The following is a 72,089-nucleotide window of genomic DNA, read 5'->3' as shown; positions in this document are numbered from 1 at the left end:
ACTGCGCTGAATCTTTAGGCTCCATATTAATTAGGAGAACACATTTTGAAAGGATGAAACAAAACGTGTATAAGACTTCCCTTTTGCTTGATTTAATCAAAATTTAATGCTAAGTTTTTTAGAATTTTAGACCTTCCTGTTGCCGAAGCAACTATGTTTTAGAAAAAAGACTCACAAAAAACAAAAAGTTTTTACAATATTTACATCACAAACATTATTTGCTCACTACTAACACACTGTGCACACAACCCATGCATTCCAGTCCATTGAAACATTCATACAGATTTGTTGATCTGAGGGTCTTTTGAACAAATCTATTTCTGTGGTCCTAACAGAATAATTGTAAAATAAGTTGTTTTCCTTTTTGTTGACCCTCAGCTTTAGCAGCTCAAACTGGCCATTGTCATTCTGTATGTGATAATCAGCCACAGACAGAATGACAATGGGCAGGAGGGGCTGCGAGGAGGAGTGTGAGGCGCCCCATTAGGGAGTCGAGGCCTCTGGCAGGGAACAGCTCTGCTCCCTGCAGGGCCCAGAATTAAGGACAAAAGACGTCGGTAAAAGCATGTGAGTCCGCAGTGGGAGCAAGGAGGGACGCTGGCGGGGGGCGGGCAAGCACCCCTCCTTGCCCACCCCCCCCCCCCCCCCACCCCCCTGCGGACGCCCATGAGTAGAAGGAGCTGTCCAGCGAAGGCGGGATCCTTCCAGCTAGGCAGAGTCGAGGAAGGGGGGGTTGGGGGGAGGTCTAGGGGGGAGGGGGGGGGGGGGGGGGGGGGTAGACCGGCGGACAGCGCCACCTGCCGCATCTCACTGTGTAAGTCACTGTCTCCTTTTAAATGATGTCTTCTGAGCTTTAGTTGACAACGCTGTCAGGGCTGCTGGGGTGTGTAGTGTCCTGTGAGACACGTTCTAGTGTCCCGCAGGAAGCTAGACTTCCAGCCACTTCCCTGAGGGCTGGACACACTGCACCCCACACCCATCCATCACGGGTGTCACGAGTGACGTGGCCCCGGCTAATAAAAAGGCCCGGGCGCACGTGCTCGGGGCCAGTTGTATCACTACACTAACGCTGTCTGTGTCAGTCATTTAGTGGCATGAGGGCCGTGGGCCCACGACACCACAATGGCGACGAGGCGGGTCTGACCTCGCGTACCTGAGAAGGGGTAAACAGCTCTGCCAGAGCACCGCTGTGTTCACCTGCCTGAAGGAGGGGATCAGAGGCTCCGCTGCCGCCGCAGCCTGCCCCGAGGATGTGAACATATTGCCCAGCATATTAAGTGACCCCTGTTCCTCCCCTCTACTGCCTGGCTGCTGACGGTTTGGGTAGGGATGGCAGCGCAGCACCGTGAACGGGGCGAGAAAGCAGTGCCATCGTGGAGAGAATGCGCTCGACCCATCAGGCATGTCCAGGCGCCAACAACGCTGTGCCCCCTTAGGCGTCCGCAAGAGATCATCGCCTACCACCAGTGAGCCCCGGCAGTAGGAGCACCCCTCAGCAGGGTGGCACGGCGGAGGTAATTTGGAGGGGACACCCCGCTAGCAGAAGGGGGAAGAAAGAGCCCACACCAGAAGGCAAGCTACCCGACCGCACTGGCGTGAGGCGGCGCCAAACGTCTGCAGTGTGCGTGGGAGCGAGACTGCTGCCACCCGCCAGTGTGGCACACACCTTACCGATGAGGAAGAGCGCCGAGGCTGAGTCCGCCTGGTGTGGAGCCCGCATGCTCCATAGATGGCAACGCGGGTAAACCCCGGGAGAGAGTTCTGCGCATAAGGTGGCATCTTCACTGCCAGCAAGAAAACATCCCCCGCTGTGCCCCCCCCCTACCTTCACTTGCTGTCCAGGCAGTCCGGAGGTAGGCACGCGACCGAGGACCGAGGACTGTGGCGGCCAGCGCGCCTCTGGGCACCGTTTTCCGGCCTCTTGCATAGTACCCCCAGGGGCACCCCGCTGTCCCCCCTCCCCCATCATGGGTTACCCAAATGACACACACAAGACAGTTGGTGTTGGGTAACAAAATGCTGCAGGTTTATTACATAATTCCAGAGTATGTAATGGGTGGGTTATCTTACGGGCGATCCAAGGGCAGGCAACCAACTGGGTCGCCTGCCTGCCTGATGAGCCGGGCAGCGCGGGAGCGATGCCCGCCGTTGCTGCCCTCCAGGTGATTCTTTCTATGATCACGTGCCGTTGGTAATTCTACTCACGCCCCCCCTATCGGGGCGAGCGTCGCATAGCAAGCCCCCGGTTGTTCAGGCCCACAACCGCCCGCAGGACTAGCGGGGCGCCGACACGGCTTCCGGGACCTCCCATGAGGCTCCTCGTTTTGGCTCAGGCACCACCTCTGGTGCCGCGCAGAGGTACCCTTTGTACCGGCCTGCTTCCAGATCGCCCTGTAACTCCGCCACAGCCCTGGAGGCGGCTCACCGTCGCAGCCAGGGCCCCCCACCAACCCGCTATAGTCTTACCTGCCACCTCTCCTATCTAGGGCTTCCTGCAACTAGCTGGAAGGGAACCATCCTAGCAGAAAGAAGAGTTTGAAATTCTGCCACTTCATGAGTGTGACAGCGCTAGCGGGACTCAAACCTTGTGAGATCCCTTATATCCACAGGCCCAAGACTTACCAGTGAGCTATAGCTCCTGGTGTTGTAGATGGCCCCATCTAAGCCCCCAAGGCCCGAGACGCTATCCTAATCGGAATAGGGTCTGCTGAAATAAAGGACCCGTTGGGCCTGGGGAGATGTGCCAAGAACTATTCGCCCCCCATGTGGGCAGGTTACCCTCTTCACAATTCTGGGCCTGCCCTCTTCGGCTATGAAGGCGAGAAGGGGTTTACTTAACCTTTGGCCAGCCCCCTCTGATTGCTAAACCTGGAGCACAGGAGTGCTCCTAGCTGCCAGCGCGTGACCGTGGGCAAGGGGCGACTCCTGCCCCTGCCCACCATCCCCTATTCCTTATGGGAATTATGCCCCTACAGATCCCTCTGTGATGTAACCCCCTAGGTATACCAGCTTCGGGAATCTGTCTGGCTTAAACATTGCGCGCTGTCAGTAAAGTTCAAGCATTGAGGTAACGTGTCCGTAAACCCGGATCCCAGTGTGGAAATATGGATTTTTATGATCAGTTATGTCCCCTATCTTGGACCCCAACGGTTTCATGTATAAGTCACCAGTACATGTATGTTCCCTCCAGTTCCAGTTATGAAGACGCAAACACATGTGCGTCCACCGTCAACCTGTCCTCTTTCAGACCCGCCATGAATGGGCCGGATATTCTATTCCTAAGTATGAAAGGCCACCGGTTTTATATGGTTCATTTATCCCATTTTACAGTCCAGGCGAGTAGGCCCTGATTCTGCCATTAAGCCTTTTCCTGCCTTCTGCCTCTGAAAGCTCCAGTCTGAGCCTGCATCTGTGACCATGAACTTTGTCCTACTCCCTGCGCGGCTAACGGTGCCTGATCCAGCCCGTAGCCTGCCAGAAAACTGTATTTCACCTTCAAGATTATCTCCTCCGCCCCTCATCCGATGCATTCTTGTCTAGTAGTTTAGGTAAACATTCCTCCAGCTACCGCGCAAAGGGCCAGGCCTCGCTGTCCTCATGCAAGTAATTCATAGCCCTGTTACCATGGAATATTCCTACCCCCTCGCATCTAGTGTAGACACTTAGACGCTTGTACACGCACTAACAGTCAGTATAGTCAGTATAGAATAAGATTCTATCCTAAGAGACCTCTCTTTTTGGATAACACAGTTCTTTAAACATAGGATATTAGATATGATTTGGGATTAGGTTGACATAACCCCAGACTTCCGTCTCCACATGTAGAGCTAAATGTCAAGTCTCTTTCTCCCCCTAGTTGCACGCCAAATCACACGTCATGCTGCCGCGCGCGCATCTCTGCCAAGTATTTTTGCTGACATTGCGAAATTCTTTCATGGAACCACCCATTTGTGACATCATACCTAATGACGTTCTTTAGTTACGCCTAGTTACACCCATTTTAGTTACGCATGTATGTTTTATCTCTGTTATCAACTGTTACGCCTCCTGCATCTGTTTCACTGTAATGCTTCTTCTATAAAAATGATTACCTGTCAATAATGTATTGTTCCTTCCTTCCTGAACTTTCGTGGTGATGGAATAGAAGGCCCATAATTCGAATTATGTTCCTTTGTATAGGAATAAAGCCCATTCCGAACCTCTAATACCACGGATTCTGCCTCTTATTTTACTGAGCTATTCTTGTTAATTTTCCGCATCAAATTAAGTTCCGGTAATTAAATTATTTACCACAGCTGCGGTACGCGACCAGTGAATCCGGTGGGGGATACCCCCAACCGCAATGGTCCTCTAGACATTAAGAAAAACCCTATTTTACCTGGGCCTATCTCCAAATGATGGTGGTTTCACCCAGCTGTAAGGCCCGAGGCCCGCCTATGGAGCCTATTTAATTGTTTTGCTACTCGGCCCCTTTAAGGGTAGGCCTCAGAATTAGGTCAACGCGCGTGCTCCCAGGGTACGGTGCTCCGTGAAAGCAGATGTCCGATACCCACACGCTGATACTTTCATCTGATGCTAACTGCCCTACGGCTGGAAGCTTCCCAGGAACCGTAGACTTCGTGGTCCCACCTAAAATGATCCCATCGACTGGCGGGAACCCAGTGGTGGCAGGACCTGCATGGTACTCCATCCCCATGTAGCTAACGCTTATTTGTGACGCCGGAGCAGGAGATGACCCCTTAGTCTCAAGTTCTACCCCTAAAGGGTAACCTCGGGGGCGGACAAGTCTGTGGGAACCAACCGGAAACTTTGGTGCAAATACCGGCCCTATTCTGAATGTTGCGAATGCTGCAAGGTCCATAACGCCCTGACGCCATGAGGCTCTACGTGGTGTTTACCAAACTGTGAACAACCGCACCCTTGCTATATAACAACTATACCACCCACAAGCCGCCCTGGCTAAAGCGCGGGTGGAAGGTCCTCACTGAAGCAACCCGAAATCTGTCTTTGGTTGCAGTGGAATGCCCCCCAAAGTACACCTGGACCTATTCCTATATGGTTCCTTTAGCTACTTCTCCTGCAGGCCAAACTCTTGGTTATGGTGCCCAGCTCAGTGTGCTGCAGGCTAATCGGCTTAACAATGAACTATCAGTGGATTTGAGACAGAGGTACACTCAAACACCGAAATAACCACGGGTTAAAATCCGCTCGCGAGCGGCGCACCCGCAACCAATTGGTCAATCACGCCGGTTACCTATGTGGTGACCACTTATTCTTTTGCCGCTAAGTCAGTGCGTCCCCGTATCCAATGCGATTGGGGCACTGAGCTACACCCAATAGCACTAGATAATAACTACCATTCTATCTCGGTTGCGTTGCCCTGCCCGACTAGGCACCCACCTGGGTGTCTAGGTTACAGTTAGTTATGTGTGGTTTCCCCCATATCAGTGTCACTATAAGTGACAGTTGAAGGCGGCCCACATAAGCATGTTGGCGGGGCAGAGATGCGGGCATAAGCATACCTCTTATAGACTGTCGGCAGCGACCCATGTTTAACTGTTACTAATATGGCAATGACCGTTCTACGTTAGGACTATCCCGACTCTGGTCCGTCCTACCCAAGGACTGATGCACTTGGGAGCGCGAGGCCGTACGCAATGGGGGTGGGTGTCGAGACAACAACAACGACAAACGACCCAAGCCCCCTTTCAGCAAAAGGTTGGCGACGAGCTACACGTTGTCACGTGTGGTCAGGGTCGTACTGCGTGACCCTTGCTGTAATTAGCACTCTCATATTGCGCGAACTCGACCCGAATGGTATGGCAGCGCTGTGCATGAGCAACATATTTACACATATTCGGGCACGGAGTGAGATCATGAGCCGCCAGGTCCGCGACCCTCGGGAACCCAGGCATACCAGGTCCAGCAGCTCGCATACATATTCGGGCACGGCGATATTCATTTATTTACCCAGCGTCACAAACCCCGCACGTATTTGATCCGAAGGTAATGGCGCGCAGTTCATGAGCACCGTATTTACATACATAATCGGGCACCGGAGATTAAGTGATCTGCCCGCCGTCACAGCGCGACTCGCCCGACGGTATGTGGAGCGCAGTCCATGCGCCCCATATCTACATACATAATCGGGCACGGAAGTGGGATCATGAGCCGCCAAGATTCGCGACCCCCGGGGGGCCCGAAGGACTAGGCTCAGCAGCACGCATGCATATTCGTGACCCTCGGGGGTCCAGGCTGACCAGGCCCAGCAGCACGCATGCATATCTGGGCATGGGGTGATCAGTGATAACCCAGTCATATATATACCTATTCGTGCACGGTGGATTAATGATTAGCTCAAACCGTAATGCTCGCAAAATTATTAGAGCGCCGGACACAAGCACCGACCAAATAACCCATTCGGGTGCAGGGGGTGTCGTAATGCCCAGATTCACCTAATGCGCGCGAATGTGGGCACAAGCAAATTCTTGTGAATAATACATGCACTTGTATCATGTGTCTGCATTATAGGAAGCCAGCCAATACATGTTGCATATTTATCTAGCGTGAACTCGACCCGAGGGTACTGGAGCAAAATCTTGTGAACAATGCCTGCACTTGTATCAAGTATCTGCCTCATAGGAAGCCAGCACATACATGTTGCATATTTGTATGGCACGAACCCCGTGCCAGGTCACGCGAGCACCGCCCCAGATTAACCCTTGAGGTGCGGGGGGGCCCAAAGCACAACAATGTGCTCAGCATACTGTGCGGGCCGACATGTAATTTTGCTGTTTCTGACCTTGCTCCTAGCTGTATGATACGCTTAACATCATACCTACCACAAGTCAGCACTATTGGCTTCGTTCCTGACTCGCACAACTGTCCCCATTACATCACGCGACAGTAGCCCCCAGCTCAGCGTATGGAGCAAAAGGCCACAACGTCAATCTACCGGCCCCAATATACGCGAGGCCAAACAACCCGTTTACGCGAAGCCTCTGTCGCTAACGCCACCGAGCGCCAAGGCAACTGAGCCTGGACGCAAGCACCGTACCACCTAACTCAGGTCAGGTTAGGGCGCATGTACTGGAGCGCTGGACGCCCGCTACATGCTACACATGCCTGCGCGGGGAACGACGAAGTTCCTTAAAACAGTAATGCGCGCCAACGAGTAATGACCTGAATCACCTAATGCGCGCGCATATAGGCACGATCGAGATCTTGCGAACACTGCCTGCACATGAGCTCATAGGCCTCCAGCAATCGTAGCTTGCATATTCATCTAGCACCAACGCGACCCGAAGGAATTGGCGCCAAATTCTTGGCCAAGCAATCTATGCATCGTGCATCTGCCCATGTAGGCAGCCAACCAATACCTGTTGCCTACTATATAGCCCGAAATCGACCCGAGGTATTGAGCGCTTTGCATGAGCATCACAAGGCACTGGGAGCTCAGTACCGTATTAAATGTTCCAATACGAAATCGACCTGAGTTATTGGAGCGCTTTACATGAGCACCGTATTTACATCACACAAGCAGGCACGGGGAGAGTGAGATTCGTACCATATAACACGAACCCCGTGCCAAATCACGCGAGTACCGCACCAGATTAACCATTGAGGTGCGGTGGGTTAGTAATGCCCGTAAGCGCGTGATGTGAATAATGCTTGTACTTGTGTCATGTATCTGGCTTATAGGAAGCCAGCAATTACATGTTGCATATTTATATAGCGCGAACTCGCCCAGAAGGTATTGGAGGACTTTACATGAGCACTGTATTTACATTACGCATTCAGGCACGGGGAGATTAAGTGATTCGGCCAGAATCACAGGATGTGGACGAGACCCAAAATGATCGAACTCTGGTTACCAGCACCCAAATCAGCAGTCCAGCCGAGGCCCATCCCTTCCGCATTCTACCTGACCTGCTCGTTCAAATCCCATGCTAACTGCACTTGGTGCCCCATATATGTCACTTAAGGCCCTAAAGGCAGCCAGCAGTTGCAGCGTGCATATTTATGTAGTGCACTCTCAACCAGAAGGTATGGGCGCAAAATTCTCCTGCACCATGCTGTCCCTGCATCAAGCATCGGCCTTCTAGGCCGCCAGCCACTTCATGCTGCCTGTTTACATAGCGCAAGACCAACCTGACGGTATAGGCGCGTTTCACATGTGCGCCGCATTTAAATATCACATTCTACCGTCCCCGATCTCTCGAGCCCCGCCCCCGGGTGTAGCATCGCATGCCGCCTGTTGGGTTTATATAGCGCGAACCCGCCCCCAAGCTATTGGGTCGCTTCAACATAGCCCACATTTTACATTACGCATTCAGGCACAGTGCGGTTGGGAGGGTTGCCCAGAATCACAGGATGCGGGCTGATAACACGGGCTTTGTTTTTGCGCCCCAATAATTTTGGGTCGGGTTCGCGCTTTGACAGTACACATTCAGGCACGGTGCAATTGAGAGAGTGCCCAGAATCACAGGATGCAGGCTTATATAGCGCGAACCCGACCCGAAGTTATTGGACCGTTTTAAAATTCGCCCGTATTCACATTAGACCTTCAGGCACGGTGCAATTGAGAGAGTGCCCAGAATCACAGGATGCATACGTACATAGCGCAAACCCGACCCGAAGTTACTGGGCGCATTAACAAAGCCCGTATCTACAGTACACCTTCAGGCACGGTGAATCGAGAGAGTTGCCCGGAAACACAGGATGCGGGCTTAAATAGCGCGAACCCGACCCAAATTTATTGCCGCGCTTTAACATAGCACATATTCACATTCCACATTCAGGCACGGTGCGGTTGAGAGAGTTGCCCAGCATCACAGGGTGCAGACTTGTATAGCGCGAACCCGACCTGAAGTTATTGAGGCGCTTTAACAGAGCTCGTATTTTCATTACACATTCAGGCACGGTGCGGGTAGAGAGGAATGTAGACTCGAACTCCAAACCTCTGGGTTCATAGCTCATGGTTATGGTTCATGCGCGCAGTACATAGGGCAAGGGTCAGGCCCCTGATGCGCTGCTTGCAGAACCAGACATGGACGTTCAGGAAAGTTCCTGCCGTAAGACAAGAGCGCAGGAGGAAGTTGCATACACATTTACACAGGGGCAGAGAGGGGGAGGAAGGTGGGGCAACGTCAACACGAAAATAAATTCACATAGTTGCCAACACCACTTGTCACGTGAAATCAAGACACATAAAACCTCGCTAAGGAGAGGCGGTATCGGACGGAATTGCCTTTGCACCTGCTAAAGAAAGTGCATCCCCTCTTGCCCTGCAAGAAGAAAGTGGCTTTTGCTACAGTATGTGGCCAAGTGTGAGAGCCAATCACTTGTTTAAAGCAGTTGTGAAACAGAAAAGAAAGCGTCCACACACCCCTGTGAACTATGAAACAAAAGTGCGCCGTAAGCTGCCCAGGGCCCTTTTCCTCCGTTAAGTGGAAGAAGCGCTTTGCGCTAAGCCTCTTATTTCCCCTATTTTCACACGTGGGGGACGAGCCATTTGTTGGTGGCTTATGCCCTTCTGCGTGGCCAGGTGCCCTTCATGTAACGCACTGCCAGCAGGCTCCTTGTTCCCGTCATTAACGGGTGGCAGGGCTCTGTGTGGACCCCCTAATGCTAAGTACAGGGGACCTCTTCTAGAGCCCATTCAACCCACTAAATGGCTTCCTTTCAGCATGGATGCCTCATTGCCAGCCGCGTTATTGAAGGTTCTAGTGTTATGCCTCAGAGGGCTGACCCAGCTCTCCACGAATAGGCATGGACTTTGTACTTAGGCCCCCCGAGTCTCGCGCCAGCACAGCTGTGTCCAGCCGCGGCTTCAGTACATGCCAATTCCCCCTATCTCGAGGGAAAATGCAATTTTTAACTCACGAAGGTTTTATTTCCTACTGTATTTCACATTCTACGCGCTCCCTATTCCTGCTGCGTTGCCGGCAGACTCTAATAAATCGCCACCCTTGCCCTGATCTTGCGCCCCCTCCGCCCGTGGCCATCCGAGCCACAGGGCCCCGTCGACCTGGTACTGCCCAGGGACGGGGCCAGGGCGGAGTGGGACAGCAAGACTCACCGTATGTGCTAGGCCAGTGCGACGAGACGACGCCCAGTGCAACGAGACGGGAACCACGACCGATGTTGCAAAAGGCGAGGTGGGCGACAAAGAGGTCGCCAGGAAGGGTGGGGGAAGGCTAAATAGCCTCCCCCTCACACCAGGGCTAGGAAGTGACACGCATTGCGCGTCACTTCCGGCCAAGCCCGAGGATGGGGGCTCCGGTCTGCGTCCCCCCCCCCCCCCCCCCGGAGGGAGGGGGTGGGGAGGCCGAGGTCAGCGGCAGATTCGGCCCTGCGCGACCTGCACTCGAGTGAGAAAGAGACTGCTGCAAGGACGTGACACCAGTGGGCAATGAACAAGAGATCCCTGCAGGCCAGCCAGGAGAATGCTCCGCCTGCCTCTCCAGAGCACCTACAGCAGCAAGGGTGGCCTCCCCACGGCACAGGCAAGAGCTGCACGGCCCGCAGACCACGAAGAATGAGTGCCAGGACTGAACAAAACAAAAAAAGAAGCGCTGCACCGCCACCTAGTGGACACCAGCGATACTGTAGCCAACCCAACCAAGCACGCTAGAACAAAAGGGCATTTACACTCGCATACACAGCCCCACCATAGGACACACTGGGGAGGACTGCGCCCCACACCCCCGGTAGTCTGCCTGTTGTTTTCAAAGGGGGAGGAAGACTGAATACTCCAGCAAAGAAGTCCAGATGGCAGCAAGGGACTGATGCATCCAGCAGAGTCCCAAGCAGAGAGTCCCTACATGCTCAAACCTGCATCAGCAGAGAAAGCTGCCAAGAGACCAATTGGATCTAAGGACAGCAGGTCCCACAGTGCTGCTAGTACGCCACCAGGACCCCAGAGCACAGCACGCGCCAAAACCCCAGAGACGGTCCACAGACGGAGTCAGCGACAAGCGCCCACATCCACTGTACTGGTCACGGCGCAGCCCAAACATAAGAAGAGGACAGAGTGGGAGACACTGAGCAATGGTCAAGATGCCACAGCAATAGACGGGTCAGAATAGTGCCACCTGCCCCATGGACTGCATGTCAGGTTGACATAGAGAGACTGGTAGCCCCGCAGGAAGTTTGCAAGAAGCCCAAACCTGCACCGCAAAGTAAAGTCTAGTCAGAACAGCGTGACCAAAGGCCCAAAGCAGCACAGCCTGAGCACGCAGCACCCAGGAAGAGGAAGGGAAGCGCGTCAACAGAGGAGAGTATCCAACCCCACCTAAGATAACGGATGAAAACAGGGACCTCTACAGCTCTGCATTGCTCAAAGGGAACTGAGGCTGCAAAGCGCAGCCAGCACAAGAACTGATTGCACCCAGCTGCCCGGCAAGAGAAAGGCACATGAGAAGCCTACAGTGTCTGTCCCTATGTAGCAAGCCTAATGCACGCGTGACAATCCCACTAGCGAGAGTGGATGACCAGCCAGACAGCAACATCACAAGAGACCCATCCACACCAACAGCACAGAAAAGAAAAGTGCAGAGCACGCACCACACGTGGCTGCCCAATGCCACCACCGGAGCAGAGATCACGCCAATTGCTCCTCCCGGTGTACAGACACCACCTCAAGCTACGCCCAGGCACACCAAGTGCCAGAAGCAGATAGAGTGCACCACGTCAGGTGCGCGCAGAAGACCACACCAGTGAATCCGACAACACGGGCAGGCGCCCGGGAGATAGAAGCATCTCCGCAACGAAACACAGCTGAGCGCAGCACAGAGAGCGACCATGTCCCCACTGCACCAGCGAAGCCCCGCAGAGGGCCAAAAGCAACACAGGGTCCTCCTCAACACAGCCTCAAGATGGAGTCGGCGGTGACCCACAACAGGCAAGAGAGGAGTCGCACCCGCAGCGGCCCGAAAGTGACACAGTATCCACGACAGTGTCCTCCTCAACACGGCCTCAAGATGGAGCCGGCGGTGACCCACAACAGGCAAGAGAGGAGTCGCACCCGCAGCGGCCCGAAAGCCACACAGTGTCCTCCTCAGCACTACCTCAAGATGGGAGTCAGCGATGACCCACGACAGGCAAGAGAGGAGTCGCACACACCACGTGGCAGGCCGCCACAGCAACAGACGCTCCAACGGCAGCGACACGTGACTGGACGTCACGTCGCCCGGCAAGCAAGGAGCGCGCTGAAGCGAAGGCAGAAGCCGGCGCCATGACAGCGCCGCCTCGAGGTCCAAGCGCAACGCCCTCGAAGAAAGAAGAGTGACAGCCTGTCACCCTGAAAACCGGTGGGCTGAACAGACCAGAAAAGGGAGAAGACCGAGGACTCACAGCAAGCCAAGAGCTCACCCTGACTCATCCGACAGCCACCAAGGCGGACCAACGTCCCTGGACACAGCCTCACGGGAGAACCGAATGTAAGCCGCAGCAGTCGCGAACCGAGTCTCTCCACAACGCTAAGTCAAGTGGCATCCCTGCTCCTGTCCGCAGATGCCACCGGTGAAGATCAGCTCTGAGTGTCTGTCCTCACACCGCCTCAAGATGGAGTCGGCAGTGGCCCCAAGCCAGGCAAGAGAGGATCAACACACTCTACGTGTTAAACCGCCACGGACACTCAACATCAGCAAGGCGGATGCACGTGGCTGCCCAGGTCCATTCTGACACCCGAACTCTCTCAGCAAGCCACCACCACCTGTCATTCCGACTCACCACCTGGCTGGTAGCCATCACCACGCCAGCCATCAGCACATGCGTCAAACACCACTTCCCGAGTACCGATGGACTGGAGTCCGAAACCGTTGCCACACAAGCCGACTAAATGTAACCAGAAACCACCTGTGAACCTGGCCTACACCGGAACCGCGGCAGCGAGTGAAAGTCTTGACCAACAATCATCCACCCATGAGGGTTGTGCGTGCGACCAAGCAACGGCTCCTCGGCGGTCCTGCAGCTGCCACCAGATGGCACACAAGAAGCGGCTCCAGTGCAGCCTTCCTACAGTCCCGCAGCAACCCCGACTGGCCTCCCAGGCGGGAGAGTGAGGAGAGACATTGCCCCACCGTCAGGGTACCGGTCATGGCCAAGCGGTTCAACAGGGACAGTCGGTCCAGCAACACATTTGTGAATCATCATGCAAGACTCCGTCCATGGTCACGACGCAGCACACTAAAAAGAACTGTTAGAACCTACCACAGACTATCACCGACGTCAGTCAAGAGAGCCAGGCAAGACACTAAGACATGACATTGTCAGTGAGCGGACGGTATGCAGCGGGCGTCTCCAAGCCAGCGGCCGTGTCCTGGGTCCCTCAGGTTAAATTACGGGTGCCCGTCGAGAAGGTCCTGCTGGAAGCCAAGTTCAACAGTCAACGTCTGATGTCGTCCTGCCACCTGACTCGAGAAGCTGATGGACCCTGTGGTATTTAGGTAACCGTTTGTTTTCTTCCCCACAGGTTGGACTGACACTTTGTTTGTCCTTCAATAAAGTTGGGGAGGAATGTAGTGTCCTGCGAGACACGTTCTAGTGTCCCGCAGGAAGCTAGACTTCCAGCCACTCCCCTGAGGGCTGGACACACTGCACCCCACACCCATCCATCACGGGTGTCACGAGTGACGTGGCCCCGGCTAATAAAAAGGCCCGGGCGCGCGTGCTCGGGGCCAGTTGTATCACTACACTAACGCTGTCTGTGTCAGTCATTTAGTGGCATGAGGGCCGTGGGCCCACGACACCACAGGGTGAGGGGCTGTCCAGGGCCGGGAGAAGGGGGCGAGCAGAGGGGCAAGGGGGTAGGTGGGGGACAACATAGAGATATGAGACAGAGACAGGCCGAAGGACAGGGAGAGAATGGGAGGCAGATGGAGCTCGGAACAGTTAGGAAGACAGGTGGAGGCGTGAGACACGCAGAACTGAGGGGCAGGATGGCATTGGGAGGAAGAGACAATACGGTATAACGGGAGCACCGTAAGACCTGATGCGCAGGGTGGGGAAGGGAGGGAGAGACAATACGGCACAATGGGAGCAGCTTGAGACACGTAGACTGAGCTGCAGGGTGACATAGGGAGGGAGAGACATTGCGCCATAAAGGAGACAGACTGAGGTACAGGGAAGTTAGCACATTTAGGTATAAAGGAAAAGACGTGAATCAGTAAACTATTTGTCAGAGGTAGGCAAAGTGAGCTATAAAGGAAGAGGTATGAGGCCAAAAGAGGCAGAGGGACTACGTGAATGGGAGAGAGAGCGCAGAACAGGCGGGGAGGTAGGCTCTATGAGGTATGAAGGGCGAGCTGTGAAGCAGGGACTTGCCACGGGCCAGAGGGAGAGGGGAGTGTGTGGCCGGTGGTAGGTGCAGTGAGGTATCAAGGCATAGCTGCAGAAGATGAGAGACGGATAGAGCGGGAGAGATAGGGACACTGGGTACAAAAAGAATAACTTGGGAGGTAGGATGAGGGAAGATAAGACATCGGAGAGTTGAATGGGCCCGGAAGGAGAGGCAGAGGATATACTACGAGGTGTGAGGAGCGCTGTCAGTGAGCATGGTAAAAGGCAGGAAGAAACAGAGGTATAGGTCACAAATGCAGAGGAGTGTGATGTAGGGTGAGAGAGGTATACATGAGCAGCTGAGGGACAGGAAGTGACAAAGATAGGCCAGGGGAGGGAGAGCTGGGCACAGTGAGACACAAACGGATGTACTCTTAAGAGACAGACTGGGACCAGAGAGAGGTAGGAGACAGGCCAGAGATGGAGAGACTTCACTCAGCAGCGTTTTGGAGCGCTGTACATGGCTTGTGTGAAAGCACCAGGTAGAAGTCAACCATGTGTTAATTGGAGACAGGGGGCTTGGGACGTAATCTAACCATCTACACTCACCACATGCAGCGGCTGCGATCTCTCTTATAGCGCTTAGAGACCTGAAGGTGATAACACGCTTTATAAATGCCAATTAACATTAACAGAGCAGAGCAAATATTACTTACACTACAGCTAGTGTTTGAGGAACACATGGGAGTTCATTGCAGTGATACAAGGGGTGGGTAATAGGGCATTAGGTTAAGGCAGTGCAGTGTATTCTGAATATCATCCTTACAGAACACACGGACAGCAACTAGGCAGTTGTGCATTAACTGAGACATGACACAGCAGATAACATATAGCCGTCCAAGATATGTATACGGGTGCAACAGCCTGGCACGGAGCCCGCATTACCAAGTGCCAACACCAAGAAATAAAGACGTGATGAGAATAAAGCAGCGTTTTGAGTGGGGCACAATTAGTCATACATTGATGACTGGATTTTCAGACAATTCGGAGCACAAAGACGGCAGAATATGTGAGTGGGTAGCATAAAGTACAATACTTTACGTAGGCACCATGGGCCAAAGGAGCCCTAGATTAAATATTAAACATGATGTCACCGATAACATTCAGCAGCGTCAGGTGTAGGCAAGTTAGAGCCTACGATGAAGCAACGATTGCCAAGTACTAACATCGAGAAATCAATGTATAAATCAACTAGAGCAGCAGCACATGTGAGGCATGGGTATTCATACAAGAGGGAGGTATAAGCAAAGAGGCTGGGGCAAATAATCTAGAGTAAAGGTTCAAAAGCAGAGGAAAAAGTATGAGGACAGAGTAAGACAAAATAACACTGAATATTGCATCATTGGTGAAAAGAGGCCTCAGAGGGTAGAGACTAAAGGTAAAGGAATGGTAGTGGCATATGGTTGAGCCCAGAAATGGGGAGGTTTGGTACACACAGAGGTCTGTTCCCCAGCACCGACTGATGAAGACAGAGGCTTGTACCAACTTGGGTCTGTGGGGTGGATGAGTCCCCCATCTATATGTCCAAGAGAGGGAATCCCACACTTGGAGTTCAGTCCTACTCTAAACTTCACATTTAAGTTGCCAAAGAAATCCATGTGGGTGCAGGACTGTGGGGCTGGTGCATACAGGGTGCAGGCGGGTTTGTGAAAATACTCGTGGCTGGTGGGAGTCTGAGTTCGTCATCCTATGAGGAGGATCTGTGTGGCAGAAGTTATGGGTTGGCATCTTTGCGTGGGATCTGTGAGGGGATCTCAGGATGGTATCTTTGTGTGGAGCTACGTGGCTTCATCTATGTATGGGGCAGCTGTGTTTGGGAATCTGTGTAGGGGTTTGTATGGTTTGTTCAGCGGGGATCTGGGTTGGGTACACATGTTGAGGTCTCTAGCTGGAAGGCCTATTTGCACATGTACTTGTGTACTGTGTAAGAAGTCAGAGTTTAGATCTTTGTGTGCGAGATGTGTGTCCACATGTGTGGATTTGGGGGTCTTTTGGGGGACCACCCAAAGGTGCAGGGTCCACCCTTCGTCCACGGGTCCGGGATACAAACTGAGACCAACACTGGAGCGCCGAGAGAAAGGATATTTATTACAATCTCATGAGATGGAGAGAGAGCATCGGCAACAGACACCCGCAGCTTGTCTGAGGAGGCAATCTGCTGAGTGCTTTGCTTCTGCACCTTATATACCCTTCATCCCCACCCTGTGCGTGCTAGGTGAACAATAACCAACACCAATAATTTACAGACAAGCAATGGTCAGTTATGATACAATCAGCAGGTGGTGGCTGTTTGGCCCCTGCAGGGCATAGGTGAAAAAGGCATGATTATATGTCAAACAAAGGTTAATCTGATAAGTCCACAGATGGTAGCGGTGAGGCCCCTGCAGGGTGTAGGCGAAAAGCATGTTTATACGACAAGTAAAGTTCGATCGGATAAGTCCGCAGATGGTAGTTGTTGGACCCCTGCAGGGCACAGGCGAGAGGAATGATTACACAGCAAGCAGAGGTCAATCTGATAGGCCTGCAGATGGTAGCTGTTGGACGCCTGCAGGGCATAGTGTGCAGGGTGAGGACGATAAACATCTGGGAAACTCCCTGTCTGACTGGTTGAGCATGGGCTGGTCAGTTTGTGGCAGGTCAAAGCATGAACAGGGTGTGAGAGTCCGTGCAGGAATGTGGGAGGTCAAAAGTGGAGCTCCAGAGTGATTGTGAAAGAGAGAGAAGGCCAGTCATGAAGGGTATAGCACAAAATGGCGGAGTGAATGGCAAGATAACAGACCTACTTTTCCACAGTCCCTCCTTTTGCCATAAGCGAAACCATTTTTTTTTTTTTTAGTCAATTACAATGTTCATCAATAGCTGTGTCTCACGTTCAGTCCTTATTTTATCGTTCTTGATCTGTGCATTTACGGGGACTGACTTGATAGCATTTGCGCAGAGGCCACAGAGTGGGGGACCACATTGAAGGCAAAGACAACGAAAGAGAACCAGGGCAAGAGGTATCAGGATGAGAGGTTGTGTCTGTTTGTTCACCCACATCGTTGTTGGGGCAGGCGCGATGATGAAGAGGAGAAGCAATGTAGACAGGGGGAAGGAGGGAAGCTATGTAACATGTGCCTTCCCAGTTCTTGTGAAGCCAAGTGTATGCCTTTGTTCCACACACGAAGTAGGTGTTTGGGGAGGCAACAAGGGGCGGTGGGGTCCGCTTGGCGGGTGTCCTTGATTTGAAGCTGGAGAAGCGTATTCTACTGGTAGAGTCAAATACCAGCATTTCCTCCTTCTCATCCTCAGACATGCATGTAGAATTGTTCTTTGGACAAACAGCATTGCCCGTTTTGTTCTGCCAGAACTCATCTTGCAATTGTTGGAGAGTGATGTTTGCAAGGCCACTGGACCGATGGGCGCCCATGATGAGCGACATCCAGGCAGCGCAAGAGGCGTGTATAGAGTAAGAGTAAGGGAGGAAGGGTATGTTATTCTTCGTGGAGTGAGGCAGGAGACCACAGACCCAACAGTTTGTTTTATTCAATACCTCATTATGTTGATTCAACATTTGGATGAAGGTGTTGTTCCAGATCTCTTGTTGCCTATTTTGGAGATAAGGTGACAAGGAGACCTGGGAGTGTTCAGGAGGCGTGGCATCAGTGGGCAATATGGTATCCTTGGCTGGTGCCCCTTCCTCTAGGATCCAGAAGAGGATGCCAAAGATAAAAGGCAGTTTGTTACACAGTGCTATCTTCTTGTTGGAAAGTTCCATGGTTTCGTTGTTTGTCATAATCAGTCTTCTTTTGGGCTGTACAGCTGTTGGAGAGAAAACGTGAGCCCTACGCGTCGCCGGTAGCTGGTGGTTGCTTCTCCTGGCTAGGCTTCGCAGTACCCCGCTACCTGGAGTACCAATCCACCCTTCCAGATAATACTACCGCCCTGCGACTTTTGGCTCACCTCCCCTGTCCCTAGAGCTCCAGAGGCCGTGCGTGGGCGGAGGTTATATCTTTCTTTAGTTGGCACGGTGTTATCTTTGAATAATTCCAGTTCTGGTTCTGGGAGACCACACACAGGGGGCTCGCACGTTAAAACTTCCTTGTAGGTGGACAAGGTAGGATCAGTTTGAGTGATGCTGGGGATCTTCAGGCAGTGCACAGCATGGATCCAGGATTTCTTGCCTTCCACTCGCAGGGCCATTCTAGTGGTCAGAAGGACTAGCAGGGGCCCTTTCCACCGGGGTTCCAGCGTCTTCTTTCGAGCAAAGTTTTCGATCAATCAGGCAATGCTTCCTGGACCTGCTGATGAATGGAAGACAACGTTTGTGTAAGTATGGACAAATAATCACTCAACAATTCACAATGGGATTCAGACAATGTGGTAGCGGGGGGTGCGCCCCAGATGTTCATTGGGTGTCCAAAGACCACCTCATACGGAGTCAATGAGGTGCAGGAATGCGGGACAGATCTTATTGATAGAAGGGCCAGTGGTAGCGCATCTGGCCATTTTAGCACCGTAGTTTCTACTATTTTGGCTAGTTTGGATATGATCGTGGCATTGTATCTTTCCACTAGCCCTGCTGATTGGGGATGGAAGACAGCATGACATTTTTGTTGAATCCCTAATCCTGATAGTATATGCTTGACTATTTCTCCAATGATGTGACTCCCACTGTCACTCCATAGGACTCGGCAAAGGCCGTAGCGGGGGAAGAATTCCTTCAGCAATATCTTGGCGGTGGTTAGGGCAGTGTTGTCTCTAACCGGGTAAGCCTCCACCCATTTGCTGAACGCGCAAACAACCACCAAAACATATTTAAGGTTGTTGCATTGTTCCATTTGGATATAATCCATTTGCAGCACTTCAAAAGGTGCTGTGGGGATGGCTTATCCTGCCCGAGGTACCAGAATCCCTTTACCTACATTGTAGCAAAGACAAACCAAACACTGTTGAACCAGCCTGGAGGCGGTAGACCGGAGTTGGTTGTTATCCCACACTTCTTCTAATATTTTAGTCATGGTGGCAGCATTGGTGTGTGCTGGCAAATGAGTCATGTTCAACAATGGGAGGAGATAAGCATTTGGCAATTTCCAAAGTTTTGCATCTTTGGATCACCAACAATTTTCTTCATCAAGCTGCCCTCCTTCTCCCAATTTTGAAGTTCTTCAGAGGTGGCAGAGGACTGGATGTCCCGGATCTGTTCTCTAACATCATGCCACTTCTCTGCTTGGGATTTTACTATGTACATAGGGGTATGTATTCTTTCCTGTGCAGTAGCCCGGAATGTCTCATCAGCAAAGGCGTTTCCTAATCCTATTTCGTCTGTGACCTTCTTGTGTGCGTTGCATTTAACAATAGCTAATGTTCTGGGTAGTGTCAATGCTTGGAGCAATGCAGTGACTAAGTCACCATTCTGAATGGGCGTACCATGTGACGTTAAGAACCCTCTCTCCTTCCAAAGGATACCAAAACTGTGGTCTACTCCAAAGGTGTACTGGCTGTTGGTATAGATGGTGACAGCGAGATCCTGGCTAAGGATAAAAGCGCGGGTGAGAGCTATAAGTTCTGCGGCCTGGGCCGATTTCTGAGGTATGCGTGCAGTCTCAACAATGGTATTGGTAGTGGTGATGGCATAGGCAGCAGATGTGGTACCGTTTGATAGTTTAATACAAGACCCGTCCACCCACAATGCCCATCCTGTTCCGTGAGAGTGGTGTCTTAAGTCTACCCATCCCTTAGTCTTCTGTTCGAAAGAGGCAGTCATGTGGAATGTCTGGAATGTCAGGTTCTGGTGTGGGCAGGAGTGTGGCAGGATTCAAGGTCGCACATCTCTTTAGCGTGATATGGGGTGCTAACAGTGTAAGTTCGTATCCTGTTAGTCGTGCACTAGTGAGGTGTTTTGTCTTTGTCTGATTCAGTAATATGTCGACTGCGTGTGGAACTAATACCGTCAATCTAGATCCCAACACAAACCCTTCACTTTGTCGGATATAGACGGCCGCTGCTGCAACTGCTCTAAGGCAAGAGGGCAGACCTCGGGCCACAGGGTGTAGGGTGGCCGAAAAGTAAGCGCATGGGCGTTGTTTGGTGCCGTGAATTTGGGTCAGGACTGAGAGAGCACATCCTGAGCGCTCATGGGTGTAGAGGCAGAAGGGTTTAGAGTAATCAGGTGTGCCCAATACTGGTGCAGAGCAAAGAGCGTGGGGTAAGTCTTGAAAGGCTTGGTCGTGTTCATGTGTCCAAGGAAGAGGTGTGGGTGTGTCTTTTGTAAGCAAAGCAAGGAGTGGCTTAACTATGAGGGAAAAATTCGGTATCCATTGGCGACAAAAGGAAGTGAGACCAATTAGTGCACAAACATCTCTTTTGGTGGTGGGAGAGGAAAGGTGTAGTATTGTTTGGATGTGGTTAGGTGTGAGAGTACGTCCCTCCTTAGACAGCAGATGGCCGAGGTAGGTCACCTGCTGTCTACAATACTGTAGCTTATTCTTGGATACCTTATGGCCCTGTGATGCCAAAAAGCGCAGTGTAGTTAGAGAGGCAGTGCGAGCCAGGGCCGGAGTGTCTGCAGCCAACAGAATGTCATCGACATATTGGATGAGAACAGCGCCGGGTGGTAACTGTATCTGATCGAGCTGTTGTCTAAGGGCCTGGCTGTAGATGCTAGGGCTTTCGGTATACCCTTGAGGAGCCCGACCGAATCTGTACGATCTGTTTTTTATGGTGAAACCAAAAAGATAGCGTGACTCAGGATGTATTGGTATGGAGAAAAAGGCATTTTTGAGATCATTACTGTGAAGGTGGTAGCAGTTGAGGGGATCATTGTCAATATAGTTATGTCAGAGACCACAGGATATTGTGGGACCACTATTTTGTTAATTGCGTGGAGGTCAATGACAAAACTGTATATTTTCTCTGAAGTGGATGTACGTTTCAAAACTGGAAGGATGGGGTTATTGCAAATGTTAGACTGAACTTCCTCAACTACCCTAGCTGCAATCATATCCTGTACTATAGTCATGAGAGCCTTTTCGCCGTCTGCAGAAATGTTATACTGAGGGAGGCGAGGAAGAGGTGCATTCTGTTTTACTGTTATGTGGACAGGATCCATCACAATCTCCCCCACGTCGGTGTCGAAGATGGCCCGCAGGGTGTCCGGTAACTGGGATAAATCCTGCTGTTCGGAATCAGTGAGACAATAAAGGCGGGATTCATAACCAAGGGGGCAATCATTATCAAACAGTATTACTCTGACATTCTGAGGAGAACAGCGAATGGTGGCTCTGAAATGCTTTAAGAGATCAATGCCCATCAATTTGTCTGGGCAGTTCGGGGAGAGCAGAAAAGAGGCCATCACTGCGTTCCCCTTTATGTCCAGGGGCACCTCAGTAGAAAGGGGGTTGGTGGAGGGCGTGCCGTAAAATCCTACAGATGTGACCGATAAGCCAGACAGGGGCGCCCTAGGAATCAGCTTCTGTGAGAGGGCACTTCTAGAGGCCCCTGTGTCGACCAAGAATTTGCCCTGAGTTCCAACCACTGGAGCTGTGACATAGGGCCCTGATTGATCAACTGGAAGTTCCACTGGTTCCTTTCCCTGTCCCTGGCTGTCTCATACAAATTCATTGTCGGGGAAGAGGTCACCAGAAAAATCGTGCGCAAAAGCCTGTCTATTGTTAGCGAAGACATTGGGGCATTGTCCGTTGGAGGGTAGGACTCTTCCTCTACTCAGTCCCCTTCCTCGACCCATTGTATTTCGCTGTAAAAGAGAACAATCTGCGCGCCTGTGGCCTGTTTCCTTACAATATGCGCATTGGTCCTGGGACAGTTGACGTGGGGGTGGGTGTGTTCCAGCAGTTGCAGGCATATAATTATACTGTGGACCTCTACCGGTTCCTCCCCCTCTGATGCTTATTTGGGAAATGTATTACTTTTTCTTTGAGTTCTTTTCTTATCTTTTTCCTCCTCCATCTTATTCTGCAGATGTTCATAATATTGGGCCATAGTCAAGATCTGTGTGGGTGTTGCAGCAGGCCACGTGCTTTCGCTACTCTGTAACTTTGTGGAGATGGGTGGCGACAATCCTTTAACAAAAGTCTGAACTAGTAAGTGTCGACCTGTCTCAGTCGTCGAGTCCTGTCCACTATAGTCAATAAACACCTGGCTGAGGCGGGAGAAGTAGTCAGATGTAGTTTCCTCAAATTTTTGTTTACAAGCAGTAATGGCTGTCCAATCTACTTTCCTAGCTGGAATTGCGGCCTTCAATTTTTTTACTATGTTACCTGGCAGCTCTAAAATAGCTTCTGCAGGCCTTTCACTTTGTTTTTCTGTCCCTATCCATTGTCGTCAAATCCTCCCACTTATGTTTGAACATGGCCTCATCGTCAGTTTCCTTATGGGTCTCCAAATATCTGGGGGCAGAATTAACCCAAAGAACTGATCTATGTCAGTCAGTGTCATCGTATAAGTGGTAATAACCATGTCCAGCCCTTCGTAGAATCCCGTAGGATTCTTCCGGGGGTCAGGCAAGTCCTTTTTGAAAGCTAAGATGTAAGCTCGAAGCCACGGAGTGTACACCCAATTATATAATGTCCTACTTTTGGCATCTGGACTATCCAGTCCCTCAGCAGTACCTGCCCCTCGAGCGGGGACAAAGACTGGAGCTGCTTCCCTTATCGGTGCCATATGACCTCCAGTCCCACCCTCCATTACTAGTGGCTTTTCCTCTTCCTCCTGGTCTCACCTTAGACCCTCCATTTGTAGCGTGAGTGCTAACAAACTGTTGCTTTCCTCAGCACTTCCTCCCCCCCTCTGTCATCTTACGATACAATCCTCTAACATGGTCTGCTGGTGTCACTTTGTGGCGTTTCTCATAAAGAGAGAATACTTCATAAGCAAATTGTTGTAGGAAGTAGCTCTTTTGAGGTGGTGCATAGGCCTCATAGATAGCACGGATCTGGCTAGAGGTGAAAAGATCCTCCAGGCAGGTGCGAACTAGACCATCCAAGGCCTGTTTCTGTGCGGGTGTAATGCGGGGTGTGTGGGATCGAGCAGAAGATGTGGTCTCTGGGTCAGACTGAGCGGGAGGGGCTGTGGGATCGGGAGGCAGGGTTTGGTTTTCAGCTAGTTTCATACGCTACGCTAACATCGCCCAAATTGTTCTCAAGCTCTATAAGGCGTCCTCTGGACCCTGGTCCCCCCTACAGAACAGCTTCCTTGCTGTACAGAATTGAATATTGCCAAATTTACTCGAATTAAACTGGGATAAAAAACGTTTTCTGGTCAGGTATTCTCGTCAGCTTGGCACCAACCTCTGGCTGATATCACTGGGCATGCTTCTCCCTCCAACCAAAGATGTCAAACATTTTGGCTTCTGGTTCAATCATAATCTCTCCCTGAATTCTAAGATTCAGAAAATGTGGACATCCTGCCATGTGCTAATAAGGACAATGAGGAAGAATCTTCCTTTCCTCCCTCAACAGCTGGGTTCCACTTCATGTTACCATGCTACCACTGCTTCACTACAGCAACGCCTTCGGCTTCACCCTACCCGAACCCGGCAATAACGGAAAACTGCCAAGAATACAAAACTTGCCTGCCGGCTTCAAGAGTTGGAGATTTTGGAGTCAAGGAGCAACCTCCTCTGGCTGCCAGTTAAGACTCTGCACATTGTACATCGATCTTTTCATAAGTCTGCCCCTACATTACTCAGATATGGACTGGACTGGTATATCTTGATCCAACAGCCCAGATCATGTGCGAAGCTCCCCTTACCGGTCCCATGTTCCCAATGTTCCTGCATAAGGGAGCGCTCTTTCAGTGCCCTTGGCCCACCCACGATCTTCGTCAAATCTTCTTTCATTATCTGTTTAACAAATAGCTTAAAATCACCTCTTCTGATGATCTGCTATTTCTCTTTTGAATATCCATTTCTCTCCTTTTTTGTTCCTCTTTATGTGTCCTAGTGGAATAGGACACTTTACTCCGCATGCTTTTACAACGCGTGCCATTACCCCGCATTTTATTTTTTATCAAACTAATTTTATTGTCAGTTGCACAATAGACGCAGGGCTCTGCACCCCAGAGACCGCTGCAGCATCAAGTTATACAGTTGCATGACCGCAAATGACTGTTTTTTTGTTTTTTTTAAGATAGTAGAAAAAACCAACGCAATCTTGGACATAAAATGCCATTCTGGATTCCCACTACAAACACCCCAACTCCCCCCCCCCCCCCCTCCACCAGTTGCTCAATTCCCACTGAAGACTGCCCACCCGCCAATAACCGAGGGCCAAAAAGGAAAGAAACAGACATACTACCCGCTCCGAGGAAAGACCAAACCATTCTAGCAAACACCCGCCCCAGGCACCCCATCTCTACCCTCATTCCACTGGGACATATTCTGTTGCAGTCGGAGGCTCCAGCCACAGGCCTCTATAGTCCGCCCACCGCTTCCATATTTTATAATGCTAATGCGGACAGCCCCGAGCCACAAAGATGGGCTGCTCCAGCCCCATGCAGAAGTCCAGGCCGTTTTTCCAGGCGGCCACCGAGGAAGCCCGCGTGTCCTTCCACAGTTTAGCAATATCACGTTTCGACAAAGTGAGGCCCAACTGCAGAAGATGCCGTTTATAAATATTGCCCCGATACCATCCATTACATGTAGCAGAGCTAGCTGTGGCGTGCGTGGGAGCATCCACCCCAGGACCTCAAACAGACAAGAAAAGACTCCCCTCCAGAAACGTTCCAGCGACGAGCATTGCCAGACCGTATGCAGGAGTGTGCCCTCCGCCCCACCACACCGGAGACATTCCGGGGAGGCAACCAGGCCCGCCCGATACAGCCGAACCAGAGTATAATAAACCCGGTGGATGTACTTGAATTGGATAAGGCGGAGGCGCATTGCTATGGCAGCTCCCCGAGGGGAGGCCAGGGCCTCCCTCCAATCTTCTTCCTCCAGTGTACCCATGTCCTCCTCCAACACCTTCCGCAGCTTATCCAATGAAGGCACACTGTGGGTGACCAGGGACTGGTATATCTGCAATATTTGTTTGGTTGCAAGGTCACCCATGAAAACCTTCGCCTCCAACGGGCTAAACTCGGGAATGGAAGCAACGCCCTCCAGACTGGGGGAAGCGCATGTCAGATCTGGAAGTACCGGTAAAACTGTGTCCGAGGCATACAAAATTCTTCCTGCAGATCCCAGAACGATTTAACGGACCCATTCTGCACCACATCGCCCAGGGTGGAGATGCCGATAGCATCCCATCCGCTAAAACCTTTCAGGGCCGCCAGGTCGGGCAGGCGTCCGTTGTGCCACAGAGAAGTTTCCCCCGTTAGTGTATTCCACCACCCCATTCGTCTTAGAGATTTCCGCCAGACCTGGAAGACTACCCCCGTCGCTGGCGGCAGCGCACCCCGCAATTTCGCCGAATAGGGGATTGTGTGTAGAGTGTACCGCCCCATGAGGTGCCGCTCCAATGCATAAGCCGGGTCCCCCCTGTCCCCATACCACCACTCATTGAGTACTAACAGATGTGAGGCCTGGTAGTATGAAAAGATATCGGAGGTCGCCAGGCCCCCACAATAAGTGGAGAGAAAGCATGTGCGCAATGCCACACGCACCGCCCCCTGCCCCCACAAGAACCAGCTCAGCGCCTAATTCACCAGTCGGAACCAGCGAGGCGCGATCGGGTACGGGTAATTCTGTAATTGATAGAGCAACGGGTGAGCGCAACCATCTTGAAGATCGCCGATCTACCGTAGATAGTCAGTGGCATACGGGACCACGGCGTATGATCTGCACGTACGCGCTCCCACACTGGTGCCAAGTTCCGCTCCCAGGATAGCGTCTGTACCTCCGACAGGAAGGCTCCCAGATACTTAAGTCCTCCCTTCGCCACCTGTAGCGCCGACGCCCATGTACCCGCTCTCACCCGAGGACCCAAGACCAACGGTGTGTACTTGCGGGGGCTCATATACAGCCCGGACGTTTCCCCAAAAATCTGCATTATCTCCAGTATGCGCGGCCCCGACCTGTCCAATGCCGTTAAGAAGAATAGGACATCATCCACATATAATGCGATCCTGTCTGAAAGGCCCGGGGCCCACTCAAATCCCTCCAGCTGTGCATCCATACGCACCCAGGCTGCCAACGGCTCCATGGCGAGGGCGTAAAGATAGGGCGACAGGGGGCAACCCTGTCTGGCACCACGTCGAATAGGAAAGCTGGATGAGACCGCTCCCGCGACGCTGACCGAAGCTGTCAAGTCGGTATACAAGAGCATCACATACAACAGGAACCGAGGACTGAGGTTAATCCGACGAGGGAGGGCGAACAGATAAACCCAGCTCAGGGAATCAAATGCCCTGTCCATGTCCGCCAGTAGGAGCGCAGCCTTATCCCCTGTCTGCCGGACCGCCGCCAGTGCCACGTGTGCCTGCCGAATGCTGTGCCGCGTCGCCCTCTGAGGCATGATCCCGGCCTAGTCCGGGTGAACCAATGCCGAAATGTGAGGCAGGAGGCGATTAGCCAAGGCCTTGGCCAGAACCTTGGCCTCAACGTTGAGGAGGGAGATAGGGCGGTGTGAAGCATGCTGTTCCGGGGGGTGACCAGGCTTATGGAACACCACCACTTCTGCGTGCCGCCAGTCCGGTGGGAGCCGACCGGCCTCCCTGGCCTCTTCCACCGCCGCCCGATAATAAGACGCAAGTTGTAGATCATATCGACGATGGACTCACTGGGGAACCCATTGGGTCCCGGTGCCTTCCCAGAATGGAGCTCACCCAGGGCCTTACCCAGTTCCTCTTCCGAGAGGGGGAGCTCCAACTGCCGGCGCGTCTCGTGAGACACTGCTCTTGGTGGGAGATCCTCAATGAACTTCTCCACCGTAGCCTCCGGCAAACACTCCCTAGAGGCATATAGGTCCGCGTAATTAGTGGCGAAGCTCTCCGCTATGGTCATAGGGTCAATTATTGGCGCCCCACTCTCATCCAGCATCCCCGGGGTGACCTGGGGATGAAAAACACCCTGGCAGAGCCGATGTAGCATCTTGCTTGACTTGTCGCCCCACTGGTAGATTCTGCTACGTGTAGCAAGCCATACTTGGCGAGCCTCATCCATCAGGAGTGAGGCGTAGGGCTGCCTTGCCAACAGTAGCTGTCGCACCCCCGGTCCGCCGCCCTCCTCCCGGCATCGATGCTCAAGCCCTTCAATCTCCGCCTTGGCCCTAACCAACCCGTCTCGACGCTTCCTACGGGCCGCCACGCACCATGCAATGTCCACCCCCTCGTAGAGTGGGCTTCAGTGCCTCCCAAAGTGTTATGGCACCATGTACATGCCGCCAGGTGTCCACCCAATCGAGGCTCCTAACCAGGGAGTGCAATTTCGTGTGCTGGGTGCCACCCAGGCCCCCTCCCACCCTACTCCTGTTACTCCCCAAATCCATTACATCATTCCAATTGCCACCCACCAGCGCGGACACGTCCGGCATGTCCGCCCACAGGGAGAGCAACCGCTCCACCAAGGACCACTGTAGTGGGGGGTGGGGGGGGGGGGGAGGGGGTGGCGTATACGCAGCCTAGCACAATAGTCCTCCCCAATCTTGCCCCGAAGAAACAGGTACCGCCCCTGCGGGTCCAGCCACTGTTGCGCATGTACGTATGGGACCCTGCGATGTATCAAGACCGCTACTCCCCTAGAGCCCTGCATGAACCCAGCATGAAAGGCCTGCTGGAAACCATATCACTGCAGGCACAGGGCCTTGGAGCCCATCAGATGAGTTTCCTGCAAAAGGAGGATATCAGCTCCGACCCTTTTCGCTTGACGCAGGACTGCCCCTTGCTTAATTTTATCCAGGACCCCTCGCACATTCCAACTAACAATACGAAGGGTGCCCGGGGACGCCCCAGTCTCTACCATCTCGCTAGCCATTGAGCAACAAACCTTGATGTAGCGTGGATATAAGGTCCCAGCCACGGGTGTGTATGACAGTAGTGCACAATGTGAAATCACAACTCGTATCCCCAACCAAACCCCTTCCCCGTAACAAACACCCCTCCCTATATCTCAAAAACACTGAAGTGCCTGTTGCGGCGGGGTTGGCTCCATGCCCCCAGTCGGGGGGGCACAGGCTGCGCCCGCCAATGGATCCCAACTTGCAACCCATGTCATCCAGGCCCATCCCCCACAAACCCTGAGTTGGTGGGGATTCAGCCCTCCTAAGGGCTCCCTCTAGACCCTGAAAGCAAACAGTCACACAGTCCAATGAAGGAAGCACCCCGGCACCACCCACTTCACAAGTATCAAGGATCTAATGTCCGTAGTTGGGAGGCAGGGTCCTCCCGGGACGGGGCTCCATGGGAAACAGAGCGCCCCCGGGATCGCGATCTCCTATGCCCCTTTCGGCGCTGTCCACGAGGATTCTTTGACGGCCCTTCGCTCAATGAGGAGTCCGACTGCAGACCAGGCGGCGTATTCACCCGTACGGTTTCGTCAGTCCACTTAAAGACCTCTTCCGGAGAGTCAAAGAAGTGGGTGCGGGATTGAAAGACCACTCGCAAGCGGGAAGGGAGTAGTAAAGCATACGGAAGATTAAGGTCTCTCAGTCTGGCCTTTGCCGCCATGAACGATTGGCGTTGCTGCTGCACGAGTCGGGTATAATCCGGGAACACCAGGATACATTGGTTGTTCTAGAGCAAAGGTCCTTTGGCGCGGGCCTGCTTGAGCACAGTGTCTCGGTCAAGGTAATTTAGCAGTCTCGCAATCACCGGTCTTGGGCGAGCCCCCACCGGGGACTTCTGTAGAAGCGCTCTGTGGGCCCTCTCCACGACGAAGCACCTGGATAGCGCATCCGGCGGGAGCCAACTCTCCAACCACTGCGTAAGAAAGCGCTCCATATTGCCATTCTCGCACCCCTCCTGGAAGCCAACAAAGCGCAGGTTGTTCCTCCGGGCCCGCCCTTCAGCATCCTCGACCCGAAGTGCCAAGCCCCTCTGGATGCTCTTCAGACCCCCCACCTTCTGCTTGAGAACGCCGTCATCTTCCACCCCAGAAATGCGGGTCTCTGCCTCCGTGATGCGGGACACCGTGTTCCGAAGATCTTGGCGCAGTAACATAACGTCCGCTCCCACTGCGCCAATGTTTGCGTCCAGCATATCCCGTGATTGGGTGATTTCGTTGTCTGGTATGGCATCCTGAGACGCCCCGGCGGCTCTACCGTCGCTCCCGGGCCCGTGAACTTGTCGATAGGCCCATGCTTCATGGAGCCACCACCACCCTTGTCCCTCGTCATGGCGGCTTTCGACGAACTCTTCGCACCATCAGGCCACGATGGACAGGACGCCGACACCGGGGCCTCCCCCGCGCAGGCACACCACAGATGAATGAGTCGCCCGGCCCACGGGACGGAAGAAGGGAAGGAAGAGAAGCGGGAAAGCACCCCCGACCCGGGGCCCGCAATCCACCGATGTGAGCCTCAGTCCGTGAACAGACCCCGCACCAATCCGCCTGTCGAAGTCGCCGGGCACCAAGGCCACGTGGCCCCACCAGGGACGCCGTCCTCCGGATCCCAGACAGCTCTCCCGCCGTCCCAAGGGGCCCGACCTGGCGCGGCCGCCAATCACGGGCCCCGCCACCACAGCCAAGGCCGAGATGCCTTTACCAAAGCTGGCCCGCCAACCTGCATGCACGCCCAGGGCCCATAGGACTGCGACAGTCCAGCAAGATCCACCGTGCTCACCCTGCGGCCGCACGGTCCCTCCTGGTCTTGCTCCGGCCACTGGCCCGTCACAGGGCACCCCCGCTGGAGCACACTACCGACCCGGCGACTCTCCTCGTCAGACCCAGACTCCCCCAAGACAAGAAGAGCATAGGATCCTCACTCCGGGGGACAACCAGGCAGCTCCCGTGGGCCCCCCCAGCCTCACCACCACGGCCCGATGCAGCCGCCGATTCCCCAGCACAGTCACCAGTCCAGCAAGGGAATCGGAAGGGGGGGTTGGTGGAGGGCCCCCCACTCGCCCTGATGCTACCGCCTCAACACCGCTGCAAAATGCCCGGTAGGAGGGCCCCCGGCTCCCGAGGCCCCAGGCACCGGCCTCACTCCTGGGCGCGGTGGGCAGGTCCAATCGAGTCTCTCTGCTGGCCGGGGCACCCAGCCTCCCCCTAGTTCCTCATAGGTGTCCGCAGTGCAGGCTCCCGGGGCCGATCTGCCCTGCGAAAATCGCCGCCGCCACAGGGCCATCTAAGCCAAAGCCGCCGCCGCTGACTGACTGGCGCTGCCGCGCGGCTCGCGTCGCCCCTCAGGCATGCCGGGAATTGACTCCCCGGCTCCACCTCCGAATACTGGGCCGCACCTTGCGAGCGCGTCTGCATCCGCGCTCCGCTGCCCCGCTCACCGCCGCCGCTCACCGAGCAGCACCCTCCAGTAGCAGGTGCCGTAGCGCTCCCTCCAGGACCGATCACGGGTCCGAGGGAGCCAGGATAGATGGCGGATAAGTGATGGGCTGGACGGAGCTGACTATCACGCGTCCGCCATGTCGGCCCGCGAAGCCACGTCCCCATTACCGCACATTTTTTACTCCACAAAATCTTTTACAAGGCAACCCATTACAACACATTCACCATTACAACACAATTTACTATTCTAACTCCACCAGGTCGTTGTTTTGGGGAATCAGTTTACTGCAGTCCCAGAGCTCTCAAATCAGAAGTATTAAAAAGAAAACTGCTATCAGACAATCCTCCCCAACAACATGTGAGTGAAAGACACTTCGAAAATAAGTTAAAGAGTGCAAGGGCACCTCACGTATGCAACACCAGGGAGGCTACCAGCAGGTTCTCGCCAGTATGCCCACGTATATCATCGGTTGCCCACACAGAGACAAAAAATATATAGTGTGTCCAGTAGAAAGACAAAAGAGCAGAAAGAAAGTTAACTGTCCCAAAACAAAAACCCTGTGTTTTGCAAAGAACCGTGTGTTCCATGCAATTTTAAGAAATTGAGTTAAGACTCACTATTAGGTTGCTCTCTTTATTCACAGTTGTGAGCTTACTCAGATTAAAAGTACTGCATGTTGCTAACCTTTTCCAAGAAGGCCAACATGTTTCATTGCCATTTACTTATGTTGTGGCAAATTCGTCAAGGCGTGGGGTGCGATCATTCGCCTCACTGGACAATAACTTTTATGTTGCGGATAGGCTGATAAAACAAGAAAAACAGCAGTTCTATTTTAATAAAAACTGGCCAACCAGATGCAATAGTAGTCACACATAATGTATGCCAATCACTTTGGAGTATATTTACCAGGTACAGACTGAGGGCTCTTATACCAGCCTCCACCAAGCCAACAGGGTTTCCAGTGTTTGTTGAATTGTACGCCCTGCTCTTTGTGAAGAGGGGCTGCAATGTAACCATTTTTTGCAAATGTTAATACAGGAATGGAGGTCTGTTGCTCCTGAGTGGTCTCTAACTCATTCATCATAATGCATTCACAGCCATTCTGTAGCATCCACAAAAGAAGCCCTAACTCATGTCTATGCAGAAGGCAGGAATTTTGTGAATCCGACTGAATGCTGCGCTGTGACAGATTAGTACATCTTTTGCAAAAATACTTGTTTGTTGCAAACCAGTCGTTGTACAAAACCACAACCTCTGTACGATCTGAGAATACTACACCGGTCCCTTATCGACATAAGAAATGGCAATTTCTGTGGAGCGAATCACCGGAAATCTCAAATGAAGGACATTGGAGAGAATGTGTGAGATGAGAAAAAGGGTGGAGCTGTTGAATACAAAACAAAGTTGGATTGGAAAACAGTTGGGTGGGAGGTGTGCAGCATGGGGGAGTTTTCCACCAGTTCTGTGCTTTCCAAAGTCTGCCTTGAGGCAGAGGGTCTGTGCCAGGGAGATTCATACTTTTTATCACTAGGGATGCTATGACCTCTTCTCATCAGACATGCACATGAACTTTATAGCAGTTACCTAAGAGACCAATAGCCAGCAGAGTGCTATATAAACACTCAGTAACCAAGCATAACAGAACAGAACACAACATAACATAACACAATATAATTTCTATTCAACTATCCAGTGTGTGATGCAGAGTTCCCAGCCCCTTGGCTCTTGTTACTTTGAGGAACTATGTCCAGCGGCTGTTACAGCTCCATTTCTGGGTATTAAACAGGTTTTACTGCATTGTCAAACATACATTAGTCACCTTCCAGATTTAGCATTTCACCAACCCTAAAATTGGTGTCTAAGATAATAAACTGGCTCTACTGTTGTAATAAACGCTGCCACGTAATGTGGAAGACTATTTTTCTTCTGCATTTAAAGGGCATCTTTGTCACTTCTGACGCAAGCGTTATTGACAATAGAGTTATAAGGGCCACCAGCGTGCAACTCTGATTTCAACTTATTTTCACATAAGTCCCAAAAGTTGGGGCTATTGTGTCCAGTAGTCATGTCTCCTGGAGTAGCACAATGGTGATTTTTGTTTCCAAATAGTCACTAAACCAGAGTCTTGCTCTCATAGCGCGTAGCTATGTAGGATCCACGATAATGCCCTCACATTACCCTGCACCCTATTTTGGAGCAGTCTGAAGACATGGGGTGAACATCTTGATGCTTCACAGGCTGCCTGATCAGATTCAGAGGGGGCCCTAAGTCTTTTGGTGTTAGTGCTCGGGTCACTATCCTCTTAACCAGAGTCCCTAATATACTCTGTGGTTGAAGGGTCGTCATCTCAAGGTGAAAAGATTGCATCTTTGTTCATATGATATATATGAACCATGCAGTGGGCCTTATCATATCTGGATGTATAATAAGGGAATAAAACCAAATGCGCCAAGGGCTTTTTTAGCAAATGGCACTTAAATGTTTATTGTGAAAAAAACTAAGGGGCTGATTACAATGGCGGGGAGACCACCACATACAGGCTGTCAGTGGCGGTCTCCCCGCCATCGTAGCCAACTTTTCCCGCCCACCATACTATGATGGTGGGCGGACGTGTGGCGCTCATGAAGACCAACAGCCATAGTTCCTACAATGCTGGCTGTGCCTACCAGGCACCTCTGTAGGGATTACAATGCCCCTTTCTGACAGCCTTTTCATTGTGGGTTATCCGCCATGAAAAGGCTGGCAGAAAGAGACATTTGTGGCCCGTAACGGGACCCTTTTTCCCCGTAGCCCTTGGTTGTGGGTGTTGAGGGGCACCTATGGTGCCCCCTACATATCCCTGTACCATGTGGCAGGCACCACATGGTGAAAAAGTAGAGGAGGAACCCTTCTTAACTGTAGTAGGGACAGGGTAATTATAAGAGACCAAACTAAAAAAAAGTCCTTAACTAGACGTTTTTCTGGATCATGTGTTGGGTTTCAGTAGTCTTGCAGTATTAATAGTTACCACACATTTGCTACAAAGCCCATCACAAGCTCTTGTGATGGGCCTTGGACCCTGGCTTCACTAAAAAGGCCACCCATCTCACAGACACTGCTAGGGGTGATTTACAATAGGGCATCTTTCATTTGGGTAAAATAGAAGAGAAATAGAAAAAATTATAAAAATCGAATTTCCCTAGCTGGGGTTTGAACCCTTGTCAAAAAGCACTCTGAGCCCCTGTTAGTTACCACTGGATCATCTGTTCTGCATAGAAATTTTTTGTCCAAAGCTTTTGTGTCTGTGAAAAAGGGAGCTTTTCCTCTTCTATTTCCATGTCGTTTTGCTTCCACATGCCACAAATCTACACTTGATTTTCGTGATTTATAAACAAATGTCCCTTTTCCTTCACTCTGATTTGCCCCATGCATTTCTTTTTCTTACACAACCATTCCCAAAGTCTCATTTCACAAATTAAGATATTTCTCTCATCGCAAACCTTGCCCCCCTTCCACATGCCACCGCATGTCACAAATGTCTGACATGCACTGGCTTGACTAAAAAGGCCACAAATCTCACATACACTGCTAGGAGATGATTTACAAAGTGACAGCTTTTTAAAATAACTTTATTTATCATTTTCATATTGCTTACAAAATTGCATGGTCATTCACTGTGATCATAGAAATCGAGTAAGAATAAAGACAAGTATCATTTGCAAAACAAGTGTACTCAAGCGTGCATATATCAGCATCTGACCAACCCGGACCAGCGGGCTCTCCCTCATTGTCCGGCCTGTACTTTCCTTGACATAATAAACACAATTGAGCAGTTGGGTGGAACATGAATTACCCCACCCCAGTGGCAACTATCCCAGCAGGCTGTTGTGAAATAGGGGCGGCACTAATCTCCAGTAAGTAATTTTTAAGAGGCTCCCAAATGTCATTTTGCCTGGATGCCGAAGGTTGGGTTGTAGCATGAAGGTCACACTTAGTATTACAGTATGTGAGGTTATTGAGCCAATCTTTCACTGAGGGGGATGCCCTACTTCCCCATTTGAGAGCTATTTCCCTCTTTGCGAGCACAAGGGCAATGGCTGTGAATTTGCGTAACTTCTTTGGGAGACCCTCCACATAGCCCAACAAGGCGACCTCCGGTGTACGGACCATCTCAAGGTGGGTCATTTATGTTATTAATCTGAAAATGGATCTCCAGAAGTCCCTAATCTTAGCGCAGTTCCAAGTCAGGCGGGCAAAATCGGCTTGCGGGCCACCGCACTTAGGACAAACGTGTGTGGTCGATTGGGATCAATGGAGTGAGCCTTCACTGGGGTCATAAACCCTCCACAAATATTTGAAGTGTATAAGCTTATGTCTGCTGTTTAAGGAGACCTCTATCGTTTGTGCACAACAAAAGGACCAATGAGAGTCTTGAATTGGGTGCCCAAGGTCCCGCTCCCATAACTTGGCCTACCTGCTAGGGACTAATCACATACATGCTTTGTATAGCTTCGAGGTTAGGTGTTCTCCCCCGGAACTTGTGATTAAGAGAGTAAGCAGAGGGAAGTACTGGGGCTCCAACGGGTACTCCGGAATCTTAGCTCTGAGCGCCCTCCGTAGCCTGCTAAATACAAATGGATCCATGAATGCTGCCTCACTGAACCTCCCACCCTTTGTGCTAGAAAAAACATAGCCCCCTGGGAACAGATCCCCAATCTTATTTATTGAATATGTAGTGAGTGTACGCTGTGCCAGTTTTTGTTCCGTAATGGGGATCCAGGGGTTAGTAGTGACAGGGATCTCCGATGAGTATAGAGCGCCAACACCAGTCACTTTTGTCAATTTATGCCCGGCCCAGCTAGTGGTGCAAACTGTTTGGATATCCCGGGGATCCCTGGCAAAGCCCCGCGGCAGCACCGTACATAGGAGCGCCGGGAGCACCAGGTCAGGCTGAGGTCTAGTGTAGTGGATCTGCGTGTCCGGGTGATATCAGGAGTGTGCAAAACTGCACTGCGCAACCAAATAGTAGATCTGAAGATTGGGGACCCCAAAACCACCTCTCTCATATGGTAAGGACATGGTGTCCCAGCTAACTCTAGATCTTCCTCCCCCCGACCAACGTGATGAGATAATAACGCAAAGTGCGTAAAAAAGTGTTGTGGAGTGGATAGCAATGTTGTGAAACAGATACAAAAACCTTGGCAGGACAATCATCTTCACAAGTGCAACTCGAGCAGCAAGGGGAAGTGGGAGTTTCAACCAACGCTCGACCTGCTGCTCCAGGTTATGCGCCACAGGGCTGTAGTTTAGTCTAATAATTTGCTTGGTTTCTCTGTGGCTCTGAATACTCAAATATTTGGCCGACGCCTCACACCACGTCAGCGGGAACTCACATTCCCAATGAACAGTGCTCGGCATCAGGGGTAAAGTTTAGGAACTTCCCCAATTTATATCCAGCCCTGAAAAAACGCCAAACCGGATAATCTCTGAGCGGTTACAAATTCTCCTGGGGTTTCGGACATATAGGATGATATCATCCGCATATAGGGAAATTAAAGGAGGACCCATTTTGAACTGGTGACCTCTGTGCAGGTGTCTTTCCTGGAAATGGTGAACCAGAGGGTCCAGCGCCAATATGAAGAGCAGCGGGGAGAGCGGACAACCCTGTCTGATGCCGCGAGTGAGAACCAACGAAGGGGACAGTGTGCCATTCAATTGAAGCCTAGTGGTGGGCGCGGTGTAAAGCAACAAAGTAAGGTCAATGAATCCCTTAGGGATACCCAACTTTCTCATCACTGCTATGAAAAAGGGCCACCTCAAGTAGTCGAAGGCCTTTTCGGTATCGAGTAGGACAGCAGCTGCAGGGACCTCCGGAGCGATTCTGTTTATTACTGCAAATAATGTGTGCAGGTTTAAAGCAGTCGACCTATGGGTGACAAAGCCCGACTGAGTCGGAGAGATAATGTGGTCCAGCAACAAGGCCAATCTTAGCGCAATCATTTTAGCCAAAATGTTGTAGTCGAGGTTTAAAAGTGATAACGGCCTGTAAGAGCCTTATAGAAGCAGATCTTTCCCGGCTTTTTGAAGGAGGATTATAACAGCCTCACGCAAAGTGGGGGGAAGTTCCTTGCGTTCGAGTGCTTCCTTATAAACCTGTAATAGGTTGGGTGCTAATAAGTTCTTATAGGTTTTATGAAAGATACCAGTAAAACCGTCCAGTCCTCGGGCCGTCCAGCCATTCATGGCATCTATGGCGCTACTAATTTCCTCGGCAGAGAATGGCACAGCCAGAAACTGCTGCATAAACTTCTTGAGCCACACCATAGCAATCTCTGCAAGGTAGCCATTACGGTCTCCCTCGCTATGCGCCACCCGTGTTGCATATAATTTGGAATATGCAAAAAATTCATCTTGGATATCTGGGGTATTAGTTAGGGTCTGTCCGGTTGAGGAACTGATGCAGGTGATATATGAACGCCCGGCCGAGGGTCTCAGTAGCCGCGCCAATGTGTGGCCAGGTCTATCACCCTCCACATAGCGCCTTGCAATAGCATACCTGATTAAAAAATGAATCTCGCGCTCCGCTGCTTCTCTGAACTCCGTCAAGAGTGTTAGTCGGTGGCTGAGCTGAGAGGGGTCAGGCCTTGCAACCTGATCTCTATCTAGCATATCTAATTGCTTTTCAATATGCGCAATCGTACCACGCAAATCTTTTAGAACCCCAGAATGCTTAGAGTTGCATACTCCACGCATAAAGGCTTTAAATGCCTCCCAGAGTATGGCCCACAAGCTCACTGATCCTTTATTCAGTTCAAACTATTCAACTATGGCCTCTCGAAGTTTTAACTAAACAATTCATCCCTCAGTGCCTGCCCGGGGAATCTCCACATCCTCTCACAGCCCCTCTGGGCTAGGGATGCGTACTTGCAATACCACTGGGGAGTGGTCAGAATATTTGCTAGGGAGATTTTGGGATGCCCTATACCACGTTGCCAAGTTGGGGGAGACAAGCCCATAATCTAATCTGGTCCAAGTACCATATTGGGCGGCGTAATGGGTGTACGCTGCATCTCCCGGGTTGCGCTGATGCCGCACATCCACCAGGCCAACAGAATCGCACATATCCAGCAAAATGTGGCATGCGTTTAGTTTGGTGTCCGATGAGTTGGACGTACTATCTAGCGCAGGGTCCAACAGGAGATTAAATTCTCCGCTAATGCATATACATTCTGCATCTAATTGTAGGAGCTGTGTGTGAAGGCCTTGGAAGATCCCTGGGCTATCCACATTAGCCGCGTACACGCAGATGAACGCCATATGGTGTCCTATCAAGTGACCCGTGTTGAAATATCGCGCACAAAAGGATCAACCACAATCGCAAACTATTCCAGACACTGAGATTCCAACGACTTCAACGTCTACTTCCTTACCTTCCGCGGTCCCTTTTTTAGGGACAGGCCAAAAAGACCTCGGAGATCCAGGAGGGGCAAAAAAAGTAATTCCACCTTTGGACAAAAGAACGACAAGGAGCCAGCGGTAAATGATAGTGACAACTTGGTCATCAACATTTCCTCAACGGTTCTTAACAAATTCCAATTACGATTGTTACAAAAGGGGTCTTCATTTTACCAACATATTCTAGTAACCCCATGGAAGCAGATGTAAGTCTATTTAAGTTCATGCGGAAACTCAGACAGACACTTTTTCGATAATGTTCTCACTGAGCCTTTAACTAAAACAGAAAATACACTGAAAGGTCTTACATCCAAGAGTACCTATGTAGCCCCGGTGAGCCACAAAATTCTTGATACCTTTGAGACTTTGGTGAAGCAAGATCTTCAGTCTGTTTTTAAACATCGCAAACCCAAACATGCAAACTTTACATCGAAGGATAAATCTCTGCTCAAGCAACTAGCTGACAATCCCAACATAATCTTCCTTGATGCTGACAAAGGAGGGGCACTGGTTGCCATGGATACCATACACTACACTCGAAAACTGGATGAACATGTGTTAGACTCTAACACCTACTCAAAACTTGATTACAATCCTACAACTACCATCTTACAAGTTTTACAGAATCTTGTGGATAAAGCAGTCCTATCGGGCACCATTGGTGAGACAGAAATTTCTAATCTCTAAATTTCCTAGAAGTCCATCCCTACGGATGTTACCAAAGATCCACAAAAATCTACTGGATCCCCCTATGCGGCCCATCGTTTCAACTAGAGGCTCACTTCACGAACCAGTTGGCAAGTACCTGGACAGACATCTTCAACCTCTCGTGCAGTCTATGTCTACCTATGTTAAAGACACAACAGACTTTCTGAACATTCTTCTCAAGTTTAACATCCCGTGGGACACGGATATGTACCTTTGCACGATAGATGTTACTTCCCTCTACACCTCAATTCCCCATAAGATGGGGTTAGAAGCCATGGAACATTTTCTTCTACAATCACAAATTTCTCATGATTTACAGGTTTTTTTAATGGAGCTTCTACACTTTACACTTTATCACAGCTATTTCTCACAACAACCAATTTTTTCTTCAACTGAATGGAACATCCATGGGAAATTGTGCAGCTCCTTGCTACGCTAACCTGTTCATGCACAAGTTTGAGTTGGATCAAATTTTCACACCACACCATGGGAGAATCATCTGTTACTGTTTGTTCGCTACATTCATGACATTTTCTTAATTTGGAGAGGTTCAAAAACCATACTGACTGAAGCGATTACGAATCTTAACACCATCAACGATAGACTCAAGTTCACTTCTACCATCAGTGAAACAGACAAATTTCCTAGATGTTCACATTTACATCGTGGATCATCACATTCAAACTACACTCTTCAGGAAAGACACAGACAGAAACAATCTGTTACACTACTCGAGTTTATCAACCTTCTCTAAAACGACATCTACCATTTTCCCAATTTCTCAGGATAGAGAATCATCTCTGAACCCCAACAACTAACCCAACAAACCTTGGAAATGGAACGACGCTTTGTAAAGCGAGGTTATCCATCACAAATATTGACAACAGCCATTGACAAATCGTCCAATAAACAAAGGGGAATGTTGTTGGAAAAACAACCAACAGCCTCAGATACAGCTACGAGAATGGTTATGGTTACAAAATTCTCAACAGAAAGTTTTAACATCAGGAAATCCATTCTTAGACATTGGCCTTTACTACAAATGGAATCTGACTTCAATCAGATCTTTTCGCAGCAACCACTGTTTGCCTACGAAAGGAGTAGAAATTTCATGGAGGTATTAAAATCAACAAGCTCCTTACAGCCATTTTCTGAATACAAGGGTACTATACCTTGCCACAATTGTGGGAATTGTAATAACATCATTACAGGCACGAACATACAACATCCAACTAAAGGTCACAACATAAAACTTTTTGTTTCTGCAACTTGTGATTCCAAAAATGTTGTTTACATGTTGAAGTGCCCATGCGGCTTGCCTTATATTGGCAAAACCGAAAGGAAAATGAAAACCCGATTAAACGAACACAAAAGCAACATCCGCAACAACAATCTCAATTCGACAGTAGCAGTACATTTTAATGAACACAAACACAACGTTAGTCAATTACGTTTCCTAGTGTGTGAAACAGTTCCGCTAAGGGAAGGTTGTGACAACAGAAAATTTCTGATTCAAAGAAAGACCTTTTGGATTTACAAAATGAACTCCATGGTACCCCTTGGACTGAATGATCGTCTCGAACTGAGTTGCTTTATTTGACTTTGAATTGTTGCCCACAAGAATGCCCAAAAGCTCATATACATCTTTCATGTTTAAAATGTTATTGTTTTTTCTCCACTGTTTCTTTACCCATCTTCAACCTTTCTGCTTACATGTATTTTCCATCCATGTTTCTTTTTCTTTTTGATTTGATTCTTTACAACTTTATTTAATTTTTTCCAACACCGTTTTTTAGCTTTTATCTTACATTGGTGACCACAAATTATTTCAACTTTTATGTATTTTGCCTTGGTTACATTGTACTAACTCGGTTTTCTTGTCGAGTCATTGTTTATTGCTTTTTGTCATGTTCTGACAATTTACATGTTTTCTATTCTAAGATGGCCGCCACTATTAGAGTCTTCTTTCTTTGTTCACTATCCGCATACTTAACATGGCTACACGTTTACTAACGGTTTTTCGGATCAGAGCAGTTTGGATATGCTCATTCGAACGGGTGAACTGAGGTAACTGTCACGATCTTAATCGACTTTGGTGCGTGGTTCTATCTTATGGCTTATGTTGCTAACACTGCATGCTTTACTTTGTACACGTGTTGGACTATCTCACTTGATCTCGGCACGCATACTTTATATAACATTCACGTATCTATTTAACACGCCGCTATCACCGTATCTATTTTACAGCACGATTCACACGCCGGAAATTTTCAAAAAAGACACCGGATAGCTTGGATGCAATTTCTAATACGCCTTTGTAGTTCTCCTTAACAGCGTTTCTTGATATGCTTTCGTGCACTTTTTGAAGCTTGATATCTTGGATGGTACATGTTTTCACTTATTTAACTATGTTAACGCTTTAATTTGTAAGTGGAAGTTAAATCCTATGAGGGGACATGCAACATTATCTCCTGTTTTTGTTTACAGGATTCCTCCTGATGAAGGGTTTTACCCGAAATGCATAGAGGATATCCACCAGCACCTTTGTTGACACAACATGTGATAATTTGTTACACGGAACAATGAATTTCTAATTTCTAATCATGAATAAATGAACTTTGGTTTAACCAGAACGAAAATTGGTAACTTTGTTACCCCACAACGCTGTGCGCATAGAGGGACACCACCCTGGATGGGATAGTGCAACTCTTGCTATCAAGTGACCCGCCACCATCGTGTAGCGACCCTCATTATCAATGTGTACTTTTAAAAGTTGGAAGGGCAGACGTTTATGAATCAAGACAACAGTGCCCCGTGCATATGTGCTATACCCTGCAAAGTAGCAATGCGGTCCCCAGCCCGACGCAAAGTGATGATGGCAGCTTTGGGCAGGTGGGTTTCCTGTAAGAATGCAATGTCTACCCTGCGACGCTGTAAATAATGCAAGACCTGCTTCCCCTTCCTAGCATTGGAAGCCCCCGGACATTCCAGGCGATCAGTGTCATATCTGAAAATGTTGACAACCTAACCTGCTCCGACATCCCATCATAGTAACAGTGATTTGAAGTGTGCGTCGCAGTTTTAGCATACCATGCTGCAGTGAATAAACAAGGTTAGAAATAATGGTAATCCAAAAATGCTGACAATCCGTTCTAACTCCCCCCCACCCATCCCAGCGCACCCTTTCGCGGGAATATCCCCAGTTAACACGTGAAGACTTGCATCATGTAAACACCCTAGCAAATAAAGAAGGAGCAAAACTAGATACATTTCCACAATTGAAACAAACGCAAAGTGAGCAACACTTGGGTTGTGGCAATGCCATGCTAGTTACCCAACTTTGTAACGATTAGAGTCGCATCATTTGTCCAAAAATAAAAGGTCACTCAAAAATTTAGCTGCAGCTCTTCAGTGCAGGCTGCACTGATTACTCATTGGAGAATCCGTCCACGCTGTCCACCGACCACTGTTAGGGGGGGGAGGCCCTGGAGGAGTCCTTGTGGCTGCTGCTTCCTTTATAGTCTCTACAAGATTCTTGCACCACAGTGGGGGTATCAAATATGTGAGAACGACCCTCAACATCCACTAGAAGGCGAGCTGGATATAACATGCCATATTGAAGACCCAGATTGCGCAGTGTTGCTTTCACGCTGGTGTACTTTATCATGGCCTCCTGCACCATGATAGTAAAGTCCGGAAACAGCCCCAACGTTGAACCTTGCCAGGATATGGAACCAGGCTCCCTCACCAGCCTTAGCACTGTATCTCTGTCTCGGAAATTTAAAAGGCGGGCGGTGATACGCCTAGGTAGACAACCCAAGTTGGGGCGGGAGCCAAGCGAGCATTGAGCTCTTTCTACAAGAAAGAAGGTGAAGGCCTCTTTACCGAAGCTGTCTGTAAGCAGGGTTTCCACAAATAGGTCCATACGCCCTGTGATGGACGACTCCGGGACGCCCAAAATGCGAACGTTATTGCGCCTACTGCACGCCTCCAAATCCTCGTTCTTTATGGCGACGTCTTTGAGAATCTTTTCCATGCGGTCTAGACGCTTGGTGGATTGAGCCATGCTATCTTCTAGGTCTGACACCCTGCTCTCTACAGTATCTAGGCGCTTCTCGTGTCTGTCCAATTTGGCGCCCATAGTGTCCAAGCGTTTTTCAAGGGTGTTGAAGCGGCCATCAAGGGCATTGAAGCCTGCTCTCATTTCAAGGAGCAGTGCTCCCGACCCTGCAGGGGCATCGCTAAGGTTGGCTTCCTCGGAACCCCCCTCGACCATGTTACAACCAGACTCCACAGACTGCTCAGCAGGTTTACCAAATTGGAGTAGCTGTTTTTTGGGGTCTTTATGCCCCATTACGTCCCCGCAAGGCTCGTTGGTTGCCAGACGGCCCTCAGGACCCAACCAGAGCCTTCAGCCACCAAAATGGTGTGTAAGCCTGGCCCACTGAGACCCCATTTCCTTCTCGGGCCCCACAACAGGCAGCCCGGCATGGCAGGGTATCAGGCGACCACTTAAGGGTCACGAGGTCCCAAAGCTCTGAAACAACCCACACAGCACCTTACAAGTACAGTCTCACCACAATTTGGGCCCAGAATTATGTGCAGCAGCTGAACGGTGGATCAAGGAGCGTTTGTGGGCAGGAACTTTCACCCCCAGGATGCTAGGCCAGAGTTGCGTACTTCATTGTTTATCACCGTTATAGAGAACGTCACTTGGCAGGCACACGCACAGCCAAGCAGGCACGACCACCGCGGCCCACCCGGCTGGCCTGAACAGCTGGATGGCTGGCCCCCAGGCTCAGCCGCGGTCCCTGTCACTGCGGGGCCTCCAGGAGCCGGACGGGCTGGAATACAGTTGTAGGTGCAGGAGGGGCTGAAAGCAGGGGGGAGGGCCGCAAGCAGAGCATGCTCACCTAATGGCCAGCGGGGCCCATCTGATTGATTCTCTGTCGGGTAAGGGTGCCGGAGTGCTGCGAACCATCACTGTATTTCGCGCGGTCTAACCTCCGGCCGCGCCCTGCTCCAGCACCGTCCTCGCTCTCCCAGAGGCCTCCGCATGCGATATTTCAGACCCTGAGTCGCCCTGGACTGCTCCAACTTTTATGGGCACTTTCATGCATTTAGGCCAGTCGTCCCACACTGAAAGTGGCCAGGATGGAAGGCAGGATGGGCTCAGATGTTGGGATTGCTGGCGGTGCCTCAGTGCTGCGCGGCCATCTTGGTCGGCAGCCTTGCCACACCTCACAAAGGGACCGCTTTCATTTGTGCAAAATAGAAAACTAATTGAAAAGAATATTAAAATCAATTTGCTTCAGCTGGGGCTTGAACCCATTGTCAAAGAGCACTCAAGACCCTTGTGAGTTACCACTGTACCATCTGTTTTGCTGGCCTTTTTTTTACCCAAAGTCTTTTTATCATAAAAACATTGTCCAAAGCTTTAGTGTCACTGAAAAAGGGTGCTTTCCTTCGTCTATTTTCATGCTGTTTTGCTTTTACATGCCACAAATCCACACTTGCTTTTCATACTTCATCAACAAATAGCCCTTCCTTTCTTTCACTCTGGCACTTGCCCCATGCATTTCCTTTTCTTACACAACCATCCCCAAAGTCTCATTCCACAAATTAAGGGATTTCTTTCATAGCAAACCTTGCCCCCCTTCCAAATGCCACAGCATGTCAAAAATGTCTGGCGTGCACTGGCTAGACTTAAAAGGCCACAAATCTCCCTAGACACTGCTGGGGGGACATCTTTCATTTTGGTAAAATAGAAAAATTAAGGGAAATATTATAAAAAACAAATTTCTCCTTGTCAAAACATATGTTTTTTCCTCAGTAATGACCACTGCACCATCCATAACCATAGTGAAGTATAATGCACGTGATTGTTTTTAAACCACACTTTTTCTTCTTCCCGTGTGCCACAACATGTCACACATTTTTTACATCGATTGGCATGACTTGGGGGGGGGGGGGAGCTTGAGAGCCAACGAACAAGATGGACGCACTGCCATGAGGCTCTGTTAGCCCAGGACAATAATCTGCCAGAATCCTCCTTCCTATAGTGGCGAAAACTGCCTTTAAACACGTTATGCCCAACGCGACTCACTGGGGAGCTGATGGGCTGAGTGCAAACTCGCTGACATCGTCTAAGTTAACCCACGCATCGCATCCCTGTTTTGCAGCCTACAAGTTCAAGATTACGGCAACGGGATTGAGCTTGTTGGGTCTGCATCGCCTGGCCCCGCTGTCCAGAATTGCAGTGGAGAGACCCCGGCCACGGTCACTGCCAGGAACCAGGAGCTGCCCAACGTGGAGCTACACTACAGGGAGAGGGTCGCCCACTGAGTGAGATCGGGACTGGGTGAGGTAGGCCTGCGCTGACACTAAGGCCGAGCCGGGCTGAGGCCGTGCTGCTTCCCCTGAGCAACCTTGGGCCTCGGCTCGGGTGATGGGCCGCCCTGATGCGAGTCGTGAGATTGCTGATGCGGTTGGCTCCCCGATCCCCATTTGCACACTCACCTGGGGCCTGAAGGGGTCGAGAGGAGAACCCTGTTGAGACGCGCTGCTAGAAGGGTGCTGATAGACCCGTGGGACCTGTACAGCACCGGGAGGCGACGCATGGAACGGTGAGGCCTTGATCCTGGGGCACAGAGTGGCCTTGCTGCCTTGTAATACTTGGTAAGACAGGTTGAAGTGGACTGGACATTACCTGCAAAATCCCAAGCAAGACACGCTGCTTTTTGTGGACCCGTGCCCTCTTCAGCGACATAAGAATCAGGGTGGAGGGTGAAGAGTTGGGCCGTGGCAGAGCCAGGGCTCGCCTAAATAACCGCACGACGGCATAAACTGACCTATATAACCACCCGAAGGCACAAACTGGCACCTGTTGACCTGAGTGGGATCTGCACACCCTGAGGAACAAGTGGAGCTAGCCGCTGCATCCTCATCTTCCTGAGAGGCATACCGTGCCTGCCCATACCCCTCAGAGGAGAGAATCATGAGTCCAACGGATGGCAAACAGGCCCAGCTCCAATTGCCCGGCCTGGAAAAACACTACCAATACCGCTGAAGACAGACTCATGCCGGGAAGAGGAAAGCACAGCTTCAACTACCCCACAAGATACAGATATAAAATAACTTCTCCTCATGATGTGCCAAAGCCTCAATTCTATCAAGTCTAAAATGGACGCCATGAATATGCACATGGACTACATCACACAAAGGTTGGAGAAGCATGATGGCTGCATTACGGAAACGGAACAGCGCATATCCACCTTCGAAGACTCTTCCTCTGAGTGCCGTGAATGACTTCAAGAGATAGATAAACCGTTAATTATTGCTGCAAAGAATGAAGACTTGGCGCATTTACGCAGGAACAACGTGCGTATAGTGGGGATCCCGGAGTCTACCGCAACTGGCCGCATGGAGGACTATGTAGAATGACTGCTGCTTGAGATCTTTGGCGCGGAGGCACTCTCCAGAGTTCTAGTTGTGGAGAGAGCCCATCGCTCACTTGCAGCCAGACTGCCACGGGGGGCACCTTCCCGACCCATACTGGCACGGTTACTCAATTACAATGACCACAACACGGTGCCGAGACTAGCAAGGGAAAACCAAGAACTGGTTTACGGAGGGAACAAATTCTCGATCTACCCGGACTTCAGCATGGCAGTACAAGAGGCGTGCAGGAAGATCCTACCGGTCAAGCAGAAACTCCAGCAAACCAACATACAGTACTCGATGCTCTACCCCGCCACACTGCGAATCCCCTACCGTGGGATGACACATCTTTAACACCCTGCAACAAGCTTAAGATTTCCTAAAAACTGTTGAGACGGTCACTCATAACTAGGGATCGTTATCCCGGCTCCCAACGCACGCCACCTGCTTATGACGAAGACTAAGGCCAGGTCATTGTATGGAATTGGTCACCTGCATCACTGGTAAGACTCTGCATTCCCTATTACATTGCTAATCGGTTTGAAAATGCGCCAGCCGTGAAGGGAATAACCACACATGGACCTTGATGGAGCCTGCATGGGCGGTACTGCCGGGACTAATGAAATCGCCAAGCAATAATGACTTTCCACCACCCTCGCTCCTGCGAGGTGCGCTGACAGCCTCTCTGGTGTATTCCTCCAGTGGAAATTCCCTGAATGATATACTATGTTGAAGTTATGTTACTAATTGACTCATACGTTAGTATACCGCTTTTACCAGTCTTAGTTTTGTATAAGACACACCTCTTGCATGTTACTAAATTGTTAATGAGTCTATTCTCCTGGAGGTGCCAACATCCATCCTTGCACAACACGACAGGCAGAATAAATAATGGGGGATTTGGTAGGGATACGATTTACCTACGGATTTGGGCCGCAGGTGTGGGTGGGGGGCGGGCTTACTTTTGATACACACGGCGGCGCTGCATGGATTAATACTGAGCACATACAATTACGAAAGCATAGAGAACGATCCATACAAACTCACCATGGCAGAACACACTGACCCCTCCGGTCTCAGAGGACAAGACAGATACAGCGGAGCCAAGAGCTACAAGACCCACGTCTACACCGTCCTTAGATGGAACATGTGAGGACTCCGAGACCCTCGCAAATGCAGGCAGATCCTAGGATACTTAGACAGACACTAAGTGCAGGTGGCTATGTTGCAAGAAACACACTTGGACACTAAAGCAGCACCCACATTTAGAAAAATGGGCAGCACACAACTGCTTCTCCTCCTACTCGACATATGCTAGAGGCACAGCAATCTTCATCAAAGTTAGCGTAAGATACTGCCCGCCAGGGACACTGCAAGATACACAAGGCAGATTAATCGTGATGTGGGGCAGATTAGAGGGACACACAGTAACCCTTGTTAGTTGCTACGCCCCCAACATTGATGATGCCAGCTACTTTGACATGGTATGGGGTCACATATTAGCAATAGGCTCCATTTTCATTATATGGGGAGCTGATTTCAACTTAGCCCTAGACTCTTTTTCCGATCGCTCACATGGCACCTCATCCTCACATCAATCCTCAACCAAACACCTCACGAGCATCATGACACATCACCAGCTCTTTGATGCCTGGAGGTCCCTCCATCCATCACGAGTGGAGGGCATCTTCTATTCTAGCAGCTGGTCCTGAATAGACCTATGGGACTAAACACTTGGATCCAGGCTGTGACGCACTTGGCGCAAACCTTCCTAGACCATTCCCCCGTGCTCATGAGACTCTACCCGCCGGACAATGAATCCCCATATCGTTCCTAGGGACTCCAGCCCACAACCTTGCTAGATGGAGCCTTCTGTGAAGAAATGCATCAGAAAATTCTTTAATTCTTCCCTCGCAATAAAAATAGTCTCTCAACACTTGCATGTGTATGGGAAAGCTTCAAAGTCACCATTCAGAGGCTATGTATAGTCAAAAGCAGGGGAATCTACGTTCCATCGGGGGAACACTAAATAGACTAGTGAGAGACATCAAAAGGACAGAGGAGCTCCTAACTTCCGCCCCTAGCCCACCGAGAAGGGTTCAGCTTAAAGATCTACTAATTGAATATTCCAATGAGGCTGAACGTGAATTTAAATTCCAATCTATATATCAAGTGGCCAGATCATTCAGCGAAGGCGAGCGTCCCGGCAGAACTCTGTCCGAGGCAACCAGACCCCCAGATTCGCTAATCAGATTTTGGAAATAATAGACAAGGAAGGCACTAGGCATATCGAATCGCAGGAGATCCATAATATTTTGACTGCCTACTATGCAAAACTTGCACGCATAGAAAAGTACCTCCTGACATAGCGTCCTACTTAGAGGACACTGCTCTTGGGTGGACCAACAACTATCGCAGAGAGTTCCTGTCTGCCGATATAGCGGAGGACAAAATCCAGGCCGCAATAATGGGCCTGCATTCCGCACGGCCCCGGGACCCGACGGGCTCCCGGTGGACTTTTATAAATGTTACATGAATGAGCTAGCTCCCTTCCTTAAGCAGGTCTTCAAGGAGGCCAGAGAGATTGGGACTCTTCCCATGACATTGCGGCAAGCCATGATCATATTCCTGATCAAACCAGGCAGAAAGACCAGCAGCTTTGAGGCCTACAGACCCCTGTCACTCATCAACTGTGACACCGAGAGCCTAGCTAAAGTTGTCGGAAATAGGTTGACATTGCTGATGGAGGGTCTGGTCCTCCCAGACCAGGCAGGTTTCATACCTGGCAGGGCCACTTCCCATAATCTGCGCACAACATTCGCATTACTACATTGCATTGACCCAAAGATCAGCGCAGCAGGTTTCTGCTTAGATGCCATTTAAGCCTTTGATTCCCTGGAATGGGATTGCATGTTCATAATATTGGGTAGAATGGGCCTTCCCCAGCCATTCCTGGCATGGATAAAGCTGCTGTATGGCCGTTGTTGGAAGCCGGAGTCCCAGTCCCGCACCACTGTCACCAAATGCAAGACCCGGGACTCCTCACTCAACGTTAGGCCAAGTAAGGACACCATTTGAGATAGCCCTGCTCACCCCCTTAGTAGCTTGGCACGAGCAGCTAGGCCTATCTCCAAGGCACTATTGTACAGTATGTGCAACCCCACTCACAGCAACCCACTGGTGATACCACAAAAGGACTCCACACGAGTTTGATAAAACGAGTATAAACTTTATATAAAAAGATATACGATCAGACCACACTATACAAAGGCCAACCTATAATAAAGGGTAATATTCGTTCCTGCTGGAGGGTAGGTTCGAATCCCAACCACCGCTTTCCTATGCTGGTCGCAATGCTAGAATCACACACGTTGCAATGGACAAACAATAGTGCGCTGCGTAACCATACAATCCTGTGCTGGGCAAAGGAGAAATCATACAATGCGTAACGATACACCCCGGTACCTTGCAATGGGAGAAATAATGCAATGCGTACCGCTATAATCATGTACTGTTCAATGAAGGAATAATGCAATGCGTCACACCCCAATCACGTACTTTGCAATGAAGAAATGATGCAATGCTCACCGCTACAATCATGTACTTTGCAATGGAGAAATAATGCAATGCGTAGCGCTACAATCATGTACTTTGCAATGATGAAATAATGCAATGCGTAGCGCTACAATCCTGTACTTCATTATGCAGAAATAATGTCAGGCGTCATAAGACAGTCCGGCAGTTCGTTAGCAGCAAAATTGGCAATGTGTATTACGACAGTCAGTCTCTTCGATAACAGTTGCCCCCGCACGTATCAACGATGACATAAAGTACAGCTTCTCCCTCTGGCCCCAGTACTGCCACTCCTTTGGTCAGTATGGGCCCCAATCTAAGCAAAGGCTCATGTCGCCAGAAGGACTGAGAGGCCAAGAGAGTGTCCCTCCGAGCCCGTACCCTGTCCAGGCAGTGATCCACGTTACCTGGGGCGCAACCCCACTCTCCTCTCCTCCTTCAGCGAACTGTGCCTTCCATGCAGAACTTTCTCAATGGGTCTCAGCAGCTCGGCCTGGCAGCTCAGCTCCTCCGGGGCTGCCGGTCTGGGACGCGAATGTTAGGAAGGTCTCAGGCGGCCGCAGCGCACACGTACCCCACTCCTCTGAGATTACGTTTACTCCGGGTGCACGTTCACAACAGCACCCTCCGGGTCTCCTCTGGCATGAACCCACACACACACAACGCTGATGGGACTTCACATCAACTCGGAGTGCACATTCACCAGGCACTCCTTCCTGCGGTCTCAGTTGGCACCAAGACACGCACACTGCTCTGTTCTTTTGGTGCACACGATGATCAGCCGATCATCTCCATAGTCCCAGGTTGCACCAAAGCACGCACACTGCTTCACTGAGACTTACTTGAACTCCAGTGCCTCGATATCCAGGTGCTCTTCACCAACGCCTTCGGCCGCACCCCGACACGCTCACTGTCCGAGCCTCACTTCTCCTCCGGTGCACTCGATGACCAGGCGCTCTTCACCAGCGCCTCTAGTGTACCCCGACACGCACCCTGACTGTCCGAGACTCACTCCACTTCCGATGCACACGTTGACCAGGCACTCCTCACCAATGCCTCCTGTGCACCACAACACGCACCCTGCGCGTCCGAGACTCCCTTCACCTCCGATGCACACGCTGACCAGGCGCTCTTCACCAACACCTGCGGTGCACCACGACACGCACCCCGCGTGTCAGAGTCTCACTTCTCCTCCATGTGTCCAAGACCACACCTTCCGAGGGTCTCAAGCTGCCACAACACGCGCCCACCGGGTTGCTTGAAACTTCTCCGGAAACTTGTATGTTCCTGTGTTTCCAAACAGGAAGCCAGCTCACCTTGGGGTAACAATGCACAAAGCACACTCTTCTTTAAGCAGGGGGACCCAGCGCACAAAGCACAGTCCCAACAGCCTCTTCTTTGGTTTAAACAGCAAACTGCAGACCAGCCCCCAGATCACGAAGCAAGGGTTGGTCCTTCCCAGCAGCTTCTTCAGTTGTTCCTTCCTTATCAGAGGTTCCTCTTGACCACAAAATGTGTCCAAGCCTTTTCAGTCTCAATCCATTTCTATTCCAACGTTCAGGGGTCTTAGCTCTCATAGTTATACCCCTAAATGTCTTTGAAGTTCGTTGTGCTCAGGGGTCTGACCTCTGCCTAAATTAGTTCTGGGTGTCTCCCTCCCAGTGTCACCTTTCTCCATTTGATACTGGGGGCCTGGATCCTTAATCACCCAACAGGAAATTATTTTATAGCAGCAACCCAGGCCTCTTCACCTCCCGGGGCTTCTCCTCTGCCTACTCTCCAGATGCAGGTCAGCCTGGTGCCATCTCAACCCCTCCCTGGGTCAAGAACTCCCCCAGCTCCTCTCACCTCTCAGATCCAGACAGTCAATCCACATTCAGCAGAGACACAGAAATGATTAAAGCACAAAAATCAGCCACTTTCTAAAAGACTGGTTTCTGAACACACAGTGACAAAACCACTTTCATAGAAAGATGTGTTATGACACTGAGTTCATACATACTAAACTTAACCTCTCCATTTTAAACTTCTGGGAAGCTAGGCTAACACACACAATACCCAGCCTCCCCCATTCTGTCCTATGGGCAGGATGGCCTTTCACCAGTGAAAATGAAACAGAGTGCTTTTCACTGTCAGGACATAGCACACACCTCAGTATATGTCCTGCCTTTTACTTACACTGCACCCTGCCCAAGGGTTACCCAGGACCTACCACAGGGGTGCCCACTGTGTACGCAAAAGGGAAGGTAAGGCCTGACAAGTGGTTGCACTTGTCAGGACAACATGCTAACTTAGCAAACTGCATTCAGGCCCTACACCGCAGGCCTGAGTTCCCTTCTCCGCACACCTTTACATTACTAGCCCTGGCGCACACTGCATATTACTAGAGACTTTACTAGTAACTCAAACATACCAATCATGGCCAACCAATTACAATTACACTTTACACCGGGAACACTTGTACTTTGACACTGATCAGCAATAGCAAAGTACCCAAAGAATCTAAATTGGCAACTCTATGTCAGGAAAACGGTCCGGGGGAAAAGCAAAAGGTTTACGGAACATTAGCCAAAAAGGCAAAGTCCTACAGCCGGCCTAAGGCCATTATACAGATTAACGGTCTATACTCCAGTCCGACCCCGATTATGCGAGGCACACACCAGGGCTACCCTCTGTCCCCTTTGTTTTTTGCTCACGCCATCGAACTCCTCATGGCCAAGATACGGCAACATCATAGAGAGCATGCTATACCATACCCCTCACGTCAGATACTAATATCATTATATGCCGACGATGTCACTCTTTATTTCCGGGACCCACAGATTAGCCTCAAACCGATTCTAAGAGAGCATCAGATTTGGTTCCCTCTCCGGAATAGGGATCAACTAGAGTAAATCTCAGATTTTTCAGCTCAGTCCCAGCACTGTTCAGTTCCCATTGAAATGGTGCGAAATGGAAATAAAATATCTAGGCGTGATAATAACGAGAAATAAAGAAGAAACGCTTTGCGCAAACTGTGGCACTGTGATTGAAACCATCACTAGCTGGGTGTCTCAATGGCTCATGATGCCATTCTCATTGGCTGGCAGAGTGGCCTTGATGAAAATATTCCTGTTACCTAAATTATTGTATCTATTCATTAATATACCCTTTAATCCGGGACTCCCCTTCAACACCCTCCAATCATTAATCATCAGACCAGCTTGGGGGGAGAAATAACCCAGAGTGGGATGGCAGACCATGACGCAACCATGCCTCAATGGGGGTTTTCAGGTTCTAGATATGGAGCTTTATTTTCTGGCTGGTCAAGCCCACTACACAATATATTGGCTCCATCCGCCACCCTTTATGCCACACCTGGCCATCGAGCAGGGATATATGGCTCCTACGCCCACAACCCCCTTTCTGGGAACGCGCTTCCCTGGAGTAGCCCATCACATGGTAACCTGCACTAACCAAGCCTGGGAGTGGCTAGCTAAAATAGTGGGCAAACCGACACTGTACTCCCCACTTGTGCCTCTCCCGTACCTCTCGTGTGCGCCAGTCACACATGAGACTGTATGCCGTGAGATACTCTGTAGGAGAGACCTAAACTTCTGGGGCGACCTTTACCAGGGGGTGTGTTCGGGGTAAGGCAGGAGTTATTGACTGGGGATAATGTCTCTTCATTGGAGATATTTCTTTATATAAGACTGAAACACAAACTTAGGGCCAATGTCCTGGGATTCCCTCAGGAACCCCCAAATCTATAAACACTACACACCCTAGCATATACCAGGCCGCGCTGCTTGAGAGGACACAGCCGAAACACAGGGTCCGGGAGGCATGGGATCATGACCTGGAGTGGTCCTTGGCGAACAGGAGGTGGACATATTGCTGCACACAGACGTAAGCTATTACAGCAAGCAGTCGCTTATGAATCATACACTTCAAATACTTGCAAACTTTCTATACACCCACGTGTCTTTACAAATACAAAATGAGAACTGACGACCTATGTGAGAGATGTCATCAAGCGGGGGCCGGCTTCTTACACCTTGCATGGCAGCGTTACGAAGTTCATGGGTATTGGCACGAGGCGATTGCTGCTCTGTCCCAAATGATAGACACCCCTCTTGCCGTTTCCCCCCTACTGGCACTTCTGGGCTACACAACTGAAATACAAACATCATACAGAAAGTTTGTAGCAATGAGTCTGTTGCTGGCCAAATGGAGGGTGGAGTGCAGATGGGGCAGAGGGCGGGCCCCCAAATTTAAGGAATGGCAAGCAGACCTTATTTATTGTAAGGATCAGTTAATGAACTATGCGGAACTTCTGCCAGCCTTGTCTCTGCCAAGAGCCCCATATATATTATCTGAGGGAACACTCGATTTGAACCTGTGTGCGTTGGTTTTGGGTGCACAAACTGGACTTCAGCTTTGAGCCCATATCATAGTGAAGGTCTGTGCTTAATTAACAAACGCCTGTTAAAATGCTATTGCGATCCGCTGAAGATACTACATTGCAGAATTACCTCTAGCAGTAGGTATGCTTATTGTCTGTGCTGTGCATTTTTTACACTGCAATGATGTATGTTATGTTCCTATGTAAGTTGAAAAACCCAATAAACACATGTAAAAAAATGGATTGGCATAGCTTAATAGGCCACAAATTTCTCTGACAATGCTCGGAAGTGTTTACAAAGACATTCACTTTCACATCAGGAAAGTAATAAGAATTAAAAAAATAGATGAGAGGCTAGGACCCTGGTCAAAATGCATAACGGCAAACTTAGGGCCCTTGTGATAAAATAGAGAGAAAAACAAGGGGAAATGGCACAAGAAGGACAGAACAAAACTCAGATGTTCCTCGGACGGTCAAAAAGCTTAATTATAAATTGGATTTTACATAAATGTAGCAGTTTTATAATGATTACATTCTGGCAAAATGTATTTGAACAGACGTAGTATCTTGTGAGTTAATAGTGACTGAACCCTTTTGGGTCCTGATTGTCTGCCTAGAAACGTGAAGTAAGTGTTAGGGTGTAATGCATCGATTGCTGTTTCAGTGTGGTGAGTTGCATTTGCGCGTACATGAATAAAGACTTCCTGTGTGGCATAGTCATTGGCGAGTAACTGGGCTGGGAAGACACTGCAAAGACCATACTTAATGATTTCTACTTCTCTTACTATGCTGATTTTGTCCTACATGCCACAAATTCTGAAGTTTTTTTAGGCTTCAAAGGGAACTAACTAGTACTTTCACAATAATCAAGTACATGTAAAATATTTCTGACATGCTTTCTTGTATCTAATCATGTAATAAACCTCTCACACTGTGCCAGTTAGTGATTTCCAAGGGCATCACTTTCACATGGGTAATACAAGAGTTAGAAAAATAAACATAGGCTCTGAATTAATGGGTTAACCCTGGCCACAATATATCACGTATTAGTATCTTTGCCATTGTAGTGTTCTGCTGAACACAGAACTTAACTACCATTCCTTAGCGGCTTTATTGACACCCATCCATCACGTGCATCACCAGGTAGGTGACACTGCTAATAACAGGGGCTGGGTGCATAAGTCTGGGGCAAGTTCCATGATGTAACATGTGTCACTTTATTTACTAGCACATGGTCTGAGGGTCGACAACACCATAGCCATGACACTAAAGGGCCCATTACGATACGGCTCGGATGGCGTGCCGCATCGTAATGGGCCGGTTGGATTCCTTTCCAACCTCCTCATTTTGATGTACGTATTCGGAAAGGAATCAGACCGGTCATTCCGGCTGGCTTCCGACTGGCTTGGAGAGCCTGTGTGCCAGTTGGAATGCGGCATGCAATCTCAAGGGTGGCTCTTTTCGCCCTTGAGATTATGATCATGGTTTCTGACATGGTTTCCATGTTGGTCTGTCAGAGATGGAAACCATGTTGTAAAGCGTGTTCGGGGGCCCCAGCAGGGCCCCCTTTGGTGCACGGCCTCCCATTTGAGGCTGAGAGGATCCCTTGAGGTGCCTACCAGGGGTGCAGGGCTGAACTACACCTCCCATTTTACTATGGGAGCATGCATTATGACTGGTTTACGGCCGGAATGCATGCTCCCATAGTAAAATACAGGGATGAGACAGTAGTGGGGCCGATGACCGGGTGTCGGTCGGTTCATGACTAAGTCAGTGTTGGGCGGAAGTCATAACGTCCAACATTCTCATGAGTCCCTATATCTTTTTGGAGTTTGGTGGGTGGCCGTCAAAAACGATGTCCGCTGTTCACAATGCTTTTTGTATCTTCATAGTGTGCTGTAGTTCAGCATAGTGGCTTATGTAATTACTTCCACCACCCTGACTGACAGACTACCGCCAATCAAACTATACATTGGACCCTTAAAGCTCAAAGATCTTTCACTAGTCCTGTTCTGACATTATGCGACATTTTAGTTACATTTGTTCTGTAATGAAAGACACAGACATCAAATGAATACAATGTAACCTTTTTAGACTGGATACAACCAATATTCTCTCTGCTCACAGACTAATACTTTATTCTTGGAGTAAACCCTGAACTTTGAAGAGCTTGTAATGTGCTATTGCTTTAAGTATTGGAGCTTCTCTCTTCCTTGTTGTTTTGCAGAAGACTTTAAAGTTGCTATGCGCTGGTGTGTGTGTAGGCAGTATTTAGGACAGCCTATATTAAGCTTTCACAAACTTTAAGATTGTTGGCAACTCTGACAATACAACAGTTGCATAGCAGGGTGAGAGAATGTAGTGTATATAAGAAACACAGAGTACCTGTAAGAAAATGAATCATTACTTTTGAGTGGGTAATGGCTAAGCAAAGTAATAAACTCACAAATATTTTTGGTCCAAGCTGAGGTTTCAGTAATTTCAACCCAAACTAATCCCCTCGTAGATATAGCACAAAGCAAACACTGTCAAATTAGAGAAAATGTGTAAAGCATTCAAAAGTACCAAAACACCTACACGTTTAAAGCACAACACAAAAGTAATCCAACTCCAATCTACAAAAATAGATTAAACAGATTGACTTCAAAACAATGAAAAACCAGTAAGAGGAACCGGAGGTATTATTTTTTCACAAGAAAGTGTGTCAATAATATATCCCTGTTCATGGGGGACCTGGAGCTGGGTGCAATTTGAGGCAAACCAAGATGGAATGCAGTCAGATACACCAAACCGGTTCGTTCAGGCTGAAGATTTTACCTTAGGACTTAGAAATCGAAGTGGAGATTCTTGAGCGCGGCAATGTTGCAGGCTGTAACAGAAGTTTTCTGGAAGCCAGACAGTTTTTAGGCAATGGTCTGTGCTGAAGCTGTTGGTTTTGGAGGGGAAAAGGTCTAGGTGGGAGATGTCTGAATTTTGTGTCAAGTAAGTACTTTTGTTAGACGAGTCAAGATTTATACCTTTGGACTTGGGGCCTGATTATGAGTTAGGTGGTGGGAGAGCGGGCTGCCACACCACGCCACTGCCCCCTCCCACACTGCCATACCTCACTGCTGGCCAAACGCCAAATTAAGAGTTATCTTGTAGTCTGGCAGGTGGTCCTTTGGCGTTCCCACAGTGGTGCCTATTAAAAAGGCCTCGCAATGGGAACGCCAAAGCCCGTTCCTGCACGGCTTGGACTTTATAGTCCATGCTGTGCAGGAAAGGGGGTGCATGCAGAAAGTGCCCCCATGCATGCATCCCATGGCCCTGGGGGAAACGGAGGCCCTGTAATGCCTCCCAAGTTGCCCTTTATATGGGTGGGCTCACCGCCATGAAAACGTTGGATGTGAGGAAACTAGTAATATGCATGTCGGTGCTGTAGGGGTTCTGCCAGCTTATTGTGGTCCTCAGGCCACCGATCCACCGCCAGGTATCGCAGATCTTTGGGGGTTGTGTCGGTCCTATGGTGGTCTCATTGCCATCCTTCTAATACAGCAGTCCAACCACTTGTGTGGCAGTTATTGCACTGCCACCATGGGTTTGACGGTCCATCTCACCACCAAACTCATAATCGGGCACAAAGTCTCTTTTCTCAGAGGTCAGTATTCTCCATCTGACAAGGCTAAAGGTTCTATTGATGAAGAGTTCCACCTGCCTGGATACCTTCTCATAGAGGACCAGATGAAACAGATTTGCTGCTGCAGAGAAGCTCCTTGCACAAGAAACCTTTTTCTTTAACCCAGTGAAGCTGCACTCTTGTGGGATTCGCTCAGATGGTTGGTCTCAGTTCTCCCATGGCTGTAAGTTAAAAACCATTCTATGTACTTTTCAGAGATTGCAGCAGAGGTCCAGTTAAACACACCCAAGTGTCCCACAACCTCAGGGACAACACTTAGAACACTAACATTTTTCATTTTGGTTGTGCCACTTTTTGGAGCAGCCACAATTCAAAATATTTCAGATTTAGAAAGCCACTCAAGGACCAATTTGTGTCACCTTGCGTGGCTCTGTAAAAAACCAAAAAGTGAATCACGAGAATGCAGTCCTGGGCACATGTAATAGGCTGGGGAAGATACAAAACATTGAATGTTGTTGTGTTACTCCTGGTTTGGTAACAACCACTTCATGATTTCAATTAGTTCATTCAATATTTTGTATCTTCCCCAGCCCTTAAGAAGTCACAGGTTTACTACCCCTACGTGACAAAACACATGTCGGCTGGTTGTTTGTTTTTGCATCAAAATATTAAACATTTGAATAAAAACTGGTGTTGACCACAGACATTCGTACAAAGCGAGACATTACAACCATTGTTATAACCCTATTACGTGTGCCCATGACTGCATTCTCATTATTCGTGTAGGTTCTCAACTCACACTTTCACTGGGGTTACAGGGTGTTTCCTCCGACCTGGAAGCACCGTGCACACTCTGAACACAGTAGACACTACGCAAATTAGCCTGAGCGCCAATCTTCCTGTCTTTACTAAAAACCCTAGACAGACATAGCAAAAAGTGAATCACGTTGGTTACACTGTGTCGGGTTGACGTTAAATGGGAGGACCATGAGCATTGCCATACACCCACCCTTGTATTTTAATGCATTCATGATTTACTGAAGGTGGTAAACCTGATTTAATGTGAAAATCGTGCACCTACCTGAGAGAGGAGTAAAAGGGAGAAATAGCTTAATTTTGCTTTTTTTGCTTCCTCTTTGCATTTGTGCTTTATTCTGCAGCTCACATATTTAATCAATCGATCATGAATTTGTGATGCCTGCTACTCACACGTGCAGAGGGGGAGAAACGTGCAGCTATGTCTTACCCAAAGATCCAGGTCTTGAGGCTCTTCCTGAAGGCAAGCAGAATGGGGGAACGTCTGATGCTGAGCAGGAGTTTGTTCCAGGTCTTTGCCGCGATGTAGGAGTAGGCTCTCCCACCTGTTCTGGCTCTGCAGATGCAAGGGGTTTCGGCAAGGGCAAGGTCTGCGTAGCGGTGGTTTCTCTTGGGTGTGTAGAAGGAGACTCTTTCATTGAGGTACTGAGATCCGGTGTTATGGAGGGATTTGTAGGCGTGAGCGAGTAGCTTGAAGGTCACTCTCTTCTCGACGGGAAGCCAGTGGAGGTTTTGTAGGTGCTGGGTGATGTGGCCTTGTCGTGTGATGCAGAGGACGAGTCTGGCAGCGGTGTTCTGGATGGTCTGGAGTTTTCGGAGCAGGGTTTTGTTGATTCCGGCGTAGAGTACGTTTCAGTAGTCTAGTCTGCTGGTTATGAGTGCATGGGTGGGTGACGGTCTTCCTGGATTCGGGGGGGATCCATTTGAAGGTCTTGCAGAGGATGTTGAAGCACATTGGGTGTGATGGCTTTGACCTGTCCGGTAATGGTGAGGGATGAGTCGAGTAGGGTGCAGAGGTTGTGGGTGTGGTCTGTAGGTGTGAGGATGTTGCCGAGGGTGGTGGGCCACCAGGTGTTGTCCCATGTGGAGGGGTGGGTACGAGGACTTCTGTCTTCTCTTAATTGAGGTTCAGGCAGCTACTGCTCATCCAGGAAGCGATGTCTTTCATTCCTTTCTGGAGGCTTAGTCTAGCGCTGTCGGGTTCCTTTGTGAGGGAGAGGATGAGCTGGGTGTTGTCGGCATAGGATACTATGCTGAGTACGTGCTATCTGACGATGGCAGCAAGGGGGCCCATGTAGATGTTGAAAAGCGTGGGGCTGAGCGATGATACTTGGGGTACTCTACAGCTGATCTCTGTGGGTTTGGAGAGGGTAGGGCGGGAATCCGATTCTTTGGGTTCTGCCGGTGAAGAAAGAGCAGATCCAGTCGAGGGCGGTTCCCTCTATGCCGGTGTCATGGAGTCTGGCGGTGAGTGTGCTGTGGGAGACGGTGTTGAAAGCTGCGGAGAGGTCAAATAGGATTAGGGCCGCCATGTGGCCCTGGTTGAGAGTACGGATGTTGTCTGTGGCGGTTAGGAGGGCAGTCTAGGTGCTGTGGTTGCTGCGGAATCCAGATTGGGAGGTGTCGAGGATGGAGTTAGCTTTGATGGAGTTCGTGAGCTGGATGTTGACGATCTTCTCAGTTACTTTAGCTGTGTAGGAGAGGAGAGAGATAGGTCTGCAGTTTGAGGTCTGTCGGGTCAGTGGAGAGTTTCTTGAGGGGCTTGACTTCTGCGCGTTTCCAGTCGTCGGGGAACATGCTGGTTTCAAAGGTGGAGTTAATGGTGAGTCACAGTTCGGGAGCTATGGTGGCGGCGTCTCTGTGGAAAATGTGCGGTGGGCCGGTGTCCGTGGGGGTGTCCTCTGTTGTGACTAGGGTCCGTGCGGAAATGGTAGGCTGGCTGGCGTTGCTGGAGGTAGGTTGAAGTTGTCGTAGAGGGCCTTGATCTTGAGATAGAAGTAGGAGCCAAGTTTGTTGCAGAGGTCCTGGGAGGGCGTGACATCTGAGGCTTCGCTGGGGGGTTTGGTGAATTCCTGTATGATGAAGAGCTCATTGGAGTTGCTGGAGTTGGCAAGGATCTTGTCCTGGATGAAGTTCCTTTTGGTGCATCTAATGCGTTGATGGTATTCTGTCATGGCGTTCTTTAAGCTGGTCTATGCTTCCAGGGTTTTGGTGTTTCTCCAGACTTTCACGAGACGTCTGCAGGTGCGTCTGGATTTTTGAAGGTCATTGGTGAACCAGGTGGCCTTTGTGGATGCTGTTTGTTGGAGTTGCATAAGGGAGCGAGCCTGTCTGCGCAGTCGGTAATCCATTTTTGGAGTTTGTGGGCTGCAGAGTTGACGTCTGTCATGGGGGGAGGGGGCATGTGAATGAGGGTGGATTTGAGGTGTTCTTCTGTGACCTTGCTCCAATTCCTGCATGGGGGCGTGGTGTAGGTTTGTGTGCAGTTGGTTTAGAGAAGGAGTAGTGTACGCAGTGGTGGTCCATCCAGAGGAGTTGCGTAGTGTGGCTGAAGGGGATGTTGTTCCCTTCTGCGAAGAGGGAGGTTGAGGGTGTGTCCTGCCTTGTGGGTGGGTGGGGGTGGTGACAAGCTGCTTTAGTCCGATGTTGGCATGGTTGTCCAGGAGGGCAGTGGAGTTGGGGGTCGCTGAGGTTATCGAGGTGGAAATTCAGTTCTCTGAGCAATATGTAGTCCATGGAGATGATGGTGTGGGGCACGATGAGGTCGGTGATGTTTGCGGCGAATGCGGTTCATGGTCCAGGAGGTCTGTAGGTGAGGGTACTGCATAGGGTCATTCTGGGATTGGTCTGGATCTGGAAATGGATATGTTCTGTGGGGGTCCAGGAGTCGTTTGTGCTGGATGTGGTGAGCCGGAGGGAGTTCTTGGGTGCGATGGCGAGTCCGCCTCCCAACTAGGTTGAGGCGGTCCTTCCTCTGGATCTTGTATCTGTCGGGTATGGCGGTAGTGATGTTGGGGGGAGGTGGCGTTGGTCCAAGTTTCTGTGAAGAAGGTGATCTCTGGTGACAGGGTGCCGAGGAGGTCCCAGATTTCCACTGCATGTCTGTGCAGGGAGCGTACGTTGAGGATACAGCTCAGGGGTTTGTGTGCACTGGCATCTGGTGGGTGGGTGGTACCTGTGGGGACCCGGAGGTGGGTGAAGGTGCGGCAGCAGTGCCAGGCAGGAGAACTGGCCGTGGGTGGTGTTTGGCTTAGACAGCTGGCAGTTGTTGTTTCTTCCGTCTGCCATTAAGTAGGGGATGGGGGAGGGAGCACAGCTGGGGGGCGGGAGCGGAAACCGGCAGGGGGGAGGGGCCGCGGGGGCAGCAGAACAGGGAAGGGGAGCAAAAGGTGAAAAACTAGAAAAAACGGTGAAAGCAGAAACAGGGAAGCGGCACAGACAGAACAAAAAGGCACAAATAGACAAAAAAGGCAACAGACTGACGTGCAACACTGGAAAACATTACCCCTTACACTCCTGGGAAGAGCCGCCCTTTATAAAAGGATGGCACTTCCCTGCTTTCTCTACGCCCTGCAAAACACGCCATTTTCGGTCTCACCTCTATACTTTCAGTTGGTTTACTCCGAGGTACGCTCTCTACTGTGGAACAATGGTACACCCCAAATCGCCCTGGCTAAGCTTACCAAAAGCTGTTATGAAGGTGGTATTGCCTTGCCAGCTATCAGATCCTACTACTGGGCTTCACAGCTGGTGGTTCTCAACCCCGGGATGCACCAACCCATCACAGACCCAGCATACAGGATGGATAGGCGTAATATGCTGCTGGCAATTACTTGAGGGCATTGTATGGCGGGACAAAACACATGCCTAAATATACCCCGACTTCCACCACGGTTTCTATATGGCACACAGCAACTGCTGCTTTGGGCTGGAGAGGCACGATTACACAGGTTACTCCGCTGCTCGAATCGAGTCAATTGGGTATGCTCTCAAAACAACTGGGGTATGACAAATGGGACCTGATTGGCCTTTCGAGGGTGGGGGACCTGTGGACGAAGAGGATGTAGTCCTGTTCGGCGTCCTACAGACTCAGTACCAACTTCACGTGGGGAAGCTTTTCGATACCTTCAAGCACGAAGCGCATTAAATAAGGCGATACACAGAGGCTCAGACTTGCCGGTCTTCTCTCCCATGAAGGATAGGATATTGGATGACTATCTAGCAGACCAATCTATTTCATTGACATATCGTAAAATCCTCAACAATTTACCTGGGACCCACGATAAAATACGTACAAAATGGGCCGAGGATGTTGGAGATCTAGACGACGAGGATTGGAGGGAGGCTCTGACTTCACCCCGGGAGGTGGCTATCTGCTCCAGCGCCAGAAGCTGATGACTAATGAAGGAGGCCCCACACTACAGGCTATAAAGACTGCACTCCAAGGAGTGCGCTCAGGGCTCAAAAATAAAATTGATACAGTCACCTCGGAGGTAACGCTGATGCATGCTGCCCTTCAAAACCTGGGGGACGGGGTAAAAGCCACTGAGGACTCTATATCCACGCTCCAGTCATCCACCAGAGACCTCGAGGCACATGTGGAAAAGCTCCAAACTACAACAAAATGCCCTGGAGGTGAGGCTAGAAGACTGAAGTGCGGGCCCACAGAATTAACTTTAACATTCTGTGGGTACCAGAGAGGGCTGAGGGCCTGGCAACAGACTTATTTGGCGACGATCTGATTACAAAACTCCTGCAACCCTGATGTATTTTTCAGTGGAGCATGCCCATCTAGTACCCAGGGGGCCACTGCAAACAGGTAAGCCTCCCTGTCCCATACTAGCGAAGGTCTTTAATTTCAGGGACAGAGATGTAATATTACAGACACCCGCTCGGCCCCTCCATTATATATATTATTTTATAAACCATTTTATTGAGTTTAGACATGATAAAAAGACAAGCAATATAGCACAGTACAGTAATAAGAAGAAATCCCACATTTGATTAGATGGTAAACCCTTGTACCTCATGACCTCGGGAGGTCCCAGGTAGCACATACAGTCAAGGAAGCAAAACAAAGACATGCTATTCGACCCATCCATTTGCCCCAGACCTTACGGTATTTCTTCGGACTGCCCGCCACTTCCTGACGCTGGGCGGAGTAGAACGTTTCCAATTAGCGGCTATGTCCCGCTTAGCTATGATCATCGCCGTATTAAAGAGCAGTTTTTCATTCCTGGACCCATCCAGGCCGTCTGTGATCCCCAGGAGCGTGTGCAGCGGGTCATGGGGGACCTCCCAACCCAGGACCTCTGTGTTCCTGTTCTATACACCCCCAGAATTGTGCCAAAAGGGGACATGCCCAAACCATGTGAAAGAAGTCTGCCGGGTACAGGAGGCAGTTGGGTGTAGGCCAGCCCTGTGAAGGTGAGCGGGGGTTAAGTAGGCAGCGTGCAAATCGTACAGTTGGATCAGGCAGAGCCTGGCCGACGCAGTGATTGTCTTGGGCGCCATTAGTGCGTCCCTCCAGTCCTCCTCCTCCAGTGGACCCACCCATTCCTCCCACTGGCTTCTGAGCCGCTCCAGTGTGGTTGGGGTGTTGTTGGTTAATGAGCGATAAATACAGGAGATACCCCCCCTTCCCCAGGTTCCCCATCATAGTTTGCGCCTCAGGTGGGCTATATTCCGGCAACGTTGTGCCGTCCGGTATGTGTGAGTGGAGAGCATGACGCAGCTGCAGGTATCTGTAAAATTGTGAGGGTTGTAAGGAATACCTGGATTGTAGATCCTGGAAGGAGTGTATGTGGTCACCGGTCCACACATCCCCGAGCTGGGAGATCCAGATGAGATTCCAAGACCGATATCCTTTTAGTGCACTAACCTCCCTTAGCCACGCTCTGTGCCAAAGTGGTGTGTGTTGGGTTAGTTTGTGTGTTCATTGGGTGTGGCGCAGTGATGCCCACCAGGCCAGAAGAACGGTTTGTGTCACCCCAGGTAAAGTTCTTGGTATGGGCCCCCTGTAAATCATTGTTTGAATTCGGAATAGACCCAATTCACCCAGTTCCAGCCTGTAGGCCGGATCCCCATTAAAGCAATCATGTAATGTGAGTAGGCGGGTCGCCAAATAATACAAGTATAAGTTGGTCATCCCCATGCCCCAGTCGAAGGCTGGGATCCGGCAATGAGCTAGAATTATACGGGGTCTCCGACCACCCCAGAGAAATTTAGTGGCTAGGCTGTCCAGATCTCTGAACCAGGCCCGTGGGAAGCTGAAAGGGGTGTTCTGAATGACAGTTATCTAGGGAGGATCATCATTTTGAACAGGGCGACCCTTCCTAAGGGATTCAGTGGCAGCGTCTGCCATTTGCAAAGGTCTTCCTTAGCTCTTTTCACCAGCAAAGCTATTTTCAGGGACCAGGCGAGATCAGGGAGCAATGCAACCCAAATCCCCAAATATTTGAAAGACTGTCGCCTAAGGGGTATTGTGGTTTGCCAGTCGTAGAAATCCCTCGCTAAGTGTAAGGGGAACAAGACCGATTTACTGGGGTTAAGTCGCAGACCGGAGGCCTGCTTGAAGGAGTGCAGCACCCGGAGACAGTGGTGGCCAGACTGGGCCAGTTCCGCAAGGAAGAGTAAGACGTCATCTGCGTCCAGGGCAATTTTATCCTCTTCCGAGTACGGCCACTCCCAACCCCGAATGAGGTCGTCTGACCGAATGAGGCTCACTAGGGGCTCTATTGCTAAGGCGAAAAGTAGAGATGAGAGGGGGCACCCCTGCCTCGTTCCTCTTCTAATGGGAAACGCCTCCGATAATACCCCGTTGACTAGCACCCGAGCTTGAGGACGAGGGAAGAGAACCTTCACCAGATTGCAAAAATGTGGACTAAAACCCACCTTGGTCAGCACGTCACCCAGGTACCGCCAATCCACAGAATCAAAGGCCTTCTCAAAGTCTACGAGAAGAAGTGCCAGATAAGGAGTTAGCAAGTGGCGGTTCACTAGGCCAGGTAGACACGACGGAGGCAGTGTCTGGTCCCCTGCATAGGTATGAACCCACACTGGTCGGGGTGAACCAGTTTGGTGAGGTAGGGCCTCATTCGCTGGGCGAGGACTGCAGCAAATATTCTAACCTCTGTGTTTATGAAGGAGATGGGGCGGTAATCAGTGCAGTTAGACGGCGGCGGCTGAGTTTTGGGGAGAACAACAATAGTTGTAACATCTGTCTCGGGGGGTGGGGGGGGAAGGAGCCCTTTTCGAGGGCTTTAGCAAAGAGATCAGAGAGGTGCGGGATGAGGATCTCCCGGTATGCAGCGTAGGACTCCTGTGGGAGACCGTCTTGGCCCGGGGTCTTGCCAGGCGAGGTGTGCGATATGGTGTCATTAATCTCCTCGCAGGTAATGGGGAGGTCCAGGTCAGGGGACTCAGCTGTGCTGAGGCGAGGGATGTGGAGACGACCCGTGCCAAGCAAGTCCGAAAGAGAAGTTTCAGGGTGCTGCGCTGACTATAGCCATACACCCTAGCTTTAGAGGATCTCCACAGGAGCTTAGCGGCGTCCAAGGAGTGTTGCTTGATTTCGCCCCGTAAGAGTTGTCTTTCCTGAGCATCGTCCCGGTCTTCGGGAGGACATTGTTCGAGAACAGCTCTTGAGCCTCTCTCAGGTTGGTCTGGTGTGTTTGTGCTTGTCGCTGGAGTTTAAGTTCACCCTTGGCGAAGCCACGGATGGTGGCATTGCCCGCTTCCCGTAGGGTACCAGGAGAAGGGTCAGAGCCGGGATTGGTAAGGAAATATTGCTGAAGTTCTGCCCCAATCGCCTTTCTAAACTATTTCTCCTGGAGGAACCATGCGTTCATCCGTCAGGTTGGGCGTACCGAGGTAGGAGATTCCCCAATGCTGAGAAGTACAGGTGAATGGTCTGAGATGCCCCTGGGAAGGATACAGATGTCTCTAATCGTTTGGCAGTCAATAGAGGGGACAAATATAGTATCTATATATGCATGGGTGCGGTGTGCAGCTTATTTATGAGGGAACTGCCTGCTCTGGGGATGCCAGATTCTCCAGGCATCGCACAGGCCCAGGGAATCTGCCCAGTTCGCCAAGTGTTTGGCGTGAGTGGTTCTTGTTGCGGACGGTGGGCTTGTAGTGTCTAGGTGGGGATTGATTACTGCATTGAAGTCGCCCCCAACTATTGTACCACCCAGAGGTAAGGAGATGAAGAGGTCGGTGGTGCGCTCTAGAGTCATTGTGAACATCAATGAGGGGTGAGTAGATAGAGACGAGGTTGAGAGGGTTCCCAATAACAACAAACAGAAAACCAGGGTCAAAATCGAAGAGCCTTTACACTTTGTACATAAGCATCCTAAGAAATAAGGAAAAAAACAGAAAGTGAACAATATCGTTAGTAATGAATCCCATCAGCCACTAGAAGTAGCGTACATCATCATTTAGGATTCAACCATACATTTCCCTCCAGTTCACGAGGGCTGTATAGTGTATGAACAAAGAAGAATTAAATTCTAATCTTCAGGTCTTTCATGATGTCGCTAACACACGTTTAAGTAGGGTTGATGGTTTAAGCAGTGCAAAAAAAAAAAATCAGCGAATGAGAATATTAAAAAACATCTACATGGTCAGAACAAACATTTTATTAATAACTGACCAAGTGATGAGACTAAAAAACAGTGCAAAAGCAGTTTGACAAAATAACTGCCAGTGTCCTAGATGCGGTCTACATGTTTCAGCCTTATGATTGGAAGACAATTAGGCTTTCGTCAGGACCAAAATAACCATGCTACTGCTGTATTGAACGTGTAATCCAAAAATTGAAATGAAAATATACAAAACCTACTTGAATGCAGGTTCTGAAACACTCCCAAATATACGTGGAGTAATTCTCAAATCCTGAAAACAATAATAATGAGAATTATAATAGAAATAACAATAGTGTTCACAATCATTTTCCACAGCAATATCTTAAAAATAGATGCTTAAACGGCTCCATTGAATCAACATTATTAACATTCATTCAGCCATAGTAGACCAATCTGTAGCGCGATGCGCCAAATTCAAAAAAATGTATTCAAGAAATTATCAAAGACGCTTACCCCTCAAAGTACGGGGTCTCTCCTCACCCCACCTGGCATCCGCTCAGATAAATGAGGCCCCGCTCTGTATCGAAACAAACGGGCATAACATATAGTTTGCAAAACATTGTCTGCTTTAGGCACTAAAAACCGCTACGCGCTTCCCTTCTACTCAGGATCATGGTAAACACACCACAGGACTGTTTTAAGATGAATAAAGCCTACACTCTCTGATACTCTCTCATGTTTAGCTGTATTGACAATAAAAGAAGTTATCTAGAGAGACAAAAAGGGGAGTGAGACCTACTGCAATGTTTGTCGTCATGTTCGGCTGTTTTAACAAAAAGACAAATTAATCATGTCAAAAGAGGGGTAAAGACTCCTATCATCTCTTGTTATCTTGCCACATCGATGCTAAGTATATCTGTCTCGCATGATGGACGAATAATAATGGTATGTCTCTGCCACATGAGGTCATGACCATGCTTGTATAATGCGTCGACAAATTCCTCATAAATAACCCATGATGTAAAGTTCGTAAGGCATTTCTTTTTACAATAAAGAAACCCATGGGACCGATGTTACGGCAGTCAGGTGCCGCAATATACAAACTAAACGTGTAAGCAGAGCGATGTCAAATGCCCCTTACCTGTCCTTCGGTACCTCCGGCTGTGTAGAGCTGGACGGGGAGGTACCGGCGCGTGAAAATGACGCGTTTAAATGTGTACGCATCACCGTAATAGAACGTCAAAAGGAAAGGAGATTCATGGGAGTTGTAGTATTAATCCAACAATGATTGTGTTCTCGAGTCCCAAAGTATACTCGAAAGATACAGTGTGGTGCAGAAACCAGAATCAATCGTTATACACGAAGTTTTGCATTTAGATGTCTGGTTTAATATTTCAAAATGACAAGACATGATTTTCATATTAAATCAGAAATAACTCAGAGAAATAGAAATACAAATAAAAGAATGCAATGACGTGCAGAAACCAAAATCGATTGTTATATACGGAGTGTGCACGTAAATGTAGGACTTGCCATTACGAAAACGTCACAGCAGGGTTTTAATATTCAATCTGGTGGTCTTTCAGAACACTAGCACAGCCAATCACCGTGAATACACATGATGCTATACAGACTGAGTGTATCAATCGTTTATGGCCAAACTGAGCTAACATAAAAGTTCAAATTTATATATGAAAACAAAAACAAAGATTTAAAGAATGTTTTCATCATGTCACCTAAGGGTATGGCCTTATCAATTTAAAGGCTGGTCCAAGGTATACCATCATTCAAACCTTGTGTATCACTCCGGAGTTGATAAATCAATTTTTGTTCCTTTTTAAACAAGAAACGAGTGATTGGTAAGGAAATATTGCTGAAGTTCTGCCCCAATTGCCTTTCTAAACTATTTCTCCTGGAGGAACCATGCGTTCATCTGTCAGGTTGGGCGTACCGAGGTAGGAGATTCCCCAATGCTGAGAAGTACAGGTGAATGGTCTGAGATGCCCCTGGGAAGGATACAGATGTCTCTAATCGTTTGGCAGTCAATAGAGGGGACAAATATAGTATCTATATGTGCATGGGTGCGGTGTGCAGCTGATTTATGAGGGAACTGCCTGCTCTGGGGATGCCAGATTCTCCAGGCATTGCACAGGCCCAGGGAATCTGCCCAGTTCGCCCAAGTCGCCCCCAACTATTGTACCACCCAGAGGTAAGGAGATGAAGAGGTCGGTGGTGCGCTCTAGAGTCATTGTGAACATCGATGAGGGGTGAGTAGATAGAAACGAGGTTGAGAGGGTTCCCACCCAACATTCCACTCTGAGCTACAAAGCCTCCCTGTGGGTCGTGAGTGGCCTGTGTGAGCACAAAGGAGAGATTGCGCCCTATAAGGATTGCCACCCCGAGAGCCCCAGGCAAACCCCGAATGCTGGATTCGATCGTATCCATATCTCGCTAGAAAGGGTCAGTGGTTTCCCATGAGGTGAGTCTCTTGGAGCAGGAGAATGTCAGCTGCCTGGCGTTGGGCAAAGCGCAGAACTGCCGTTCGTTTAACCCTGTCCAGAAGCCCATTAACGTTCCAGGAGAGTGTGTGGAGAGAGACTCCGGCGTCATTCGTACATGTCGGGGTGGGTACAGGTGGGATCAGAGGGCCACAAGACCCGGGCTAGCAGTGGGTGCAAATGGGGTCTGGTTTGAGTGCAGGATAGGAAGTGTGACTGTAGATCGCAGGCGGAACGCGGGATTTTCATAGTATACATTAAGGCTACTGGTGCAGCAATACATTAAAACAACATCAACAACGGCCACCCGCTACACTGTGTTAGAGATCCTGTGATCACTCAGGAGCACAACCAAATCAGTGGTGGGGGGGGAGGGATGAATTGTGGATCCAGCACGCAACTTGCTCCCACCCTAGCAGGAGGCCTCAACCCCCCTCATGGTCAGCATTGCGGGGCAGGACTCCAGGTGGGCACCACTAGCACCTTATAGCAATCCCAGAATCCCGCAAGGATCACTATGCAGGACCCAGGTCACTCAGTCCAGGCGGGGCACCGTCCCAGAGGCCCTCCTCCTCAGCCCCTCGGTAGATGGTGACAGAGTGGGCCCGCCGTCGGGCCCACCACCGGGAAACAACTCACTGCCAGGCCCAGGAGCAACAGTGGGATGAGCAGGACGCAGCGGGCCCCGGTCGAGAAGACCGCCCGAGACCTCCACCGCAAGCTTCCATGCACCCAGGGCGAGGCGGATCACAATGGTGCAGTCTTTCAGGTCGGGGACCCCCTAGGGTGATCTGAGGCCCCGGTAGAACCCGGGGTTCAAATTCTCTCAGCCACGGGATGGAAGGGGGCCACTCACCGCCTCAGCAGGTCTGGGCTGGCCTCCGCGACACTCATCACGGCCCAGCGAGGCCTTCAGCCTAGGTCCGAGGTCGTCAGTGGGCCACGGGCCGCTTGTGGTCGGCTGGGTGAGGCGATCCGTCATTCTCCACCAGCAATTAGAAGAGCCCCCTCTCTCTCGGCTGAGTGCGCAGCCCATGCAGGCTCCTCTCAGTAGGACGACTTAGGTGCAGGCGAGTGAGCTGGAAGGGTGGCCGCGACCAGGCCGGCGTGTCGGCCACCCGTGTCGGGTCTTTGGGTACACAGCCAGGATCTGGAGTGTTAGCGGGCAGGGTCTTGAGCTCTGGTGAGGAGCCTCATCCTCGTGAGACCCCAGCAAGCCGCCGCGTGCAGTCCCAAGCCCCCCGTAGCCGATTAGAGCGAGGCCGGGTCTGCTATCTTGGCTGCCGCTCTTGCAGCCACTGGTAAAAGGTGGACCTTGGGTGGACTTAGGCGGCCCACCGGACCCCACAAGGCTGTGGCTCCGTCAGAAGGAGAGAAGTCCTTTGCGGTCAGGTGCAGGCAGGGCGCCGCTGGCAGCGGATCCTGGAGCTGATGACAGAGGGGTCCAGAGCACTCTTAGAGTGCAACCGCCATCTTGACGCTCCAAGCCACGCCCTCCTCCATTATATTATGATAACGCTACGATAACCTATTTTCCAGATTTCATGATTAAAGTCCAGAAGATAAGGAGCTCCTTCCTGGAAGTCAAAAAACTTTCTCAAGAAAGAACTGAAGTACGCAATGCTGTTTCCCGCCAGGCTCGGGTGGTAGCAGATGGGAAAACATGGTTCTTCGACTCCCCTGAAGATGGTTGGGATTGGGTGGATGGCTGGAGGAAGCCTGGAAACAATAGGAGGAACCCCCACCAACAAAAAAGTGAGAAGGAATGGCGACAGCCAGTGAGACAATGAAACGGGGAGTCAGCGATGGGCGACAAACGACCCGGCAGTGGCCGGCTATCGCAGGATCTTAAACCCCCTCCAATGAGAACAGATATAAGCTGAGACTGAGACCATTTATAAAAACCGCTCACCACAATAGCCAGAAAGTAGGGACTTGATAGTCACAAAACTCCAGAGATCACCCAAGAGACTACTTGCAGAGGAGAACTACCCGACTGGAGCGAATGGTAGCTCCAGAGGTGACCCTGCTGAACTGAACTATAACCGATACAAAGTGGTAAACTGAATGAATGGGGGAAGGAACCCCGGTGGGTGGGAGGCCGACTGGGTCACGCTCCCCATCATCAAGAAATGAGGGACAGGGTACACAGGCACTCTACATGGTTGGGGGTGAGCAGTTTGCAAGTCCACATTGCAGGGGAGCAGGGAGGGGGAGACAAGGGGTAGTTTCTTTAGCAAGGTTGTTAGGATTTGTAAGAATATTATATGCCTAGTAAGGACAGTAAAGCACGATACATGTTTCACATACCGA

General features: G+C 50.2%; 1 long non-coding RNA gene across 1 annotated transcript; it reads right to left on the bottom strand.

The window, feature by feature from the left end:
- Positions 1 to 16,417: 16,417 nt before the first annotated feature.
- LOC146869999 (uncharacterized) lies at positions 16,418 to 68,463 on the bottom strand. Its single transcript, XR_014968440.1, has 4 exons — positions 68,420 to 68,463; positions 67,792 to 67,855; positions 67,536 to 67,588; positions 16,418 to 18,626 (listed from the first exon to the last, which is right to left on the bottom strand). It is a non-coding gene; the product is annotated as an uncharacterized LOC146869999 (long non-coding RNA).
- Between the last annotated feature and the right edge of the window lie 3,626 nt (positions 68,464 to 72,089).

This window comes from Triturus cristatus, chromosome 1_1 (assembly GCF_964204655.1).
Source record: "Triturus cristatus chromosome 1_1, aTriCri1.1, whole genome shotgun sequence".
NCBI classification, from domain to species: domain Eukaryota; kingdom Metazoa; phylum Chordata; class Amphibia; order Caudata; family Salamandridae; genus Triturus; species Triturus cristatus.
This window is presented reverse-complemented; position numbering and strand designations above follow the sequence as displayed.